This window comes from Natator depressus, chromosome 3 (assembly GCF_965152275.1).
Source record: "Natator depressus isolate rNatDep1 chromosome 3, rNatDep2.hap1, whole genome shotgun sequence".
NCBI classification, from domain to species: Eukaryota; Metazoa; Chordata; order Testudines; family Cheloniidae; genus Natator; species Natator depressus.
Window position 1 is genome coordinate 67,033,072 of NC_134236.1, and position 72,089 is coordinate 67,105,160.

Sequence of the window (72,089 nt, forward strand, 5' to 3'; positions counted from 1 at the left end):
CTTCTTTCAACCCTGGCTATTCTATCCTTTAGGCATCCCATTCTTTAAATGCATTTCTTCACATTAAATATTTAGACTCACTCACCTCCACTTTGCTGTGAAGACCAGTTGTGGAATATTTGATAAGATGCATATATACTGCTCCAGACCACAGCCCATATGTTAAAACCCTCAGTACAATACAAGTATTATCTCACCAGCTTGATGAGTTCATTCACAACTACACTACAGGTGATAGGGTTACACAGCTGGAATTCACTTCAGTTTTCTTGAGTCATTCAGCTGATGTCATTTTCACAGGGAATAATAGGATATTCATTTCTGTAGAATGACATGTTAATTACAGAGAACGTGTATAGATATGAATATTAAATGCAGCATGGGTGTGCCGAAGGAGAAAGTATACTGAAGTCAACTATATATGAAAATTAATAGCTTTCCTGATCCGAAAGCATGTTTCTCATGCTCTTTGGATTACAGTAGGGTTATCCTTCTGGTGTTTGCACCCCAGGGATTAACATCTGTGTAAATGTGGTAATATTAAAAGGCCTTAGTGATGAATTCATGAATTGTTCTCTTTGACATTAGCTGATACTTTTCCTTGGACAAGTCTCTTTTGCAGGTGCACTGACCACACACTAATTGAAAGGATTATTTTCATAACATTCTGTATAGTCTGCTAGGCTCTCTGTGAAAAGCATAATTGTTTCAACCAGCTGCTAGGAGTTGTTTTTATTAATTTCTTAATTCCAACAACGCTGGGTGGACATGTTTGTGACTCCCCACCCCCGTAAAACAATATATGAACATAAATAAAATTAGAAAATGTGGTTCTTATGTAGGGAAAGAGCTTTGCTGGGAGTATGAAATTTCAGTGAACAGGGGGGAGCGGGGGTGGGAAATCTGCTTTTAAAATGTACTTTTTCTCCTAGCCTCTTTCTCCCAGCCTCTTGCTATTTTTATCCTCATCCCCACAACAAATCTTTAATGGGCAGTATGTCTGTGTGACACCTGTTGGGATTAGCTGAGCCCACAGCAGACACACTACAACTCCAATGGCACTGCCCGAGACAGCTAACACTAAATGTACACTGTACGCTCCCTTCAACTGTAGAAGATTCCTCACATTCCATTGTTTCCTTTCCTTGGGTGAGCGCCAGGCCTGTCACTATGGGATTGGCCTTAATATCTGAAAAGTCTCCTGCTGGAATTGAGTCCCTCGTTTATAAGGCAAGCCAGTGTTAATGAAAGCAGTGTGTAAATCACGCTGGGCAGTCACAGAGTCTTGTAACAGCGTGGCGGGATTCTTTTGAGCCCTCCATGTTATTTGGGGAACTGTTTACATGTGGAAATTGCATTTGTGCAACCCAAATTAAATTAAAAACATGTTTAAAGTCTATAGGGTGTATCAGGTCTACTTACCAGGTCCTTCACCACTACCTTAGTTTCCACTCACCTCAGCCAGTCAGTTACTGAGCGAGTTGGTCATTTGGTGTTTTTGGCACTCTGGCCAAAACCAAAAATCCTCCCCTTTTAATAAAACAAGTCCTTTTGCTCCCACAACCTCTTTGACTACAAGAGTCACACCACCCCTTTGCTCTCCCTAGACTTCAGGCAATTGCACCGTCAGACTCCAAGCAACCAAGCTGAGGGGTAGGAGATTCTGGGGCACTACAGACTAGTCAGCCTCACCTCAATCCCTGGAAAAAATCATGGAGCAGGTCCTCAAGGAATCCATTTTGAAGCACTTGGGGGAGAGGAAGGTGATCAGGAACAGTCAACATGGATTTACCAATGGCAAGTCATGCCTGACCAACCTGATTACCTTCTATGATGATATAACTGGCCCTGTTGATATGGGGAAAGTGGTGGATGTGATATATCTTGACTTTAGCAAAGCTTTTGATATGGTCTCCCACAGTATTCTTGCCAGCAAGTTAAAAAAGTATGGATTGGATGTATGGACTATAAGGTGGATAGAAAGCTGGCTAGATTGTCAGGCTCAATGGGTAGTGATCAACGGCTTGATGTTTATTTGGCAGCCAGTATCAAACGGACTGCCCCAGGGGTCAGTCCTGGGGCTGGTTTTGTTCAACATCTTCATTAATGATCTGGATGATGGGATGGATTGCACCCTCAGCAAATTTGCAGATGACACTAAGCTGGGGGAAGTGGTAGATATGCTGGAGGGTAGGGATAGGATCCAAAATGACCTAAACAAATTGGAAGATTGGGCCAAAAGAAATCTGATGAGGTTCAACAAGGACAAGTGCAGAGTCCTGCATTTAGGATGGAAGAATCCCATGCACTGCTACAGGCTGGGGACCAACTGTCTAAGCGGCAGTTCTGCAGAAAAGGACCTGGGGATTACAGTGGACAAGAAGCTGGATATGAGTCAACGGTGTGCCCTTGTTGCCAAGAAGGCTAACAGCATATTGGGCTGCATTAGTAGGAGCATTGCCAGCAGATCGAGGGAAGTGATTATTCCCCTCTGTTCGGCAGTAGTGAGGCCACACCTGGAGTATTGTGTCCAGTTTTGGGGGCCCCACTACAGAAAGGATGTAGACAAATTGGAGAGAGTCCAGCAGAGGGCAATGAAAATGATTAGGGAGCTGTGGCACATGACTTACGAGGAGAGGCTGAGGGAACTGGGCTTGTTTAGTCTGCAGAAAAGAGTGAAGGGGGATTTGATAGCAGCCTTCAACTACCTGAAAGGGGGCTCCACAGAGAATGGAGTTTGGCTGTTCTCAGCAGTGGCAGATGACAGAACAAGGAGCAATGGTCTCAAGTTGCAGTGGGGGAGGTCTAGGTTGGATATTAGGAAAAACTATTTCACGAGGAGGGTGGTGAAGCACTGGAATGGTTTAGCTAGGGAAGTGGTGGAATCTGCATCCTTAGAGGTTTTTAAGGCCTAGCTTGACAAAGCCCTGGCTGGGATGATTTAGCTGGGATTGGTCCTGCTTTGAGCAGGGAGTTGGACTAGATGATCCCCGAGGTCTCTTCCAACCCTGATCTTCTATGATTCTATGATCGTGCATTCTTTCCTTCTGTCCCAGGCCCTATGCAGAGAAACAGCAATCTGCTCCAGCCTTAGTATTCCAAGCCTACCCTGTCTGCTTTCCTAGCCCTTTCCACTAGTTCCTTTCTTAGCCACCTTTCAGCTGGGAACCCCCATCCAAGTCCTACCTATATCATACAAATCTTCCTTCTGGAGCACCCCACCAGCAGACAGTTGCTCCCTTCAGTTCTCTCTCTACCTTAAGAAAGTGACTTGGCTTTTATTCCTGCCTGCTCTCCCAGCCACCCTTGTGGCAGTCCCATAATCAGAGAGAAAGCACAGGTCACAGATGGGCATAGATCATAGGAGGGGCTTGAACCCCTCTGAAAGGCTCAGTTCACCCTGTGAGACGGGAAGCAAAACGCTTTTGACAGCTTGGACTAGAAGCAGCACTTTCCTTTACTCTGTATCTTGGTGCCAGTAGCAGAGGCTCAAATCTGTCTGGCTGCCTCCATCTTTAATAAAACTCCTATAACATAGAGCTAAGGTATATTCCAGAAGGCAGCTGTCTAGTATTCTTTTGAAAAGAACACAAAGATGATGGGTTTTAAACAGAATTACCAGTATCAAAACCAGGAGCTGAGCAAGAACAGTTTTGGGGGCTAAATACAATCCAAAAAAGCCAGACAAGATAGCACCAAAGAATCCAGGACAAAACTAATATAAAATATTTAAATAAAACAGGGCCTGATCTTACTCCAGAGAATCCATGTGTAGAGCTCCCCTGCCTGCATGGAAGATGGCAGTGTCCAGCTTCCTCCGTGGTAGCATTCCCCAACTTTCCTCAGACCCCATAGGTCTGGAGGCCTGCGAATGGGATGGAGACAATAATGCAATCTCAAAAATTCAAAAATCATGAATCATGACCCCCCAAATCATGAGACTGTCTTAAAAATAATGAAATAAGGTGTGTGAGCTAATGTCTTTTATTGCATCAACTTCTGTTGGTGAGAGAGACAAGCTTTTGAGCTTACACAGAACTCTTAGCTTGTCTCTCCCACCAACAGAAGCTGGTCCAATAGAAGGATTTTTCCTCACCCACCTTGTCTCTCTAATATCCTGTGACCAACATGGCTATAACAACACTGCATGTATTACAAATAATGAGTTATTTAAAATACACTTGGGGTTCTTTTGATTTGCCTGCTGGGTTGGGTCATATTTTTAAGCTCATCCCTGCACCCATGATGACTAGAAACTTTCATTTTTAAAGAAGAAAAGGAAGCTGACATTCTCATGACTCCAGGAACTGGAGCTTTAAGAAATATCACAAGACTTATGAGAAAATAGTAAGAGTTGGCAACAAAGCTGTGTGGTGGGGCTCCCTCACCCTTTGAGCTCCCCCTTACATCTGCGTGGGATGTTGCTGCTACATTCATATTCAGTGCCTTCTTCTGGCTGCCTGCCTCTGACTCCAGATCTTCTGTGACTCAGCCCTCTGGCCAAGCCACCACGTTCAAACTCCTTCCAGGGTATCATGAACAAGTCCAAATGAATCTGGATACTTCGCTTGCCCCCTTGGGCTACAGAAGTCCTCTTCTTGTATGTACACCAATCCTACCTTGAAGTTTCCCTTGCAGGAGTCTACACTGCCCCTGTAGCATGCTGTCCCTGTTAGCTCTGTCTGCTACCCTAACCCTGGGCTTCAAACAGCCAGAGACACCTACCACTGCTACAGTCTCTCCCTCAGCTGAACTCTGTCAGTCTACTTCTTATGGCTTAGATCCACCCCCTTTGGCCAGGAACCAATTAGACCCTCACCTCCCCAGGTGCAAAGCATGACTAACTGAGTGCATTCGCTAGCCCTTGACAAGCTGCTTGAAAAATGGAATTTCCATTCCATGGGAAATGCCAACATTTCAAAATCTGTTTTTGTTCCAAACTGGAACAAAAAGTCAACATTTCCAGCAGACCAAAGATTCCAAAGAATTTCAATTTGGGACATTCAAACAGTTTTGATAATGTCTAAATGTCTCCTTTTGATAATGTCAAAACCTTTTATTTTGATAATGTCAACTATACTATTAAATATAATATGTAAAAATAATGTTATAAAATATATAATATTCAAGTCACAATGAATCAAACTAATACAATCTAAATGAAATGATTCAACAGTATTAGAAAGAAACAAGAAAGCTGAAATGATTCATTTTTGCATGACACTTTCTATGGAAGAATGTCATCCAAATCGATATGTTTCTGTGAAATCTTCTGGTTTTGATAAAATCACATATTCCAGTAGAAAACTTTCTGTCAAGCCCTTTTTGATCAACACTAGTTCGCAGCATTGCAGAGTGGCCAGGCCAGAAGTGAGTGCTGGCAGTGGGGCCCGGAATAGATGCTCCCCATCCCCCATTAGCCCTGAGGAGATTCTCTGGAAAGGAAGCCCTGGTAAGAAAGAGCAGTTGCAGCCACATTGCCAGGGAACAGGGCTGTACTGAAGATCCTGAGCTGGAGCAGAACCACAGGCCTTCCATGCTGATTGCAGTTGTCCCTGGCCTTTCACTGACTCCTAGGACCTGCAAGGTTTGAGGGCAAGTTCCTCTCCGCAGCCTGTTCCACAGACAGGAGAGGGGCAAGACCTTCCCATGCTGGAACAACTGGGAAAGAAACTCTGCCAGGAACATCTGCCCCTGTGGCTCCTCCGATGGAAAAAGATGATCAGGCCCTCAGAGTGGAGGCCATTTTATGTGCAGCATATCTGCACATAGGGGCCAAATTCTGATCAGTTAAACCTTTGCAACCCCATGAGACTGCAGCGCAGTGTCATTGGACCAACGTTGCTCTGGTGCTCGGTGCAGGTGAAGATAACTTTCTCTGCCTGCACAGGTTTTTAACACAACATAGCTTCTTCCTTGGCATTGCATGCAGGAGAGACAAAACTTGGTCCTAGAAGTCTGCCTTTTTGCTCTTAGTAATAGGAGCGGGCAGCAAAAGAGCCACAGCGTAACTCCTGCCCCCGCACCATTTCTTGCTACAACACAACAGTGACAGAAGAGAAGAAGCAGTGACATTTCCAGTATTTGTTATTATGGTAATAAAGCCATCACCTATGGATAGCAAACTTTAAAGGGGACCCCCTACTCAAGAGTTGAGTGCATTGGGCAGCTGCCCTGATACAAACAAAACCTCTGTGTGTATGTCTCTGCTTTCACACATATACGCTCTCTCCTTGATGTTAATGTCATGTTTGCACAGCTTACTGGAAAAAATATTCTTTTCCAGTCACATTTACTCACTGTGAGCAGAGTTGGAGAAGGTCAGGATGTATTTCCTCTGCTCTCGATGCTACCATCGAGGCAGAGATGGGGCTATCACAGTAGATCATAAACTAACCAGACAGCCGAATTCGTCTGGGACTCTGCTGGTTTCATTCCTTTTGTTCTGGTGTCCAACTGACATTTGTCTGAATATTCATTTATTTGGGCCACAAACAGCAAAGTTTAATTAGAATTGTTTGCTTCCTTCCCAACTTCTGCTGCTCATTTCAAGAACATTAGCAGCGAATTATTCTGTGAGGAACCCAGGTTGTAGGTTGTTCCAGCACAGCCAAAGATTTTGTTTGGCATGAAACTGAAAAGATTGCAGTGTGGGGCCCAGCTACAGCTCGATATGGCCAAGAATTGTATTGTTCTTCAGTGCAGCTGAAGATTGCCTTCTGTGTCTGAACAGGTTTATAAATCAAATACTTTTTTATTCATGTTTACTCTCACTGTAGCTTACTCGGTATTGAAAATCCTATTCTGCTCAAAAACCACAGAACTAAAAAGCCCCGCTGTGTGCTGTAATTTAAGAAGCAATGTTTATTAATGTTTATCTTTCCAATGAATTATTTTAAGAAAAAGCAGATTGAGTTCTTTTTCCCGTAGACTCCTGCACCCACATGGACTCGCAGTGAAGTCACGATGGCTCTGCCTGAATCCAGGAGCATCCATCCGAGCTGTTCTCTCTGATCCTGCAAACACACCCAGGACTGCCAACATGTAACATTAGTCAGATGAGTGAGCACGAGCAGAATGGGGCAGCCTTACTCCAGCATGACTATTATATCTGGTGTAGTGACGTTTTTAATGGTTTTAGGGTAGCACTAAAAATAGATGGTTTAAAACAGTGGTTCTTAACCTTTACTGCAGCCTGCACCCCTTTGGTACTCAAAATATGTTCTCGCACCTCTTATCAAAAATCAAAATATGGTCTCGCACCCCTTATCAAAAATCATTGAAGTAGGTCAGTTCTTTAAACCTAGATATATTTTTTGTTTGTATATTACAGTAGTCATTAAAAAATGTCTAATGTTAATAAATACACAGGTTTGATGAAACAAAGTAGTTGTACTTAAGTGCCTGTGCTTAATTTGTGTTTTCGATGAGGTGCCTTCGAAAAACATCTGGCATGTCTCGTATCCCCAGAAAGGGCATCTCGCACCCCTGGTTAAGAAACCCAGGTGAACCCCAGGTTAAGAACCACTGGTTTAAAATATATTATTGTAAAATAGAGAACATTGGACTTGTCCCATGAAAAAGAACTTAATTAAACCTGGTCCATTAAAGGATATTATCTCACCCATCTTGTCTCTTTAATTAAAATATTGATATTCCATTACATTCTTCTTTTTTACTAAATTATGGTTTTACCCTTTTTGCCATGACCAACCATACCAATAAATAAGAGTCATTAACATGTGTCATGGTGATAGGAGACAGCCTTGTTAAAGGCTCACTAAATGGCTCTCAATCCTGAATTACAGCTGGGTCTGTCCACTAAAAGCTGCCACAGCAAAGGGCTTGGGTGTGCCTTTTCATCTATGGGCCTAATCTTGCAGTCCTTAGTGAGACAAAACTCACACTGTACTGAGTGGGAGTTTCACCCGCGTTAAGAACTGAGGACTGGTTTGGCCTTATGTTTGTTTGAGGTTTAGCTCAGTAGGTGCCATTTATTCGAGGCTGAAAGGTTGCAGGTGGTTTCAGCCCAGAAGCATATTTTTGCAAGGATTCCAATTAAGTGTTTATAAAGTGGAGTTACATAAAAACAATGAAGTGGGATAGTTTTCTGTGTTTCTTTCTGTGCCGACAAAGCAGCCTGGATTTTAATTGTTGCTTTAAAACATAAAAAAAGATGTAAGTCATACAATGAAATTGGGGAAAAAATCTCTTGTGCATGTATGTACAATAATTTAATAAAATTGGTTATGTTATTAAGATTGCAGAACTCATTTATACCCTTTTATAGAAGTTGGGAGAGGATGACAGGGGATGGATCACTTGATGATTGACTGTTCTGTTCATTCCCACTGAAGCACCTGGCACTGGCCACTGTCAGAAGACAAAAAGAAAAGGAGGACTTGTGGCACCTTAGAGACTAACAAATTTATTTGAGCATAAGCTTTCATGAGCTACAGCTCACTTCATCGATGCATTCAGTGGAAAATTCAGTGGAGAGATTTATAGATGTAAGCAGAGTCAGGATGAGCTCCACCCTGACACCTGGTGGTGAGGTGTGGCAAGTTGTGGAAAAGAACTTCAGGGGCCGATCTCATTTGCATAGGCACACCCACCCCACCTAAAATGAGGCCATAGCTGCCCAAATGGTCACTTTGGCTGCTGTGGGATCCCCAGTGTCTCTGTTATTGGGGCAGGAAGAATAAATTGTTATTATCCTGATTATGGGAACTGTGCTTGGAACTGTACTTGGCCTTTTGTTATGATGGAGGGACTCACCATCAACTAAGTAGCACTCGCTAGGCAAGGGTCATGGGTTCCAAAACTCTGTGAATTGAGAGAGACTAGGGATGAGTATTAATATTTGGTGGTATGGGCCCCTTGGTGAGGGCCTTACAGGCTAATTGTACTTCCTCCTCTCTCCACTGTGGAATATCAGAGCTAATTTTGATCCCACTAGAAGTCTAGTTACAGGCAGCTGAGCTCACTTTGGGCTAATGATGCACCAGCACTGAGGCTCCCCTACTACAAGCTGAATTCACCAAAGAGCTGAACTAAGAGCTGAAATCACTGAGTGTTGTGTTAAGTAGTGGGGGAGCCTGAAGATACATTGTGGAGCAGTTTGTGGGATGGCGGGAGCTGCTTGTGGGACGCAGAGCAGTGTGTGGACTGGCTGGTGGAGCCGTTCATGGGGCGGCGGGAGCTGCTTGTGGGATGCGGAGCTGGTGGAGCAGAGCAGAGCCCTATGGAGCTGTGGGGCAGACAGCTTCAGATCATGTAAGGTGCCCCTTACCTCTCTTCCCTCCGCCCTCCCCCCCCCCGATCTCCACCCAGGTTGGGAGGTAAAGCTCTGCAGATAAACTTTCAAACTCTGGGGCTGCCCTGACCAGGGACAGAGACTTTTGGGTCATTGGACTTTTGGGACTTTGGGTGATTTCAGGTTGCTGGACTCAAGAACCAAAGGGAAAGGACACGACCCAATTTGCTTGCGGTGGGTTTTTGCTCATGGGTTGTGTTGTGAATCCTGTTGGTGGTGTTTCCCCAACATAATGCCACATTGTTTCTCTCTGTTATTAAAAGGCTTTTTGCCACACTCAGACTCTGTGCTTGCGAGAGGGGAAGTATTGCCTCTTGGAGGTGCCCAGCGGGGGTGGTATATATTTGTCCCAGGTCACTGGGTGGGGGCTTGAGCCAGTTTTGCATTGTGTTATTGGAATGGATCCCCTAGATATTGAACCTGGCCCTTGTTGCTGCCAACTCTGATGGGCAGAAGGGTTACATATACATAGAGAACATGAAACAATGGGTGTTACCATACACACTGTAACAAGAGTGATCAGGTAAGGTGAGCTATTACCAGCAGGAGAGCGGGGCGGGGGGGACGACCTTTTGTAGTGATAATCAAGGTGGGCCATTTCCAGCAGTTGACAAGAACGTCTGAGGAACAGCAGGGGGGGAGAGGGGGGAAGGGGGGAATAAATATGGGGAAATAGTTTTACTTTGTGTAATGACCCATCCACTCCCAGTCTTTATTCAAGCCTAAGTATGAAAGCTTATGCTCAAATAAATTTGTTAGTCTCTAAGGTGCCACAAGTCCTCCTTTTCTTTTTGTGGATACAGACTAACATGGCTGCTACTCTGAAACCTGTCAGAAGACAGACTACTGGGCTAGCTGGACCATTGGTCTGACACAGTATGGCCATTTTTGTGTTCGTATGGAATGACACATGCTGCATCACCGAGGTACAGTGTTAGAGAGCCATTTAAAAAGATATTCTCAGATCAGCTGAGGCCCTAAATTCAGTTTTTCAAAAACAATGTCCCACAGAACTTAACCAATGAAAAGGTTTCTGTGATTTTTAAAGAATTGCCAATTAAAAATGCTTTGGTTTGGATTTAAACATTCTCCTGCAGAATTTACAACTGCCCTGTACTAGAGTATGAAAACTAGACTCCTCTATATGGGTGCTCAGCTAAGTCCCATTTTCAAAAGTGACTTAGGCCCAGCTCCTCAAAGGTATTTAGGCATCTAATTCCCATGGAGAGTTAGCCATCTAAGTCACTTAGACCTTGTAACATTGAGAAGAACACCACCTAAATACCTTTAAAAATCTGGGCCTGAGAGATTTCCTGCATTGTGCATTAAGCGACCTGACTAACATCAGTTTCTAAGGCCATGTCTACAAAAGGGAAAAAGATATATTCTTAACATGTTCACAAATGCATGTTAACTAGCATGTGTGAAAAATCCTAGTGCGAATGAGGCAAGTTGTAGGTTAAACACATGTGAGCAGATGGAGAGGAGCCACAGACTCTCCCCTAGAGATCACTTCAACCTGCTAACGTGCCAATGGAAGCTTTACTATTGACTAAAGTGGGGAAAGGGTTAGGCCCTATGGACCTAATTCTGATACCACCTGCACTAGCTTTATATCACAGTAATTTAACTCCATTAGCTTGATTATCAGTTGCCCTGCACTTGCCGTAGATATGTACACCAGTGCAACGGTCGTGCAAAGTAAAATGCTGCCATGATGATTTGATGCACACAAGTGTAACTGACAACACAAGATGTGGGAACTGGGCCCATTGACTTCAGTTACACTGACAAAAGTGACATCAGAATCATGTCTAGTGATCATGATTTAAACCACAGAGACCCAGAACCCCATGGGTGTAGAACAGATGGGTGTAGAACAGATGGCCTCTTAAAGTCAATGGAGCTGCACCAATCTACACCAGCTGAGAATCTGGCCCAGAGAGGTTTCAACTTTTGTGCTGTGATAAAGCTAAGTGCCTTTTATTTTGTTTATTTGTTTGAAACAGAGTTTTATGTGCTACATGTAAAGGAGTTTTTTTCCAGGATAAACTATGATATCCATTTCCTTTTTTAAATTTTTCGCTGTGGTCTTTTACCAAGGAACGGCGCCATACAGCCTGCATGAGGAGATTTGGCCTGCATGCCAAAACTGCAGTTACAGCTAAATGAAAAAAAAAATAAGAAAGAAATATACTTTATTCATTTCAGCTGTTATGTCTTAATGCAAAGAAATCACTTTGCACAGATCTGTAACTGACACCAATTTCTAATCTCCTACACTATTAACTTTTAAATCTCTATTATGGAGCATATTGGCAGCACACCAGAATCTAACATTGTTTCATTGACTTAACCTGGGTTTGTGCTTTATTTTTCTTTTCTGAAATACTAAAAATTTATAGTTAAACTACTTTGGTAATTGCTGATAACATTTCTGTTAGCTGGCCTTTCTTTTTCAGATACAATAGGCACATTCCTGAAACATGACATATTTTTGCCTTTGGGACAAAAAAAGTAAGAACTTTTTTTCAAATGACACAATGTATTGTTACAGAATTACAGACAGGATTGCTACAGGATTATTCTGTATCAGTAACCTGATTTGAGAGCCCTAGGAACTGAAATTAAATACTAGATGACTGCAGGGAATGGCATCGGTAAGAGTAATACTTATGTGAAAACTTCATAATTTTCTCTCATTTGGATCTCAACAGAGTTTTTGATAACTCAAAGAACCACCCACACATAGTAGAGAACTTTAAAACTATGTTTGTCCCCAGCCCATTCCACCCCCATGGCATCTTTTTAAAATAAAACCAGAGATCCAGCTACCCAGAGATAAATATGAGTGAAACAACATTCATAGAAACACTTTTTTAAATTGCTGACAGGTTTTGATGGATGTTCTTGTATTCATTTAAGGAAATCTGTATAGATCTTATAGCATAGCCTCCTCCTGCTTGACTTATTTAGTGATGACATAAACCACTGTTTATGACAATTTACCATCACCGTGGCATGCTTTGTTGATCAGGCAGAATAGAAGAAATCACTCATCACATTTATTATCATGGCATCACGGAATGCCTCTGGCAGACAGAGGAAGCCAATTAAAATATCTACATAAAGACATCAGCAGTAATGCAAGGAACAAAAATACAATGCTTACCACAGTGTCATGAGATTTGGATGTTTTGTCCTATTGTAGTTTGATTGAGTGCAGCAGTTGTTTACATTTAAGTTTTTCTAATTCAATTTTTCACACGATGCAACATTTTCAGATCATCTCGGTTAAAGATATTTTTAAATACCCAAAAACCTGCTGGCCCACAGAGTATGAGGTGAAGAATGAATACCAAGAGGGTATTGTTTTCTCTCACTACAGTATATGAATCTATGGGAATAAGAGTCTTTTGTAATTAAAAAAAAGATGTATAAAAGTGACTCCTTCCATATGTAAACCAATAGCTAACTTCTATATTTTTTAAATATGTCAGCATGCATTTAGTGCTTATGAAAGGTGCTATCCTGACAGATGTAGGCCCAGATTTTTAAAGGTGTTCAGGTATTGCAACACATACCTGGCTTAGGAGCCTAAGTCTCATTTACTCTCATTGAGCCTATGGGCTTGACTATATGGTGGGGCAAAGCATGCCAAATGGTGCCATTTTTAAAGCGCTCTAATGTGCTCCTCTCTAACTGCCCCATGTAGACCCTGCTAGCGTGCTGGAAAGGTACCTAGTTCACATTAACATAGTCCAAATTACTAAGCACCAGCAAACAGACAGCACCAGGCGTTAAGTGCTGAACAAAAACCTACTCACTAACGTTCAACTGCAGCAGGGTTTGTAGCAAAGATTTAGGGCTGGTTTATGGCTCATCCCACGTTTCTATACCTGTGAATACAAAGACATATGGTATATTCTCTTTTTATGTCATATTCCTGCTAATGCGAATGCAAATTCATGGCACACATACAGAGTGAAATTCACCCTTGTGCAGAAGATCAGCCCAAGGCAGGTGAATCACATATGTCCCACATAAGCCCTCAAAACAGGATTTAAGTGGCGTGTCAAAAAATAGTAGCCAATGAAGTCAGTTGACACTGAACAGTGTCATATGAAAGGAATATGGGGCTGAGTCCCCCTAATCATATGCCTGGGAGTAGGAAATAAAGTTTTATTTTCTTGCCAGCAGTCCTGTGCATCAGACCCTTCAAAGACAAGTACACTCAAAGTGGCTTTGCAAGTGTATAAAAGCCTTTGCATTCTCTTTTATGGACTACAGCATGGAAAGTTTTACACAGTCAGGGCCAAATCCTTGCACATGCAGCAAATCCTGGGACAAATTTTTGCACCAAGAGTGTTGGTGTCACAGCCACTGTTAAGAGAAGCAGCAGAAAGGCCTGCCATACCACGCAATGCAGGGTTTTGGCCATGTGGACATGTAGTTTGCACAGACTCACTGGCCACACTCCTAGACCCCACACAGTCGCTTCCTCTGTAATGAGCCAAGGATCGCAGCCATGGCGTCCCCCTATGCAGGCTCCTCATTATATCACTCTGCCATAGAATTGTGGCATTTCTTCTGAATTTTGGCTCTTGCAGGCCTGTGTGAGGCCTCCAGGATTTTGCACTGTTATGTTGTGTATTTCTGTGTCTTCTCTGAGTTAGGAATTTATTACAGCTAAGTGATAAAGTCCAAACTCTGGGCCTGACCCTGCTCTGTTTCCTCAGAGAGTGAATGGGACTTCTGCTTGAGAAATGAGTGAGACCTCTTTCTTTGTCTTTGGTATCTGTGATTCTGATGGTGGCAATCCCCAGGAAGAACACAGATGTGCAAAACTTAACAAACAAAAAGTGTTTGGGGCAGTTCACATACTGGGGTGAGGATCAGGCCAATTCTTATTTTTATCCAGCTCAGTTCATCCAGCCCTAATATTTAAAAGAATACATTTATACACAAGCTGCCATCACAAGAAATGCAGGATACATGCTGCACATCTAAAAATCACAATGTGCCTAGAGTTTGTGTGGCACAGACCTACATCAGTGCTTCAATAAGTAATTTTTCCCTTTAATGGCATCAGGAGTACTCTATAATCTGGAAGCTTTCATAAAGAATGAGCTCTTAGTAAATGAGAGGTCTTATTCATTGTGAATCAATACCCTGGCTTGCCATGTGTTGTAATAGTCATAGTGCCTCCCATGCTCTGTTTTGGTTTTGGACTACGAGTACAGTAAGTCCTCGTTATTGGTCACAATGGTAAAGCGGGCTGTATAATGTGCTTTTATTGCTTCAGGGCGTATCTGAGATACTTACATCGAATACATGACAAATCAGATTAATATTCTGTTCCTTATTTGCAAGGATTTTTATTAGAAAGAAGTTTTATCTGACGTTAATAAATACAATAATATTGCTTATATCCAGATAGCAGTTCTGTCTTGTTGATTTTAATAGACAAGTATCCCACCTCAAATGTGGAAACACAGTGGGTAATATTTATATGAAATCTCCAAGAACCATGGTATTTTGTTCATGTGGAATATCATGGCATTTTGCCTGGATCAAGTAACCAGCAGATTAGCACATTAACACTTTTAAGAAATGTGCATGTAATCCACTCTGAATGTGGTCTTTGACTCCTGGTAGGAATACCTAATGATTTTCAAATTGACACACTACTTTATAAAGTAATTCAAATAGGCAGTTGCTAAGAAGTTTCAGTATGCATGGAATGAGTGTAGACATTTTGTTAGCAATACAAGAGATATAAGGCCTTTTTTAAGCTATGGAAGGACTTTCAGGAGCTATAAATGTAAAGGAGAAACTTGGCTTCCATTCTTTTGAAAAGTTTCTAGCTTTATTCTTGTAAACTAATTTAATATGGATGTAAGCCGATTACCCTGACTGAAAGCTGGTCTCTTGCTAAAGACCAAAGGTTATTAACAGTCCCTCTAAAGTAGCTGAGAGCTGGCCAATGAAGTCTGCGCAAACCATCATCTTCACTTTTTGGACGGTCCCATTTCAATTCGCAGCTTTGGGGTAATCCAGCTCAGGCAGCAGCCAAGAATGCTAGGGCTGCTGCAAGCTTCTTCTTAAGCAAACACCTACAGCTAAGATGTCAGAAGAGGCAGTTTGGATCTCAGCCCTGGGTCACTAGACCAGAGACTCCTGCATTCCAATCCCAACTCTGACACAGACTCTGTTTGTGGCCTTGGTCAAGTCACTAGGGTATGTCTACACAACTTGTGGGAGTGAGCAACAAACTGGGGCTAGCAGAGTTCATCCTAGCACTCTAAAAATAGATGTAGAGACAGCGTTTTGAAGTTGCGCTGTGGGCTGGAGCTCAGGCTTCGGAGCCCAGAGCCCAAGATCCAGCCCTAGTCATAACATCACAGTGCTGTCTACACAGCTATGTTTAGAGCACTAGTGCAAGTCCTACTAACCCAAGTCTATCAACCCAGCTGGGAGGCTCACTCCTGCAGGCTGTACAGACATACCCTTACCTTTCTTCCTTTGTACCCCCATTTTACAGACAGGTAAACCAATACTTCCTACCCTCCTGGGTGCTGGTCCTGGTAGCAGCCATGTGTTTGTGATGAGAAATCATGTTTGTAACGCACTATGTGTGCTGAATGGTACCAGAATGTACACACAAAACTGCCTATGGCGCTGGGCCCAGGAGATCCACAATTTACTCGGACCGTTGTTCATTGGGGGGGGAAATGTTGCTACTGTGCCTAGATCACAACACAGACAACTAAGCTGAAGTTTTGCAGCAGGAAACTGAGGGGGACCCTTATAATTCCCCCAGAATGCTCTGTCAAAAATAAATCAACAGAGACTGGGCTGTAGGCCAAAGAATCCTATCACAAGCACTCCAAAAAATCATCAAGGCTACCCCATGCATAGTGGTGTGATCACGGGCAACAGGAGTGTGTTATGTTTGGGAAGAAGACAATGACAAGTTGTCTTGCTGGCTTACCAAAATACTAGAACTGGTGCCACTTTCTGTTTAATCAGTTCATCACACTTACCCTCTCTTTCCTGTAAGAGTTCTTTTATTAACCTAATACACTTAATAAGTCTTTCTATTTTTCTTAAGGCCAGACTCAGATGCCCTTACGTTTGCTGACTAACACCTTACTCTAGGATTACTGCCACTGAAATCAATGTGATAGATTAAGTCAGGATATTAGAATCCAGCCCTTAATTCTTATGGGCTTGATTCTCCTCTCACTTACATCAGTGCAAATTGGAAATAAGTTTGAAGTTTCTACCTTTTGCCATTTGTAAGTTATGTGGACACAAAATGACATCACAATAGGAGGGGAAATATGCCTGCCCTTTGAAGTTTAAAATAATAATAACCACCACCCCCTCCCTTGGACTGAGAAAGACCAAACAAAGACATTTTCAGCCCCCAAGGAATTAAAAAATGATTCTGAGCAACTGAAAGAGCTGAGGAAAGGAGGGGGGATCTAGAAGGCTTTGAATAAAACTGTATCTAAAATCTAGGCCAAAAAAATATCTCCTTCCTTTTCCCCTCACTTGCCAGTTTGGACTCAGAAATGCTTTTTTCTGTGGGTTGGGGATGTATATGCAAAATCTGGATTAATATGGAAACCTCGTTAAAACCTTAACCATTGAGAACCTACTTTGAGTGCTATAATTAATCTATTCACGTAAAAAGCTACTCAGATGTCAAATGAAAATCAACTGTTATGAACAAAGCCCATACCATGCACATTGTGTTAACACAGAATTGAAACACTTGTGAATAGAATACCCACATGCTATAGACAGCCTGGAATAAAACCAGGAAGCCGGAAATAGGTAAGACTGGGAAGACTATAAAGAAAAATATCCAACTACAGAGCATCCTACAAACCCACACAAAAGCCAGGATTTGGGGAACCTCATTTGGGTGCACAGCTGTTGTAGGTGCACATGCAAATGACCACTTAGCCACGCAACTGGCCATTTTGAAATGTCCTTACTGCATTGTGGCAATTACTTCGACTGTAAGTGCTTTAGGCCAGGGACCAGCTTTTGGGCCTGTGTTTGTACAGCATCTAGCACACTGGAATCCTGATCCACGACAATAATGCAAATAATATCTTATGTGTACCTTGTTCTAGACGTTTGAACCCAAGAACCTAGGATCAGATCAGGACTTGTCTACACATAATTTTTATACCAATATGGTAAACTTGGGTGCAGCCTCTAATGTAGATGCAGTTATATCAATATAAAGGTGTTTCTATCAGTATAGTTTGCTTAGGTAAATTTACTGAAAGTATTTATGCTGATATAATCATATTTTGATCAGTATAACCGCATCCACACTCGCAGTTTTTCTATCAATTTGGTGCAAAAACCAAGTGCAGGCCAACCCCCAGAAAAAGGTGACAATGGAAATGGAGATCAGGGACACTTTTTTCATTGCAGGAAAGAGTTCACAGATTTTAAAGCCAGAAAGGACAGCTATGATCACCTAGTTTGATCTCCCAATAATTCCTGCAGCCATAAACATTTTTAGAGCAAAGTAGATGGAGATGGGTAGACAGGAGGAAAAGAACTAGAAAGAATAACCTTCAAATAAGGGTCTCTTTCATCACTATAGTATCTGAGTGCCTTAAAATCATGAATGGATTAAGTAAGTACTATCTCCGTTTCATCAACGGGGAACAGAGACACAGTGCAGATTAAGTGACTTGCCCAAGGTCAAACAGGAAGTCTGTGGTTGAGCCAGGAATTGAACTCAGGTCTGCTGTGTTCCACTCAGTTGCCCTATCAAATAGATCAACCTTCCTACCACTAGTTCTCTTATCATTGAGCAGCTGACTTTAGTGGCAGTCTAGAGGGAGAAGGTCTGGGCCAGGTAAACACCTAAGAAGGGCCTATATGAGGTAGAAATGGGGAGTGATGCAAGAAGGACTTTATTTATTTGAACTTTGGAATGTTTAACCTCATTAAATTTCCGGACAGTCTGTAGTTTGCTCATCACTTTAAAGTATAGTTTCACTCTGAAACATGACTGAAAACATGGCACCTTCTCCCTGTATGAAGCCTGAGCCTGGAAAAGACTAGCTCCTTCTCCCTTGGGGTCACCTGCATACATAGGACTGAAGGTTACTCAACCTACCTGTATGTCCAAGAAGTGGCTGATTAAAGCTGTTCCTCAGATCTTGTATGATGTACAGTCTATTTGTACAACATGTGTAGGCTATCTCAAGGAATAGGAAGAGCCAGAATTTCCCTGGACTTCAGGTACTGTGGCAAAGAAAGGCAGCATGAAAACACTTACCTCTTCCAGACACAGACAATAAAGTATTGGGAAGGGTTAAATGCTAAATCCTGACCCAACGGCGAAGAACCTGAGCTGCAGGACTCACTCAAAAGGGGAATGTGAAAATGAGGGTCTATCCGCCCTTGTGCACTCCCCCATCCAGGGGCCATTTGGCTCCCAGACTCATCCCTATTGTAAATTGGAGCAGCTTTAGAGTGCTCTGTGATGCCATGGGCTGCTCTGGCTGTTCTGGCAGTCAGGGATTGCTGGGCCATAAATACCTCCAAGCTACACCCTCTTTTCTCTGACCAGTGGCTGGGAGGGTTTGAAACAAGCAGCCACTATGGCGGTTCTATGCTACTCAGAAATTTTTCTTTACTGGGGAATCCTCAAGTGCCTGGCTAAACTAGCATTAGGACTGCTTTGCATAGCTGGTGTGGCACACAGCAGAGTTAATGGACCTGAGGATCTTGCCCAAATCAATAGACTCATTACCACTTCAGCAGAATATATTGTTGTGTTTTTAAATGGCAGAAACCTTATAAAAGATAGCCAGGGTGTATGCCCTTTCCCTACCTTTCATATTAAAATAACAAGACTTTTTATATTTTTTTCAATAGCAGAGAAAAGCACAAAGTAATTTATGCAGGCACAGTATTAATTTAAAAAAACAGTTACTTTTTCAATGAAAATGTTTTTTAAAAGGGTAAAAAAGAGATTAAATCAAAAAGTCTTTTTTTGGGTCAGTCTTCTAGGCTGTCTTATTTAAATCACTTTGATGGAAGAAATTGGTCTGACAACCTGTACAATCAAATGGATAGACGCAGATTAAAACCCTGATCCAGCAAAGCATTTACGCATGTGTTTAACTTTATGCACATAAGTTATCCCATTGAATTCAAGGCCTTAAATGGTGGGTTATACAGCAAATGTTTGCAAAATTGTCTGTATTTATAATGGGAATGGAAAATTGGTCCTTTGTTAACTATAGCCCTGAAACTGTGGCATTATAAAAGTATCTGTACCAGTGCAGGCTGTTCTGAGACGTAATCAATAAGCATGTGCGAAAAATTCTGAAATTCTAGCTTTCACAACATGGTAAATGCATGAAACAATGGGAAATCTGCTTTCAAATCAAGCCTGAGTTAGACTGTGTTTACAGCTGTTACTGTAAACAAGGAAATCTAACTACAGCATGCACAGCATGACTGCAACATCATGTTTTTGTTACACTGCTAAACTATGCATAATAATCAGCAGATAATTTGGTATTCAAATACAAGCTGGATTCAGTTATAGATCTCTGAAGATGTATATTGCATTAGGTTTTCTTAACTCTATCATATACCTAATATTTAACTAGGTATGGCAAATTTTATTATGGTTATTACTATTAACAAACCTCTGACTTAGATGGCTGCAATTAAGCAGTTAGGTACTGTGATCAGGAGTCAAACTGGAAAGATATCTCAGCTCAATGAGTGAACTAAGTTTGGATGGCAGAAAGCTAGCTAGGGAAGTATGGGTTATAAATGTGCATAAGTAATCAAAACCTAGTTTGCTTGATGTGTGCCACACAATGTCTAATCGTTTCCACAATTTAAAATGGGGGGGGGACACCCAACCATGGCCGCGCTTCTAGGACAAGAGGGATTTGCTTGAAATAGTTCAAGTTGTGTTTAGATAGTGAAAGAGCCTTTAGGCTTCCAGAATATCTAATTTCTCCAAAGATTCTATGCAAGTATTGTAAGAAAAAAATCTTACAAAACAGCAAAACAAAACAGCAAATCAAAACAACCCATAAAATGAGATGGGAAAAACAGGAAGATGGTGGGGATCTTTTAGAAATAATTTCTCTTACTCGCATGACCCAGTTTTGATCTGATGCCATTTAAGAGCCTTTGTTTGAATGTAATAGTTTGGCAGGAGGATGAAGCCATGGAATAGTGTTGAAATAACACAAAAGAGCTGGATGAAGTACCTCCAAAGACCCCAGAAAAACACATCCTATGCAGTAATGTAATCTTGTTTTATGCATTCCTATTGTTTTGTTTGATTCTTTTTTATTTCTGGTCGAGGTAGAGGTTATGAAGTACATTTTCAAATGACTGTCTACAGATCCTATAAGCACTTCTGCTTAGTGCCTCAGGCCCCAGTCCTGCAAAGTCATATGTGCATGCACAACTGTGTGAGACATCCCTGGAACTGCAGCAGGTCAAACATGTACGCGTCTTTGCAAGATAGCGGCCCTATTGCGTCTCCATGATTTCCAAGACAATTTTTCACAAAATGTATAATAAAAAAAAATTTTCTGTCAACTCATGAGATCGCAAAGGCAAGCTGGGTTCATTCTGGTTCTGATGTACAAACTGCACTCTGGGTTAAGGAAAGAAGTGGTGACTGGTCTGGCCTACAGATGGATCTGCCCCCACAACACCAGCCAGGAATGTCAAGGCTGGAAGGAGGGACTTCCAGATGAAAAGAATGATCAGGAGGGGAACAGGGAGGAAGCTGACTTCAGAGATCTGCCTCCCTAGGAGAGGGAGGATCTGCCTCTAGTAACCCTGGAAGGAATTGGCTCCAGACCTACAGACTGCCTGGAGGAAAGAGAAGGGGCAATTGAGGAGATGGGACGCAGACAGTTCATCCACTGGGTATGTGGGAAGATTGGATCAGGTTCTTCTGAAGTTAGTGAATGTCTGGAAGCTGGTTGAATGTTGGTTTTTCCTTTCTCTGATTGGAGTTTACAAACTTATTGCAAGTGAACAGGGAGACAGGAGACTTGCAGAATGAAAGAGGAGACCTAGCAGTAGGCAAATGGAGATATGGGGTTGTTGGTCCCTCTACAGATGATGCCTTTATATGGCAAGATTTTGAGGTCTTAGCCTTTTGTAGGCTGCTCAGAGTTGTATCTGCTTGCTTTAGTGACACTTTTCCTGCTGCTTATGCCTCTATGTTGCCACCTAGTACAGTTTGAAACCTCTTTTCTTCTATCCCCATTTCAAAGAATGAAGACTGATCCAGTTCAAACCATATGCAGTGTTGTTGCAGCTGTGTCGGTCCCAGGATATTACAGCGGTAAGGAGGATGAGATAATACCCTTTATGGGACCAACTTCTGTTGGTGAGAGAGACAAGCTTTCAAGCAACACAGAGCTTGGGGAAACTCACTCAGTGTGCAAAAATGAACACTCTCTTCCTTGCACACAGTTTAACAGTGCTGAGTCCCATGAATGAATGGTTAAAAGGTAACCTGGTTGACAAGGGATTCACAAAGAGCTTACCATCATCTTGTGCAAACTATTTGTGCATGTCTTAGCTCTAGTTCCATTTGCTTCAATTTTCAGAGCACAATTAAAAACAACGTATAACAGATGGCGACACTAAGACGAGGTCGGTTAAATGACTTGCCTGGGGGCCACTGGAGTCTAGTGGAATGGGAGACAGGAGTCCTGGGTATTAATTAGTTAATATTTGTACAGTGCTAGAAAAATATCTAGCAGTACATGAGTATTATTATAACATGCTCCCTGCAGTTTGAAGAAGCAGAGGGCAACAGTGCACAGGGGAGAACAAACATCCCACCCTGAATCTTAGAACTGCTGCCTTCCACAGAGTCCAGAGAGTGGTAGAAGATTCTCAGGGAATATACGCTGAGAAGAAGGGGAAAGATTGCAGTATGGGGTCAGATCAGAAGGACAGCTGTTTACACCCACAGTAACGGAGAATCAGGCCTATGGTCCTCCTAGAGCCACACATTCAAATATAGATAGGCAGGGTTATCTCAGTCCTTCACCTAAAAAATAGATACATTGCATTCCATAGACTTTGCCATGTTATTGGTTGTTTACAGACAAAACGTTAAAACTGCAGCTGAGATTTTCAAGGGAGACTAAGGGAGTTAGACACCCAACTCACACTGAAATTCAATGGGATTTGGGCACCTGGCTCCTTTAGACTTCATTGAAGATCCCAGACTGAAGTTCTATCTGATCTGTATGAAAGTTAGTCCGTGAACCACCTATCTTTCCTCACACGCCTTCTCCATTACCTCATTCTCTATCACTCTTGACACCACCATCTTCTTTGTTAAACAGACCCACAACCTGGTGACCATCTTTGAATGCTCCCTCTCCTTTGTTTGGAATATTCAGGTTGTGTCTAAAAATTGGAATATACAGGTTGTGTCTAAAATTTGATGCTTTTTCTTCTATAACATTTCTAAAACCGAGTCTTTCATTTCTGTCCACCAAAACGCTTAGCAACAAAACTCTCCTACACTTGCATTATTGTAACCTCCCAGACACCCAAACTGGCCCCCTCTAGAACAGCTTAAAGCTGAGCAAAAGTTGCAATTTCTCATGGGAAATTCTGATATTTCAGCATTTGGTTTTTGTCTCAAAACAGCACAAGAAGTTGAAATTTCAAAAATGTTCACAGAACCAAAATTCAGAAAAAAATATCCATTCTTGATATGTCAGAATGGAAAGTTTCAACATTTTCAATCAAAATGAAACATTTTAACATTCCTGAAATCAAACTGTTTTGTTTCAGTTTGTTGAATTCATCTGAATGCTTCATTTTGAGTCAAATCAACACTGAATTGCATTTCTCTTGCCTTATGGCACTTGTAGTTCAATCTTTCCCTTAGTTCAATGCAGACCCAGTTGCTCAAGCTGCCTAGTGCATTAGAGCAGTCACTCTGGCAGGATTACATCTCCCATGATGCACCCAGAGCCATGTGACTCCTCAGTGCCCCACAAATCTGAGTCAGCTAGGTCTGGATTACACAATAGGAGATTTAGTCATCAAGGGAGCCCAGCCCATAGGAGACAATGGGGGACCCCACTACAACTCCCATAAAACAATGAACCTAGAGAAATGCAGTTAAAGTAATTTTTAATAAAATGAAATATTCTGATTTAGGTTTAACCAGTCCAAAATAAAATATTTAGGTTCAATTTTTCCAAAGGAAAATTGAAAATTTTCAGCAAAATTAAAATTTTTCCACAGAAAAGTTCAATTTTGCAGAAACTGAATGTTCAGTCAGAAAATCATTCCACTGGAAAATTCCCAGCAAGCTCCAGTTCAGCTCTGAAGATGATCTTCTTTGCCTATTGCTCTGACTGGATCACCCCTATTATTCCTCATGTGGCACCCTGTTTTCCACTTCATCAAGTTCAAGCTTCTTTTTTTATACCATTAGGGCCTCTGTTCCTCCCTATATATCCACTCTTGTCTTCTATCACGTTACCCCCTACCTACTCTCTGGTCTGTGAATGATGCCAGCCCAGAGTATCTGTTGGTTTACCCATCCAAAAACCATCTTCACAGTTTCTACCCATGATGCCTTCTATCCCTGGCACCCCTTATCTAGGACTCTCCTCCCAAAACAATCCACAGGCCACTTTTTCCTCTAGAGCTGGTCAAAAACACAATAAAGAAATTTTTTTAATTGAAATTTCATCATTTGTTGATTAAAAGAATTTGGACCACACTCCAAACGGATTGAAAAACCCCAATTATTTTGTTGAAATTTTTTTTGTTCTTTGAAAATTTTCTGAGTTTCCCCCACCTCAAAAATCAAATTTTCAATGAAAAATATAATTGAAATTTCAAAAGTGAGAAATTTTTAACCAGCTCTGCTCTTCTGGTTCAAATCACATCTCAAGACCCACCTCTGCTGTGATGCCTACAAGAAATCAGCAAATTATCAGAGGTCCCATCAGAGGAAAATAGGAAATCAATATTTTAAATGATCCAAAAACATCAGACCATACAAATAGCTAGCCCACATGTAACCACATAAACACTATAGATACTCTCTACCTCCCTCCCCCCTCCCTTCCCTCTTACCGTTTATCACAGTCACTTGTTGCATTTTGTCTCAAATGAAATTGTAAATTCTTTGATGCAAGGATGGTGGCTTCCTATGTTTGCCAGCACAGAGGGCTCTAATCCTGATTGTGGTCTTTGGGAGCTACTGCAATGTAAATAAGTAACAAAAAGAATTAGCACCAAAAGCATAAGCCACAGAGTTGTAGCACTTAAAAGTTTGCAGAGTGATTGGTTAAAATGCTCACTAATCATTGACAGGCCCATGTGAAGGAGGATGCTCACCCCAGCAGCACCTTGTGGTCAGGTGGAGGTGGGGAAGCAGGGTGGCAGGGTTCCTGGCCATCCCAATTTCTTACTGCCTATCTGGCCTGGGGTTCTGTCCTTCCAGTAGCTCTGTCCTCTGGCCAGGTCACATAGTCAAATCTGTCCCTTTCAGGGTATGTATAAGGAGTCCATCAATGGGGGAGCTTCCAGGATTAAGCAGGGGCCTCAGGGTTCCCCCTTGGGTGAAGTTCTCATTGCCCAGACCCTTTTATCTCCAGGGTTTTCTCCCCCCAGTTAGGTTCCCCATTCAGGGATAGCCCTCTGCCGTTGATCCTCTTTAAGGGTTAGTAGGGAAACCCAGGCCCACCCTCTCCACCAGGCTCCAATCCAGGGCCCAGTGATAGGCAGCTAAATCCTGCACCCAGTATGCTATGCAGTTTCCTCCCCGGATCACTTCCTACCAGTCACCTCTCCCCACAGGGTAAAGAAAAGTACTAAACACAGAGATAAAGTCTCTGCCCTTCAGAGTCTCACAGGTCCCTTCTCTGTAGGCTCAGTCAACTCACCGTGGACAGGCCTCAGGCAGCAAAGACTCCTGTGGTGCTCCTTCTCAGGAGTTCAGAGTGCAGATCAGCTCACCTCCACTGTCCGCCTCCCACTGCACTACTCTCTTCCCATTTTTGAGCTCCTCCTCCATACATGTAAAGGTCTGGTGCAGGTTACTTCCCCATAGAGCAAAAGAGAACCATGGACTAATTGTAGTGTCACACATTTTGGCTTGTTCCTGATTGAGGCAATGCAACTATATGCTACTCCTTACTTCGGGCTTCTGGCCACCCCTTGATGTATAATCCTTATGTGAGGTGTTTAATTAACTGGCTGAAATTAGTACAATATGAAGGTCAGAATGTGGACTGGTCACCTTTTCCTTATTTTTAGTACTGAAGAAATATAAATATTTTGACAAAGCAGCTGCTGTTCATTCTTGTTTTTCCCCTCTTCCCTATATTTCACAAACATTTTTAGCATGCAGGTTCTGTGCATATGTGCAGCTGCTTCACTGACAACATAGCTCCTAAAGGCATTTGTTTGTTTTGATCACAAGATGTGCCCGCCCTTTGCTTTAGCCTCATGTAGAAATTTTGCTGAATTACAGCAACAGTTCAGACGGAAGTCCACAAAAATAACAAACTTTCTTAATTACCACGGAATCCCAAACAAAAAATTTTCTACCATCCCGTAGAGGCACAGTGCATGACAGCTAAAGTAGGGGCTTACACAAGAGATGTATTCTCTACTGTATTTGCAGAAAACAAGGAGAAAGTATGCTCCATCCTATATAGAGAGAGACATATTCAAAAGTGGTGGCCCATAGACTTACTCCCGGCAAAGGCTAAAGCCCACCTCACAATTACTCTGAAGAATGACCTCTCATGGCCACTTCAAGAACAACATCAACAAGCTCTGGAGGGAATCAGATCTGGCCCTGCTCCCTGGTCAGACAGACAGTTCTCACCAGTGCCAGGGGGAGTCAGAGCAATAATGAGAAGGTTCTGAGAGGAGCTTTGGCTAGGTCAGGGGAGAATCAGGTCTTATATATTTTTGGGTGCATGACTCATGTCATCCCCAACAAGGTGAGCTGACGGTGGAGTGCTAGCCATTCCTGTGCTTTGATACCTGTAGGTTAGTATCCTAGTTTTGCTTAAAGGCATCCAAAGCCACAGGGAACATTTAAACATCTCTGGGACTTTGTTACTTTGTTGTACCTGCCCTTTACCAAATTTAAACATTATAAGAGAGCTCACTGTGTGATTTAACAGTTAAAGACTCTCTGACTAATTTGCTAAGCCCTAATGTTGTTGGCAAACACCATACTCCAAAACCAATTTTATCTCAGCCATGAAGCTTTACTAAAATTGTCCCTCTAAGTCAGACATAATAAGAGGTGCTGTAAATGCATTCACTATGCTGCCATCCAGTGGAAAAAATAGTAATACATATTAAAGAAATTGCTAGCAAAGGAAAACAATGCTCAGCAGTTGAAACTAGAATTGGAAATTTCAGTCCATCCCTTTATGGACCTCCGCCACAGCTAGTCTCCAGGCAGCTGTGGACACATTCTTTGCTAGTCCACTATCTGGTTCTGGAAAGCCAAGAATATCCCACATGCTGAACAGTGCAGAAACATACGGCCATAGAAAATCTGCAGGTGTATTCCTGACCTCACCATTCCATCCCCTTTACTGAGGCCATAATCCTGGCAACAGAACTTTTTCTCCAGTGAATCTGAGATTCATTACGTAGTGACAACAGAGGCCTAACTAGTCAGTGCAAATACAGTGCTTGATGGTGAAGTGATTAAAAAATCACGACAGGAAAAAAACATAACGCTTTCCAGATCAGGGCACATCACCACTTGTAAACAGATGATTCAGTGTTTAATAAAGTGACTCACCTCGCTAGTCCGATGGATTCATCATTGCAGAATGCACCATCTTTCTCCCAGCTGTCACAGTGATCACTCAGTGGCCAAGATTTTAAAAAGTTGTTATGTTGTTTACATTTTTGGATGCCCAGCCTGAGACACCTTAAAGGGGCCTGGTTTTCAGAGGGAGGCTGCTTTTTGAAGATCAGACCCCTTTAATGCACCCTATGTTGGGCACCCCAAATCGCTAGACAGTTGGAAAATCTTGGGCACATTAATAACACAGAAGAAAATCCAGGCCCTCTGACCCTTCACTTGCAGAATCTGAGCGCTAGTCAGTACCTTTGATGCCTGCAAAAATACAGATGTAGCCCAGCTGTCTGTCAGTGTGATTAATGTGTTTGTCTTTTAAAGTGTCATTTTCCCTTTGGACTTTCATTGCACTGCTGCCAGGATGTTGCTATCCTAAGTAAAACCTGTTTGATTTATTCCATTTCTCTTACCCACAACAGCAATTGATCCAGTTGATCCACTATTTAAAGTCAATTAGACCTTCAACAGGAATGTGTAAATGCTAGCAATCTTCAAGACCAGAGGCTACCGCAATGCACAGCTTGATTTCTGTTCAACAGGAAGGAGATCATTTTACAGCAGAACTTACCTTCACTATCTGCTTACACCATATTTCAACACATAATTATAGGTGATCTCCATATTCCTCACTCCGCGGGGGACAAATTCAGACACATTATCATACATAAGTAGGGCTCCATCATTTGACATGGTTGCTTGTTGGGGCTGTTTCATGTCCGCCATTCCGCTTGGCCTCATGGGAATGACAAAATGATGTCAAGAGTGATGAAACTGATAACTTTATTGAAATCAATAACTCGGGATCTGAATCTGTGGAAAGAGTTAGTAGCCATTGTGGAAAGACTTAGTTCATCATTCATTGCATTGGTGAGGGCAATAGGTGCCTTTGAACTTGTTCGAGCTTTGATACAGGACACTTGAAGTCTTTGAGTTTCAGAGAGTTGGTTATTGAAATAGGCCTCCTTTTATGTTTCTGGACAGCCATAGCATGGTGATGGAGAACAGTGGCTTCAGGACTGGGAGCTTTCACACCTAGAGAACAACTGGAACAGTGTTTGAGAAAAGCACATAGACACAGGGCATGTCTACACTATAGCTGCTACAACGGCACAGCTGCAGTGCTGTAGCACCATAATGTAGACACTTCCTACATTGACAGACGAGGTTTTCCATCCATGTAGTTAATCCATCTCCAAGAGGCGAAACGTAGGTTGACAGAAGGATTCTTCTATCAACTTAGCCACATCTACACTGTGGGGTTAGTTTAATCTTCCTGCAGCACTCAGGCTGAGAAATTGTTCACAGCTCTGAGGAATGTAGCTAGGTCAATCTAATTTTCAAGTGTAGACCAGCTCACAGTCTAGCAGCCTGGAGCTGAGATGTTATCTGGAGACCTGTGAATTCTAAGACACACTTTGCTTTTGCTGTCTAATATCCTTATTCAAGAGTGCATATTCCTAAACACACATTAGACCAGGATACAAACCTTGTGTCTCTTTCAACTCTTTTCTCTTCGAACACGGAAATAAGTCACCCATGAAGTCCACACTGAGAATCCATGAGAGCACATTTGGAATATGTTGTGTTACTTATCGAGTTATGATGTCCCACTAGCGCAGATATGTTATTGGTGTGTCTATAAAAGTTGCCATGTATGGGAAGTGACAGAGATATATTTTCAAAAAGAAAAGGAGGACTTGTGGCACCTTAGAGACTAACAAATTTATTTGAGCATAAGCTTTCATGAGCTACAGAGATATATTTTGTGTAATATAGGTTCTTGCTATCTTCCATCAATCTCTTTCCATCTTACACTTATATAGCATTGGTGGGGGTTGAAGTTTCCCTCAGTTGTTGCCTGAGAGTTGCAGTAAATTCCTCTCTGGAGAGCACTGGACAGAAAGAATGCTATGAAATGGAAGTAAACTCAGGGTATGAATTTCAAGGGGGTTATTGGTTTATATGGAAGGTACTGCCAGAATATTTAGAGATTTCAGGGAGTGGTGAGGCTTCCAAGTCCTTAGGATGTAAGGGAGGCTGAGTTCTTCCAGGAGATGGAGGTACACGTTTTCTGTTCGTATGAAAGGGCCTACCAATGAAAAATTACTTAGGATAAGTAGTTCACAATCACCCTCATATTTTCAGTCAGGTATCCACCAATTTCCATGTCATTGTTTGGTTTGTTTGTTTACTGTTATTGTGTGTTCACAGATACAAAGAATCAAAATTAGTCAGCTCCTAGTAACTTCCATGCATAGGCAAGTGTTCCATATGAAGAGGAAAAGTAGAGAGGCCCAGAACTTCAGCATTCAGAAGAAAGGACTTTACAAAGCTACAAACGTTGCCACGATCTTACAAATGCTTCTTTTAATCAATAGTTCTGTAGAAGTCAGTAAGATGACTGGAGTCAGTACAATTATTCTTATGTTAAAATGTTTGCAGGATTATTATTTGTTAAGTGTATTATAGTAGCTCCGAACCAAGAGCAGGGTCCCATTGTGCTAGGCACTCTACACACACATCATTAGAGACAGTCCCTTCCCAGAACAGATGACAGCCTAAATAGACAAGACAGACAAAGGCCTGGAAGGATTATCCTAGGGTGACCAGATGTCCCGATTTTATAGGGACAGTCCCCATTTTTGGGTCTTTTTCTTATATAGGCTCCTATTACCCCCCCACCCCTTGTCCCAATTTTTCACATTTGCTGTCTGGTCACCCTAGATTACCCCCTTCTCACAAGTGGACAACTGAGGCCTGGTCTACACTACAGCGGTAGGTCAACGTAACGCAGTTTACATCAGCCTAATTCTGTAATGTAGCTTCCACTGATGTAATCTGCCCCTGACACCGTAGCATTTAAGTCAATGTAGTTAGGTCGACACAGTGTCAGTGCCGACACTGCGTTGCTTACATAAGCAAAGAAAAAAGTTATTTCTGCTAAGCCTATAGAAACTTTTTAATTTGAAGAATAACTGAAATGTACTAACATCAAGAAATTGAACTGTGCACCACCATTCAGTGGACCAGTATTAAATAGTGTTACAGTCGGTGACAGTCTCAGAATGTTAACCCTAGTCCTTTAGTTCAAAAGGTCGCTTTTCTCACTTTTGCCCTCGTGAAGCAAAGCACACCATCAGACAGATCCAAAGGCTTGCCAATGGCATTTTTGAGCGATAAAATAGCAAGTGACATCAGTCTCTCATCAGCCATTGTCAATCAAAGATATATTTTAATGAGCCTGAGCTTCAAAAATCTGCGCTCACCATTCACGACTGTGATCAGCAGGCTGAACAGAATCCTCAAAGCTATTCACACATTAGGAAAAGTGTCCTTCAGCTCTGCATCATGAATGAATTGGAGAACTTAGAGTGAAGGATGCTTCCTGTGTGACAAAATGTGATGGATGTTGTTCAACAAGCAAAGGTCTTTATCATTGACATCTGAACATTTCCCATGTGTCAGCATTCGGTGAGGTCCATACAATTGTTCAAGAGTATTTTTCTGTCCACTGGCAGCTTACTAAGGTCATACAACCCCCCCCCAGATCTTTTCATGGTGCTTCATTTGTCCAAATCTTTCTTCAATGGACACTGGAGCAGTGTCAACGAGCAAGGAAAAAGCTCCCTCTTGAATTTTTCTTCCAAGCTTCCCATCACCTCATCTCTGTCCTCGTACCCAAACTGTCTCTTCTTCTGATGATACGAGTTTCCTTGAAGACAGGCTCAACTCCTAAGTTTTCTGCCATTTCTTTGGCAGCATTGATGGCATCTTCAACTCCATTGTCTCTGTAGGCCACAACGAAATCAAGGCTGCTTCTTAAAGTATTAGTGGTCGTGATGTCCATCGACTGAGTCTGTAATACCTTGCTTACAACGTTTACTTGTAATGGGATATTGTGCCAAACCACAGTTGAGACCAGAAATTTCAAGCCAGTGATCTGGTTTGCCAGGCTTTGAGCCTCGTGTCAGATTCCGGCCTAGGCTTTACTTGACTGAGACAGTTCCATCAGAGCATCATAAACCTCAGTCACTTGTTATCTCACTGGCCTTACACTGTCAATGCAGCTCTCCTAGCAAGTGTCTCTTAGCAGCATCATGGTCGGATTTGTAACGTTGTCCATGAGGATCTTCCACCTGATAGCTGATGCTGAAAACGAGATGTATATCCTTTGTAGTACTCCGAAGAGAGATACTGAATCTAAAGGTGATGCTGCATCTGACACAACCAGGTTAAGGTAATGGCAGCCACAAGACATGAAGAAAGCTCTTGGATTCAGCACAAGGATACTTGCCTGGATGCCACTGTTTCTTCCCTCATGTTCACACCATAATCATGGCCTTGGCAACAACAGTCCTGAAGCTTTATTTAATTCTCATTCAAAACATTCATAAACAGTTTTGAGCCTTTTCCAGTAGAGTCATCCACAGACCGGAAACTTATAAAGTGTTCCTTTACTTGGATACAGTCATCCTCATCATCAACAAATCTTACTGTAAATGATATCTTTTCACTGTGACGAATGTCGGGAGTGCAGTCCATTATTATGGCATAGTACTTTGCTTTGCTGAGCTACATAATATGTTATCAAGCACCTTCCTTGCCATAGGGTCAATCCATTCGTTTTGAATTGTTTTGCTGCAGTAATGGTCCATAGCTTCTTTACAAACTACTCAGCATGGTTGCTCATGCAATATGACATTGTCGTATTTCCCAAGGGGCTGTACCAAACCGAGGAAATTACCATTATGTTCAGTGAACAACTTATCCAATGAGCCCCAGAAAGCCAAATTGTTCTTTGCAAAGAAGAGGGTGACTGAGATCAGATGCTCGAGCACGTTCCGCCAATGCTGGGTTTCTACATTAAAAATGAGCTGGTTTTCTGCATCTATGCATTTATTCAGCTTGAGCCTGGACTCGATCTCCAGGCCATTTTACAGCCTGGTGACTTTTCATGTTACTTGAGAGCATCAGCTAAGTTATGCCAGTAATTGTACCCAGAAAGCACAAGTAACAATTTGGCATTCTTGCTAAACATTCTTCGCAACAAAAACAGAAGACTTTGTCAGTTGATTTCGAATAAACTAGCCAATGCCAATTCAATTTCTCACCATTCTCAACCACTCTTTCACTGCATGACTTTGAGAAGAGTTGCTTCTTTGCATTTACTGGAAGGGTCGTATCCTCAATTTTGCCCAGCCAGTTCAAAATTGTACGATCAATATTGGCAGAGTTTAGGATTGCTGCCCATGAAGCAGGATCTGATGTATTGATTTGTGGTGTGCAATTTTTCTCCCTGCTGTTTCTGTCACCATGCAAGGCTGATTCTTCTTTATCATTTCTCTCCTTTTCAGTAAGCCAGATTTTCCTTTGTCATTACTCTCCTTTTCATGTGAGCCACATTCTTCTTTATCATCACTCTCCTTTGTTCCTTCAGGAAAACTGGATGACTCTCCATCACTTTGCTCATATTTCCATTCCTTATCTTCAAGTAAATCTGCTAATTCCTTACTAACAGGACTTCCATCATTTACGCTTCACTCCTCAATTTCTTATGCACTGGGACAATTGCTGCCTAAAGCGCAGTCTATGTTGTTCTGTTTCAGACATTTTCCCATCAAATTTGCCCCTTGTTGCAAACTAGATTGCAGTTGAGCTTTTAACTTCCTATACTGAGCTCCTGAAGGCTTTTTCAGTGGGATCTTTTATTTTCTACAGGGGAAAACACAGTATTGGGGAGGGCAAAAGTCTATGTTCCGCAGTCTTAGAAAGTCATCAAACATTACACGTTAAGCATGGCATAAGAAGCAATAGTATTTCTTTTGATATTGTTGCATAGATAGGGTTCAATAGATATCTCTGGCGTCTCATTAAATATGTTCTTTATTAGTCACTACTTACACTCTTCAAGTCTTAAAACAAAAGTACACTTTCACAAGTACACAATAAAACAAGGTTCACAATATCGCAGCATGGCTCTCACTTCACTTCACTTTTTTCATATATTTCACTGACTGACTGGGAGCGCCCCGTCTCCTATACACCTGCGAGGACATGGTGGACAACATTCTAGAAGCTTCAAGGAAATGTAGTTCTCAGTAAGTCTAGAAGGTTCTAAGAGAACCTGGAAAAAGGCTAATGTAGTGCCCATCTTTAAAAAAGGGAACAAGGAGGATCCTGGGAACTACAGGCCAGTCAGCCTCACCTCAGTCCCTGGAAAAATCATGGAGCAGGTCCTCAGGGAATCAATTCTGAAGCACTTAGAGGAGAGGAAAGTGATCAGGAACAGTCAGCATGGATTCACCAAGGGCAAGTCATACCTGACTAATCTAATTGCCTTCTGTGACGAGATGACTGGTTCTGTGGATGAAGGGAAAGCAGTGGACGTGTTGTTCTTTGACTTTAGCAAAGCTTTTGACACAGTCTCCCACAGCATTCTTGCCAGCAAGTTAAAGAAGTATGGGCTGGATGAATGGACTATAAGGTGGATAGAAAGCTGGCTAGATTGTCGGCTCAATGGGTAGTGATCAATGGTTCCATGTCTAGTTGGCAGCCGGTATCAAGTGGAGTGCCCCAAAGGTCGGTCCTGGGGCCGGTTTTGTTCAATATCTTCATAAATGATCTGGAGGATGGTGTGGATTGCACCCTCAGCAAGTTTGCAGATGACACTAAACTAGGAGGAGAGGCAGATACGCTGGAGGGTAGGGATAGGATACAGAGGTACCTAGACAAATTGGAGGATTGGGCCAAAAGAAATCTGATGAGGTTCAACAAGGACAAGTGTAGAGTCCTGCACTTAGGACGGAAGAATCCAATGCACCGCTACAGACTAGGGACCAAACGGCTCGGCAGCAGTTCTGCAGAAAAGGACCTAGGGGTTACAGTGGATGAGAAGCTGGATATAAGTCAACAGTGTGCCCTTGTTGCCAAGAAGGCCAATGGCATTTTGGGCTGTATAAGTAGGGGCATTGCCAGCAGATCGAGGGACGTGATCGTTCCCCTCTATTCGACACTGGTGAGGCCGCATCTGGAGTACTGTGTCCAGTTTTGGGCCCCACACTACAAGAAGGATGTGGAAAAATTGGAAAACATCCAGCGGAGGGCAACAAAAATGATTAGGGGACTGGAACACATGACTTATGAGGAGAGGCTGAGGGAACTGGGGATGTTTAGTCTACGGAAGAGAAGAATGACAGGGGATTTGATAGCTGCTTTCAACTACTTGAAAGGGGGTTCCAAAGAGGATGGCTCTAGACTGTTCTCTGTGGTAGCAGATGACCGAACAAGGAGTAATGGTCTCAGGTTGCAGTGGGGGAGATTTAGGTTGGATATTAGGAAAAACTTTTTCACTAGGAGGGTGGTGAAACACTGGAATGCGTTACCTAGGGAGGTGGTGGAATCTCCTTCCTTAGAAGTTTTTAAGGTCAGGCTTGACAAAGCCCTGGCTGGGATGATTTAATTGGGGATCGGTCCTGCTTTGAGCAGGGGGTTGGACTAGACGACCTCCTGAGGTCCTTCCAACCCTGATATTCCATGATTCTATGAGATTCTACAAAGGTCCAGAACATTCTAGGAGGTTAGTGAAAAATGAATCCACATATGGAATACCTGAAACATTTTATTTCAAACATTCTATTTTCCCTTTTGTTGCTAATTACAAAAACAGCCCCCCAAGCCCAGCACCCCAGATAGTTGCCTGTCCCTCAATCCAGCCCTGCCACCAATACAAGGAAATGAAGAGTGAATGTCTAAAACCAACTAAATTATTGCGATGGCTGTACATCAGAGTAACTTAGGTTGAATTAATTTTGTAGCGTAGACTTGCCTGAGACTCAGAGTATGTCTACATTACAATAAAACACTTGCAGGGCCCAGGCCAGCTGACTGAGGCTCGTGGGGCTCAGACTGTGGGGCTATAAAGCTGCAGTATAGATGTTCAGGCTCTGGCTTGAGCCCAGGCTCTGAGAGGGGAGAAGGTCCCCCAAACATCTACACTGGAATTTTATAGCCCTGCAGTGCAAGATGCTGATCTGGGCCAGCCATGGATGTTTTATTGCAGTTAAGACATACCCACTGAGAGATGGAGGGGTCCATTTTCAAAGGTTCAGATGGTACTCACTAACTCTTACTTGGTTTTCAGTAGGAGTTAGGAACATACACATCATTTGTGCCTTTGAAATTCTTCCAGGAGTGACTTGCCCACGAGTCACACACGAAACCTATGGCAAACCCAGGAACAGAACCCTTGAAACAAAGTAGAAACAGAAGGATATTGTCTGGAAATAAAATGCCTGAAAATTCCTTCCTATCAGACAAAATATCTCCTGCCAAGTATCGTGTGAATCAAGTGGAAATGACCCACATATTTTATTAATCAAAACTTAGGAAAGCCTGTTTACATAACTTCTATTGTACTATAGGCAAATGCATGATAGAATGATACACATGCACCTCCCCAGCCCCCCTCCAAAAAAAATTAATGTTGCTTAGTTAAGGATATGGTGACATTCAACTGAACTCTTCCATAAAAGTATCACAGATAAAATTACACACAGAACTCTTCAAACAGGATCCTTCCATGATACTTTATTTACAAGGTCTGTGGCTTCCCCTGTGTTTATATACAGCCTAGCACATTTTGGGTGCTACCGCTCTATACATTCTAAGTAATGATGTTGGCTTTTCTTATTTCTTTCCCTTACTACATGTGTCTTTCTTTTTTAGCATCAGTCAAACATCAGGCTACAAACAATGGCATTTCAGTCATGTACTGTATTACTGACAGTTACCTTTCTGTAATATACACAGGTAAGATGTATTCTGATATTATACTCATTTTGTGATTTTATTTTCCAGCTGGACTCTGTACACAATGTGGAAAATTCACCCAGACGCTTGTCTCCAACTCATGACTTTCTAACACAGGGCTTGTTCCAAATATAAATATGCCCATATTGGGGTCCTCCAGAATTTCATAATAGAAATATCAGATTCAGGGTGTAGCTGGTTCCCAATAAATCATTTATCTCAAACACTAATACAAAGTGGGAGGTTAGTGTCCAATGGAGAAATACCTACACATTTGGGGCCTTACCTTTGTAGCAGTCTTCCTCTTCGCCCCCTCCCAGCACGCAAGCCAGCACAATTGTATTTCTTATGCTCTACCCCCAGCACAGGGGCTCAAATTGTCCCTTTTGCGATTAAAGAGATATTACATAGATTGAAAATTACTAGATCACGATATCTTCTTTAATTAAAACTTCATTAGATTTAAAATAATCAGCACAATCCACCTATTCATAAACAGAAATAATGAGGCATGCTATTCTGTCCCCTAACAATGTAATGTAGTCCTTGTAAGAATGCTGATAGATTACAAAATGTATTTTAAGTGTGACTGCTGTTGTGTTGTATTAAAAACTCATTACACAGTTATTTGAATCTATAATTCTGTTAGAATAAATATTTGTTACGCATGATGGCCACTTAGAATATAGACAGACAGCAGAGTTAGAGCTCAGATGCTGTCAAGGTTCCTCCCCCACTCTGAACTCTAGGGTACAGATGTGGGGACCTGCATGAAAAACCTCCTAAGCTTATCTTTACCAGCTTAGGTCAAAACTTCCCCAAGGTACAAAATATTCCACCCTTTTGTCCTTGGATTGGCCGCTACCACCACCAAACAAATACTGGTTACTGGGGAAGAGCTGTTTGGACACGTCTTTCCCCCCAAAATACTTCCCAAAACCTTGCACCCCACTTCCTGGACAAGGTTTGGTAAAAAGCCTCACCAATTTGCCTAGGTGACTACAGACCCAGACCCTTGGATCTTAAGAACAATGAACAGTCCTCCCAACACTTGCACCCTCCCTTTCCTGGGAAATGTTGGATAAAAAGCCTCACCAATTTGCATAGGTGACCACAGACCCAAACCCCTGGATCTGAGAACAATGAAAAAGCATTCAGTTTTCTTACAAGAAGACTTTTAATAAAAATAGAAGTAATTAGAAATAAGAAATCCCCCCTGTAAAATCAGGATGGTAGATACCTTACAGGGTAATTAGATTCAAAACATAGAGAACCCCTCTAGGCAAAAACCTTAAGTTACAAAAAAGATACACAGACAGAAATAGTTATTCTATTCAGCACAATTCTTTTCTCAGCCATTTAAAGAAATCATAATCTAACACATACCTGGCTAGATTACTTACTAAAAGTTCTAAGGCTTCATTCCTGGTCTATCTCCGGCAAAGACAAAATGTAGACAGACACACAAACCCTTTGTTTCTCTCCCTCCTCCCAGCTTTTGAAAGTATCTTGTCTCCTCATTGGTCATTTTGGTCAGGTGCCAGCGAGGTTACCTTTAGCTTCTTAACCCTTTACAGGTGAGAGGAGATTTCCTCTGGCCAGGAGGGATTTTAAAGGGGTTTACCCTTCCCTTTCTATTTATGACACGCCCCCCAAATCTCAGCTAGGGTGAAACACTGGCTGGGATTTCTTCCTGGAGCTCTAGGAAAACAGAGTTAATAAGACACATGCATCTCTAAATATACTACCAAGTACATAAAGACTAACAATATTTTCCACATCTCAAGGACGATTTTAACCAGTTGATTCTGGGAAACTTTCACGTGAGAGTGCATCAGCCACTTTGTTAGAAGCTCCTGAGATGTGTTGGATGTCGAAATCAAAATCTTGGAGAGCTAAACTCCACCGAAGAAGTTTTTTGTTAGTTTCTTTGACGGTGTGAAGCCACTTCAGTGCAGCATGGTCGGTTTGCAGGTGGAAACGCCGTCCCCAAACATATGGGCGTAGCTTTTCCAGAGCGTAGACAATGGCGTAACATTCTTTTTCAGTGATTGACCAGTTGCTTTCCCTCTCAGACAGTTTTTTGCTGAGAAACACTACAGGGTGGAATTCTTGATCAGGTCCTTTCTGCATTAAAACTGCTCCCACACCACGCTCGGACGCATCTGTGGTTACTAGGAACGGTTTGTCAAAGTCTGGGGCCCTTAGTACAGGGTCAGACATGAGTGTCGCTTTAAGCTTGTTAAAGGCCTTCTGACACTTTTCGGTCCACTGCACAGCATTTGGCTGTTTCTTTTTGGTTAGGTCTGTCAGTGGGGCGGCGATTTGGCTGTAGTGCGGTACAAATCGTCTGTAATAACCGGCCAAGCCTAAAAAGGATTGAACCTGTTTCTTTGACTTTGGGACAGGCCACTTTTGGATAGCATCCACTTTGGCCTGTAGGGGGCTGATAGTTCCTTGACCCACCTGGTGTCCAAGGTAAGTCACTCTGTTTAGGCCTATTTGACACTTCTTAGCCTTAACAGTTAGTCCTGCCTCCCTTATGCGCTCAAGGACTTTTTGTAGATGTTCCAGGTGGTCTGCCCAGGAATCCGAAAATATGGCCACATCGTCAAGGTAGGCGACTGCATATTCTCCTAATCCCGCTAGGAGACCATCTACAAGTCTTTGGAAGGTGGCGGGTGCATTTCGCAGCCCGAAAGGGAGTACATTAAATTCATACAGCCCGAGATGTGTGGTGAAGGCTGACCTTTCCTTGGCAGATTCATCTAGCGGTACCTGCCAGTACCCCTTGGTTAAGTCCAAGGTAGAGATGAACTGGGCCCGTCCCAGTTTCTCTAATAGTTCATCTGTGCGTGGCATTGGATAGTTGTCTGGGCGAGTTACAGCATTTAGCTTACAGTAGTCCACGCAAAAACGTATCTCCCCATCTGGTTTGGGAACTAGAACCACTGGAGATGCCCATGCACTTTCAGAGGGGTGGATTACACCCAACTGTAACATATCCTGGATCTCCCGTTCTATAGCAGTTTTAGCTTGAGGAGACACTCGGTAAGGTTGGACTCTAATTGGGCGAGCATTACCTGTGTCAATGGAGTGGTATGCCCGTTCAGTCAGTCCTGGGGTGGCTGAGAACGTTGGCGCGTAGCTAGTGCACAGCTCCTGGATCTGCTGTCGCTGCATACGCCCAAGGGTCATGGAGAGGTTCACCTCTTCCACACCACCAGCACATTTCCCTTCGTAGTAGACACCTTCAGGCCACTCAGCGTCGTCTCCTCCCTGGGCTGTAAACTGACAAACCTTTAATTCTCTGGAATAAAAGGGCTTTAGAGAATTAATATGGTACACCTTAGGCTTTCGGTTGAAGGTGGGGAATGCTATGAGATAATTAACAGCTCCCAGGCGCTCCTGGACCGTGAATGGCCCTTCCCACGATGCTTCCATTTTATGGGCCTGGAGCGCCTTTAAGACCATGACCTGGTCCCCTACTTTGAAGGAACGCTCTCTGGCATGTTTATCATACCAGGCTTTTTGCTCTTTTTGAGCATCCTGTAAGTTTTCTTTAGCAAGGGCTAAAGAGGTTCGGAGGGTGTTTTGTAGGTTGGTTACAAAGTCCAGAATGTTAGTTCCTGGAGAAGGTGTAAATCCCTCCCATTGCTGCTTCACCAACTGCAATGGCCCCTTAACCTCACGGCCATATACAAGTTCAAATGGGGAAAACCCTAAACTGGGGTGTGGTACAGCTCTGTAGGCAAAGAGCAACTGCTGCAACACTAGGTCCCAATCATTGGAGTGCTCATTTACGAATTTACGTATCATGGCCCCCAAAGTTCCATTAAACTTCTCCACCATGCCATTTGTTTGATGGTGGTAAGGAGTGGCAACCAAGTGATTTACCCCATGAGCTTCCCAAAGGTTTTTCATAGTTCCTGCCAGGAAATTAGTCCCTGCATCTGTGAGGATGTCGGAGGGCCAACCTACCCTGGCAAAAATGTCTGCTAGTGCCTGGCACACACTGTTAGCCCTGGTGTTGCTTAGAGCTACTGCTTCCGGCCATCGGGTGGCAAAATCCATGAAAGTCAGTATGTACTGCTTTCCTCTGGGTATCTTTTTCGGAAAAGGACCCAGAATATCCACAGCTACTCGCTGAAATGGAACTTCAATGATGGGGAGTGGCTGGAGAGGGGCTTTGACCTGGTCTTGGGGCTTTCCCACTCTTTGGCACACCTCACAAGACTGGACATAGGTAGAAACTTCCTTGCCCATCCCCTCCCAGTGGAATGACCCCCCCAAACGGTCTTTGGTCCTGTTCACCCCAGCATGGCCACTAGGGTGATCATGGGCTAAGCTCAAGAGTTTGGCCCGGTATTTAGTTGGAACTACCAACTGTCTCTGAGGATGCCAGTCTTCCTGGTGTCCACCAGAAAGAGTTTCCTTGTATAAAAGTCCTCTTTCTACAACAAACCTGGATCGATTAGAAGAGCTGAGAGGCGGTGGGTTGCTCCGTGCCGCCGTCCAAGCTCTCTGGAGGCTTTCATCTGCTTCCTGTTCGGTCTGGAACTGTTCCCTCGATGCTGGAGACATCAGTTCCTCATTGGATTGTGGACCTAGGCTTGGTCCCTCTGGAAGCGATATAGGGGATGGAGCTGTTTCTGTTGACTGTGAACCGCTCTCCGCTGGTGCACTATGTTGGGATTCAGGCTCCGGCTGAGCCTCTTGTGTCGGGTTATCGGCTGCTGCCAGTTCAGGTTCGGTGGGGCCCTCTGGTGTTGAGGTTGCAAGTACTGGATTCAGTGCTGACAATGGGTCTGGTGTTGGTTGTTCGGCTGGTTCCGGTTCTGGGACTGGTTCCATCTGGGTCTCTGGGACTGGATCCACTACTGCTGTTGCAGACATTGGCCTGGGGTCCGGGTCCATCACCTCTGACCGGGTCCTGATAGAAGTTTCCGGAACAGAGCTAGGCCTCACGGCTTGTTTAGCCTGGCTGCGGGTGACCGTTCCCACCCTCTTGGCCTGCTTCACATGATTGGCCAAGTCTTCCCCCAACAGCATGGGGATGGGATAATCATCATAGACTGCAAAAGTCCACATTCCTGACCAGCCCTTGTACTGGACAGGCAACTTGGCTGTAGGCAAATCGAAAGAGTTGGACTTGAAGGGTTGAATCGTCACTTGGATCTCTGGGTTGATTAACTTGGGGTCCACTAAGGAAGCATGGATAGCTGACACTTGTGCTCCGGTGTCCCTCCACGCGGTGACCTTCTTCCCGCCCACACTCACAGTTTCCCTCCGCTCCAAGGGTATCTGGGAGGTATCTGGGCCTGTGGACCTCTGGTGCGATTCCGGTGCAATGAACTGTAATCTGTTGGGGTTCTTGGGGCAGTTGGCCTTTACATGCCCCAGCTCGTTACATTTAAAACATCGTCCAGCTGACGGGTCACTGGGGCGAGGAGGGTTGCTGGAGAACGGGGTGGTGGGACGATAAGGGGTCTGGAGGGTTCTTTGGGAGGTAGGTGGGGCTTTGGGCGGCCCCCGGTAATAGGGTGTGGCCTGGGGTTGTCCCTTCTGGTCTCCGCTCCAACTGCGACCAGTTTTTTTCTTCTCTGCCACCTCCACCCATCTGGCTCCAATCTCTCCTGCCTCGATTACAGTTTTGGGCTTCCCATCTAGGATGTACCTTTCTATTTCTTCAGGAACACCCTCTAAGAATTGTTCCATTTGCATTAGGAAGGGCAAATTTACTGGAGATTCAACACTTGCTCCGGATATCCAGGCATCCCAATGTTTCACAATGTGGTAGGCATGTCGGGTAAATGACACGTCTGGTTTCCACCTTAGGGCTCTGAACCTCCGACGAGACTGCTCGGGTGTTATCCCCATTCTGACTCTCGCCTTGGATTTAAACAGTTCATACTTGTTCATGTGTTCTTTAGGCATTTCAGCTGCCACCTCAGCTAAGGGTCCACTGAGCTGCGGCCTCAGCTCTACCATGTATTGGTCAGTAGAGATGTTGTACCCAAGGCAGGCCCTTTCGAAGTTTTCTAAGAAGGCCTCAGTATCATCACCTGCCTTGTAGGTGGGGAACTTTCTGGGATGGGGAGTGGTACCTGGAGAAGGATTGCTAGGGTTTGTTGGTATATTCTGCTGAGCCTTTACCTTCTCCATCTCCAGTGCATGCTTCCTCTCTTTTTCCTTCTCCTCCTCCACATGCTTCCTCTCTTTTTCCTTCTCCTCCTCCACATGCTTCCTCTCTTTTTCCTTCTCCTCCTCCACATGCTTCCTTGCCTCCATTTCCCTCCTGTGGGCAGCCTCCTGTACCTCCTTTTCCAGCCGCATGAGTTCTATCTGTCTTTCATGTTCCTTTTGTTTTTCCTCAGCCTGAAATCTGGCTAATTCCATCTTTTGTTGTGCTGTGGATTCTGTCATCCTAACCTCTCTGTTTTTAACTAACTTTACACCCGAGGTTTAGAAATAAACAAACAAAACTTGGCTGTAAAATTTTGCTGTGCTGGAATAGAATACCTATTCTCTGATAGTGATTGTCAGCCTACAGAAAAAGACAATTCCTTTGTCTCTGCTCTGGGCCCAAATCAAAGCAAAAACTTCCAACTACTTTGAAACCTGTTTACCCAGCCCAAAGAAAAAACAAGTTTCCTTTTTAAACTTGTGCTCCTTGTAAAAAATCAAAATCCAAAAAAAAAACCCTGCCACTTTTGTCTCCAGGCAAATGGGTAGAACACCCCTCCTTCTATTTACTTTTAGGGAAACAAAAAACTCTGGGTTGGAAGACTGTGAATTTCCCTGCAGGAGTTAAGTACCCTGCCTCCAGGCAAAGAAAACCTGCAATTCACAAAGATAATCCCCTTTTGTCTCTGCTTGGCCACAAAGCAGAGAAAAACAAGCTGCTTTCAGTTTCAGCAGCTTCTGGACTTCCTTTTTTTTAAAATCTGTATTTCTAGTTCAAAAAAATCTCAACTGGATCTCAAAATGATTTCAGGTTAATCCCACCACTATGCCACCATGTCAAGGTTCCTCCCCCACTCTGAACTCTAGGGTACAGATGTGGGGACCTGCATGAAAAACCTCCTAAGCTTATCTTTACCAGCTTAGGTCAAAACTTCCCCAAGGTACAAAATATTCCACCCTTTTGTCCTTGGATTGGCCGCTACCACCACCAAACAAATACTGGTTACTGGGGAAGAGCTGTTTGGACACGTCTTTCCCCCCAAAATACTTCCCAAAACCTTGCACCCCACTTCCTGGACAAGGTTTGGTAAAAAGCCTCACCAATTTGCCTAGGTGACTACAGACCCAGACCCTTGGATCTTAAGAACAATGAACAATCCTCCCAACACTTGCACCCTCCCTTTCCTGGGAAATGTTGGATAAAAAGCCTCACCAATTTGCATAGGTGACCACAGACCCAAACCCCTGGATCTGAGAACAATGAAAAAGCATTCAGTTTTCTTACAAGAAGACTTTTAATAAAAATAGAAGTAATTAGAAATAAGAAATCCCCCCTGTAAAATCAGGATGGTAAATACCTTACAGGGTAATTAGATTCAAAACATAGAGAACCTCTCTAGGCAAAAACCTTAAGTTACAAAAAAGATACACAGACAGAAATAGTTATTCTATTCAGCACAATTCTTTTCTCAGCCATTTAAAGAAATCATAATCTAACACATACCTAGCTAGATTACTTACTAAAAGTTCTAAGGCTTCATTCCTGGTCTATCTCCGGCAAAGACAAAATGTAGACAGACACACAAACCCTTTGTTTCTCTCCCTCCTCCCAGCTTTTGAAAGTATCTTGTCTCCTCATTGGTCATTTTGGTCAGGTGCCAGCGAGGTTACCTTTAGCTTCTTAACCCTTTACAGGTGAGAGGAGATTTCCTCTGGCCAGGAGGGATTTTAAAGGGGTTTACCCTTCCCTTTCTATTTATGACAGATGCTCTTGTTCCAAAAGCATAGGCCACTTCCATTTGACCTAAAGGAGAACGTTTATATGCGGTTAATAATTTTGTGGTATGGGGCTCTTTAGAAAGCCAATAGATAACTATTTTAGGGTCTGAATCAAAACCTACTGACGTTAATGCTATTGATTTCAATGTGCTTTGGATCAGGCTCTTAGTCCCTCATCTTCAAATCTATGTGCCCAAAGTTAGGTTCCCAAAATCCATAGTTAGGCATCTAAATATGTGATCTTTCAGAAATACTGAGCCCCAAATTCCACAGAAGATAATAGGAAGGGGTGTGCATTCAGAAATCAGTCTCAGAACCAGGCTGCTTTTATTTAAGTACCTAAATAAGGGGTTAGGTGTGAAGACGTAGGCCTCCCCATGTGAAAAGGTTGGCCTTTGTTATGATGAAAGACAACCACCAGAGGCTTTGCATCGTAGAACAGGGAGGTGGTAGTCCGTCTCTATATAACTTGGATAAGATTGCTCAGGATAATGCTACCTTCATGGCTTGGCACTCAATACAGCAAGATATATAACAAGTGTCAAGGGGTTCGGAGAACAAGAACAACAAGAAAGTCAAGGAGATTGACTTATGAGGAGTTATTAAAGGAAGAAAATATGTACAATGATGAATAAAGCCAGCTTCTAATCTGTTACACCAATGTCAATTTGGGATAACTGTCCTGAAAGCAATGGAGTTATTCCCAGTTTACATGGATGTAATGGAGATCAGGATCTGGTATTCAGTGGGTCTTAGTAATGGTCTACCACTGTGAAGGGAGTAAATACCAAGAAGAGAAGGGGGCTGTTGAGGGCATAACAGAAGGAGATGCAAATAAGGGAAAGGGGATAAAATTAGGGAAAGGAAAATCTAGGCTGAAAATAGGGGAGAAATTTTCCCAGCAGTGAACTATATTAAATTGTGAAGAGAAGGCTGGAGAAAACGTTACCAAATGTACATTAGGGAACAATCCTGCACTAGCAGGGAGATAGACTAGATGACCTAATAGAGCTTTCTTTGACTCTGTAATCAAAAGTTTGGATCCATATAATCCCCTAACATTGAGATGTTTATCCAGAGCTTATCAAAATGTATCCCAAACTGTACAGTCTGGAGATCAGCCTGGAAATCTCACAGAATTAGTGTTTCCAGTGCTTCCTAGTATCAGGCAGCTTGAAATACTGCAGGAGCAGCCTCTCCGTGGTATTTCAGTACTTACCCTTCCAGTCCCACTGAAAGTAAGAAGTGCAGAGGTGAGTGAAATTGTAAAACAAAATCCAGCTAAACTAATTCTCCCCTGTGCTGCTAGCAATAAGCCGACAGGTAGGCTTTTAACCGATTTCCTACTCACATAGCAGGAGCTCTGAGTAAGCAAAGAATATGACAGGTCAACACACAAAGCAAATGCCTCCTGCTGGCCACAGACTGAAAAGTTCTCTTTAGCTGTAATTCAGAGGGCAGCTTCTGAAAGGTGAATAACTGAACACAGACACATCTGAACATCAAAAAGCCTTTGTTAGAAGATACTTCCAAAGAGGAAAGATGATCCTGTAGTTAAGACATTGGACAGAGCTCCAGGTTCCATTACCAGCTCTTCCTCACAGACTTCCTGTGTGACCCTAATCAAGTCACTTAAGGCTTGATTTTCTAGAAGTGCTGAACACCTCACAGATCCTGCTGAGGTCAATCAAAACTGCAGACATACAGCACAGCTGAAACTCCAACTGCTTCAGTTCCTCATGTCTGTAAAATGGGGATAGTAGTTTCCTTGGATGTTAGGATGAATTAATGTTTGTAAGGAGATGAGGGAGGCATGTCAACACCAACGGAGCTCTAGTTGTCTTTTTGTGTGTTAATAAAGTGCTGTGTACACCCATGGTGCTACAAATTGATAACAGGTAAACATCTGGCTCCATACTTAGTTTAACAAATCCGCTTCAAACAGCTGCAGTAAAAGTTGAATCTTCCTCAAACCAAGTTGTCCAAACAGAGATTCCCTAATTAATAGCAAGAGGAAGTGATTCAGGGGAAGAGCTCGCTTGCAAACAGAGAAGGAAAGTCCACTTCACTAGAGTTCCAGAGCTGACAGCATTGTTTCCTGCTAGCTGTCCAAGGGAATCTGGACTACTACATTGGGATGAGCCTGATAAGATGCATGGACCTGAGAATAGTGTTTAAAATGCCTTTTCCCTCTTCTGCTTACACTACATGCTTCTGGAATGCAACCCACACAGTAGTTGCTATTTCCCCAGCCAGGATTGTTGAGCCCTCCATTCAGCTCCCTAAGCATGATAATCTGATAAAAGAGTGTGTACAGCACTCACCAAAACCCTGCTGGATGACAGTCACCGGTGGCTTTTCAGGACACTAAAGAGGAAGACGTAGTGACATGACTCAGTAACACCAAGAGCCACATTGTGAGAGTTGAAAACTGCCTGGGGCACGCAATGAAAGCAGTGAAGCAGGAGGATATCTATGGACAAGGACAGTTAGATTACAGACTTAACACACACACAAAATTACGCAGCAACAGCGAGATGGTTGGAAACCTTGGAAAGCCACCAGCTGAACAGACTGTCAGTGTTTGGAGAGTCCTGTTTGGGAGCTGGTCACAGATAGCGTGTAGTAAACTGTTGCCAGACATGTTAGTTATTGATTTTTTCTGAAGAGCCCATTTTAACTGAATGTGCATTCCCCAGTGAGAGTCCCAGCTGGAGGAGGCAATTCTGGAGGCACTATATGTATTACACTTTAGGACTCCAGGGACCGGGATAGGTTTTTACAAGCAGCTAAAACAAAGAAAGCGATCATATGGGAAGGTGCTAGGCTCCTATCGTTTCTGAACATAAGTCCTATAACCCAGGGCAAAAGGGAAGAATTAACTGTGGTTTTAAAAAAAAAAGTTGTGATATAAAATGGGTCAGCATCAGTCTCTCTAGCCCGCCAAACGGCCCAACGTGCACAGTGAGACCACAGACATCTTTCAGAAAGTAGAAGCAGCTTACAGCAAGTCACTGTCGAAAGCAAAGAAGACAAGAGAGAAACTGTAAGAAGTTAGTCAGAGACTAATGCCTGGGCTTTACACCCTCCTCCCCCCCGCCAGGGTTTGGAGGCCTGGAACTGTCCCTAAAAATTAATCAAAATGAACACAGTCACCACTTCTGGGGACCAACGTGGAGTTACATGGTTTGTAAGCATTCTTTTTCTTTCCCTTCATCTTGTATGATACAGTCTATAAATCCTGCACAATATGTTGGGAAGAATTTGAAGTCAATGCCAGAAGTGTGAGGGTTAACACAGTCCCTTCTCCACCCCATTGCAAAAGTGCTGACTAAGGGTATGTCTACACTGCAATTAGACACCTGCGGCTGACGTGTGCCAGCTGACTTGGGCTCACCGGGCTCTTTAATTGCAGTGTAGACGTTCGGGCTCAGGCTACCGCCAGAGCTCTGGGACCCTCCCATCTCACAGGATCCTAAACCCCAGGTTCCAGCCCGAGCCTGAAAGTCTACACTGCAATGAAACATGCCACTTAGAGTGAGACCCGCAAGCTTGAATCAGCTGGCATAGGCCAGCCGCAGGGTTTTAACTGCAGTATAGACATACCCAAAAGACAGGTGCACTGTTGCACTGCAATTGTGGTACATATAGAGATACATTTTGCTACATCCATCTATCTGAATAATAAGTTCAATGCATAATAAAACAACAGAAGTACCGGCTGAGGGTCAGATTCTGCCCAGGCTTTATGCAAGTGCATAGCTGGAGGGAGGGTTCAAGAAGTTGCTGCTTTACACAGCTGACGTTCTGGGCAGGCACAATTTCAGTCCCTATGCTCAGAAAAGTGTGAGGTCTGCTTCCGCTTTTCTCCCCTGGGGGCACCCAGGCTCAGATCCTCAAAGGTAGGCAAGCAACTAACTCCCATTGAAATCAATGGGAGTTAGATACTTCAAAGATATTTAAGATCGTGACCATCATTCCCTAAAGCGGACAGAGGCCCATTGCTTCACCCCTCTCATACAACTACTGTACACTCTGGACAGGGCCATCCCTATGGGGGTGCAGGGCCCAGGACAAATCAGCCTCCACCAGTTTGGGGGCCCCACCCTGCATCAGTGGCTGGGCAGAGCCCCAGGCGTGCGGGGTGGCAGCCAGGACCCTGGGTATGGGGCAGCAGCAGAGCCCTGGGCGAGGGGCCAGCAGCCAGGAGCCTGGGGGTGCTGCAGTACCCCCTGCACCGCTAGTTCCCATGCCTATGTCTTCTGGGACTGACCGCACTGGCCAATTGCACAGGCCCTCGGGGGCCCCCAAAGCGCAGGGCCTGGAGCGGTCACCCCGATTTGCCCTACCCAAGGGACAGCTCTGACACTGGATGTAACTAGTCACTTAGGAACAGAGAACCCCAAACTCTGAGGGGAGGCGGGTCAAAGAGTGGGAATCCTAAGTGCTATCTTCAGAGAAAGAAGCAGAATTCAAGGTAGATAAATTTCCCCTGCTTTACAGCTAGCAGGCCACGTGAGAAGGGGTGGGAGCTGTACCTCTGCACAGGCAGGAGTCCTGGAAAGTTCCCAGTGCCCCTGTGGGGCAGTGCAGCTCTATGCCACCCTTCACTATGGACTGTGCCTCACTGCACAGGCCAGCCATAGTGTTTTTTCAAGCATTCATAACAAGCAGGGAATTCACGTATGGCAGGTGCTTCAGCCGTCACCCTGTGGCTCTTAGTTATACCTTGTTAAAGGAGAAATCTAAGAGAAGTAAACCAAAAAACTAAAAAGTGGGGGAAAACATGCAATTTGACAAAACAAGTACCCGCTCGTACACTCTGTCATCAGTGTGGGAGGCATTCGGACACTAGGTAGTTCCGGGCTGCTGAAACATTCACTCCAATTTCAAATCACGTCATTGTAAAAAACAAAAAATAAGTGTCTGAGGAAGCTGTTTCTCGTTTTGGGGTGTCCACCGTGTCAGACAACACCAGGCGAAGGAGGATGGTGCAAAAGCCGCTGAGTTCAGTTCACACTGTTTCAGTGAACTAGAAACAGCTGCTTTTATTTTATCCAGGATCAGTTCCCCCACCCCTAACCCCTCCTGCTCTTGATGGTTATGGGGAGTTTTGCCACCTCCAACAGCCCCTCTCTCTAAAAAAACCCTGGGAACCTCCCTCTCCTTTTCCTCATCCCTGGAATCTGCCTCTCCTAGCAGACAGCCCTGTTAAAGGGGTTACAGCTTTACACTTTGATATTAATAGTTTTTCATAATGTGATACACCAGTGTCTCCTAGTCATATTATGAAGGGCCAGCCTTGCATCCTTAATTTACAGCCATACTAGGAGGAAAACAACATCCAACAGCCACATGCCTATATTTTCTGTATTAAATAACCAAGAGAGCCACTTGTTAACGTCTGGTGAAATACGCTCATATTTGACTGCACTGAGCTTAATCGCCTAAATTTCTGTGGCAAATAGGATGTGCTATTCACTAGATTACAGTGCATTAATGAGTGACTGTGGAAACTCCCTAGCATGAATGGATGCTTGCTTAAAAAATAAACAAACAAATAAATAAATAAACCACTGTGTAAATAAAGTTGTACTGCCACCTTAGGTTACCATCTGTTTTTACTTTTACTCAACTGTTTCCTTCAGACCATGTTGTCAAGTACATACAAGTCCAGCTGGCAGCTCTTAAAGCCAAACATGGTGGGGCCCCCATATGAGTTCTGGTGCCCCTTTCTCATGATCCCAGACACTTGGATGATATTTAAGGGGGGGGAAAGAGAGATCATTCCTACTATCCTGCAATGTTTTAATCTTTCTCACTCTTTCTAGTCAGTTTGGGGGGATATTAAAAATAGAAGAGGGTTAGATTTGGCAATAAATTAATGTCCAGATGAAGGGAAAACAATTACAAATTGGAAACAGATTTATTCACACTCTGTGCATTAATGAAAACTTTTAAAAAACTAAACTGGGTGTACTGTGTGGAAAAAATAATGGCCCAGCAGGTCTACTTTTTATTAACAACTCATCAGTAAGCAGGTTGTAATTCATAACAAAGAATTTACCCTAAGGAACACCATGGGACTGTGAGCTTTTTAGTTTCCTAAGAAAATACATATGTTGTTCCACTTGGTTTCCTTTCAATAAAACCCACCAGTTAGCACTTCATTTTCAAGCTGTTCTGACAAATCAGGTGAGTTAGCTTTGTAGAAAACACAGAAGCCAACTTTTCAGCTGAGAATTTTAGGGAATTTTTTTTAATAACTTAAATAAATTTCCCACCTGGCAAGGAAGTCGTGATAAAAGGCTGTGAAAGGAGTTTGTTTGGAATGGCTTGAAAGAATTTTTCTTTTAATTCACTTCATTAATTTTTCCTAAGGAAATATTTAAGGATACATCTCTTACTGTTAAGGTATGTGGTTGAGACAAAAGGAATTTTTATATGTTTTATAATGTCTTGAAACCTGATTAAAGATACAGGGGGAAACCTGCCCAGTAGTCCACTGCAAAGAGAAAGGCCTCAAGGAGGAGACTTTCAGAACTCAGCTCTCCTAAGGCCAGTGTGAGATGCTAGATCTCCTGCAAAATCAAATACCCACCTGGTGACCTAGTTTCAGAAGAGCAATTCTGAAGGAAAATAATCAAGGAGAGGATAGAAAAATAGACCAAAAAGATGTGGCAATTCAAAGAAAGGATGTGGAATTGAGGGAGAAAAAGTGAGAGTGATTTCAATAAATCACTCCAAGATGAAGTACAAGTAATTTACTATATCATAGTGCAACCCACTGTTCACTGTGTGTTATGCATCCCTGCTTCTGTCTTCAAGTCACAAAGGCTATGAATCTGTTCCAGCTGCTCGCTACGGGACTTGAACCTTTAGTTCATGTTGGAGCGGTCCCTGGCTTTAGCTCTGTAGGGCCCTCAGGTCAACCTTCAGTCAGGAGCAAGACAGTGATCAGCACAGTCCTTGAGTACCACACCCAGGCTCTCCCAGAAGCATTCCAACCTGTTCTATCGCTGATTAAAGCTTTTATTATGGAACAAGAAAACAGATGTACAAAAAGGGCTTGATCCACTGCTTACTGAAGTCAATGGGAATCTTTCCATTGACTCCAAGCGTGCTTTGGATCAGTCCTTAATACAGGTTAGGAACAAACAATGAACAAAAACAAAAAATCAAACAACGTCTAATTGCGCTCATATTTCCAGATGTGAGAACTGAAGACAGGGCATTATGTGGAGGAGATTGCTTTCTTTGATATCCAAGTATTATCACTAGGGTAATTATTTATCTACCCCTGCTTAATTATGGCAATTATCACTGCAAAAGTAAAGAATGCAAAGGAAAGTCTGATAAGTACAGATTGCATTATAATATAGTTAAATATTCAAATGGGTTTTAGATACAGGTGTTCACTAAAAACTAATCCTCAGAACAGAAGGAAAAATAAAGTGTGTCCAAGACCAGCAAGCAAGCCTCAAACCTTGAAACAGACTGGGGAATTAGCTACTTCAAAATGGCGTGTGGTTTTGGCCCTGTCCTCATCACACAGTAAATCCTGGTAAAGAGAGCATGAAAGGAGGATAGTTCTTGGGCAGGAGAACCACACACAGACTCTGAAGAACCCTATAATACCAAAAAACAAAACAAACACCACCCACTTCTGGAAAAACTTTTGCTGTTCATAAGACAGATGATTGTATCGAGCATTCGTGTGGAAGTAGTAGGTGGAGTTGTGGGTCCCCAGTCACATTGCCATCTTTGCTTTCTTTCCGAGCAGCAGGAATCATTCCCAGAGGCATGAGACATGGAGGATTTCAGCTCCTGCTTGAAGAAAAGACCCCACTGGTATCTGTAAAAGACATAAAAGTAGAGGCAGCAAGTCATGAACTGTTAAAGTTACTGCTATAGCCTGACATCCCGCCCAGGCTCGAATCAAAGGGGCCAGGACAGCTGAATTAAGCAGTAAAAGTCTCTGAGGCACATGTAGGGGCTGACGTTAACATGAATAAATCTGCCTGCCCTCCTTTAACAGGATTCCAGGCTCTTTTGGGGAGTGATCTGAGGAGCCAAGATAATATTGCAGCATGTAAAAGGCATCAGGCGGCACCTCTGACTGCAGGCCCACTTTACAAGACCAAAAGGAAGAAGTCTAGTTCTGGCCCTGGGAGTAGCTGAACACTTGGAGGGTGGGGAACATATAGAAATGAACTTCTTATTTTGTGTGCAAACGGCAGTTGGCACCTCTTACATGTGAAGGAGTAGGGCAATGTGGAGTAGTGTTGGGATGGGAGGAACAGGTCTATAGTGGAAGTGCAAAGGCTTACAGGTGTTATCCCTTGCTACAAACAACCATGGAGGAATGTGGAGCTGCCCCATTCCCCCTACAGGTTGTGGGGTGTATTATATCTCTCAGCAAATCCCTTCAGAGTTCCCCATTCAAAGCCCATTTACTTAGGCTTTATGATAGGTTTGTGTGTGAATTTCATCCAGCATGCCCGGTTGTCCCTTATCAAAAACAATCAAGTGCAGCAGTTGCTGGGCTTGAATATGTCCTGTACATTGAGATCTCCAAAGCTTTCCAGCCGAAAAACACCGTTAAGACAAGTATCTAGTGCTTAGAAATTTCTATAGTGACACTGAAATGGAACCACTACAGCCCACTCCCTCTCCCATTATAGTAGGACTGGGCCACACAGTATACGCTGCAATTGGAGATCATTTAAGAGCTTAAGGATGTAGCTCATAGCTTGGAAAGCATGCCCAGCTGTAGTATATAAGTACATGAAATCATTGCAAGATTAAAATACTTACTGTGTTCATCCACTTTTAGCCAATATCCAATCTGTAATCTATCCAGGAGGAAAGAAAATATATATATCTGCTACTCTAATTATTTTGCTATCTGCCAAAGAATGCCTCTGGGAAGGGTTAGCCTCCCCAGCAGAAATATAGAAAACTACACTGGAAAACACTAATTCATATTAGTAAAAGAAAGACCTGTGAAGACAACAGCTGTTTGATCCTTAGATAAACTGTGGACAGTTTTCACTATTAAGTCTTTATGAGTGATGTACTGTAGATTTAGGAAACATAGAATATGGCCAAGAGAGAAGAACAGGATAGGGAAAAAAGTCTGTGGAATTGACTGAAAAATATTTATTCACGTACTTACCTTTTCATAGAAAAACATAAATGCGGCTCATAAGGACTTGTTTATATATTCTGTATGTGTTCCTGTAGGGCCAGGAGACATTTTCTCACCAGTTTTAAAAGCATTTCATCTTGATATAGTCTTGAAACCAGTAAAATGGGTCAGCCTGCCTTAAATTGGGTCTCCACTATGTCTCCACCCAGTTTTGGGGCTGGTTTAGCTGAACTCGTTCTAGAAAATTTCTCATACATAGACAGGCCCTCTGAGTTCTTGCGTACAGTCAGCTGTTCAAATACATTTCATTGTGCTATTGTTCTTTACCTCCTCTGAGCCCTTTGCAGTTATATAGGAAATGATTAACTAGGCAGCACGAGCATTTCTTTTTGCTTGATTGGAATGTTTCACTCTGGGTAATGTTTTGACAGTGTCCTAGTCACTTCCAATATTAAATAAAGCATACCCTGTATGTTACATTCCATCAAGCTAGAGCTGGACATTTGGGCAAGTGGGCTGAACGTGAGGATAAGTTATTTATCTAATAGCTAATCTTATTAATTAATTAACCAAGCAAAAGAAATAAGGGTTTATACTTTAGTGCATAAGGTCAAATGCAAGAGGACATCTACTGTTTCATCCAGTAATGCCAAATAGTTTTGTACTGAAACGTGCTCTAGCAGAATAATGGGCAATTTAGGCTTGAATAACAAACATTCCAACTTCTCTTTCTGAAGCATTTACACTTGTTGATTTTTCACTTCTTAGATCCTGAGGAATCCTCATGTTAGCAATCCTGGACCACCAGGGGATAGGAAAGTTAAATGATTTGCTCAAGGTCACAAGTCAGATTGACAAATACCCTAGTCCCTTGCATTGATGAAGTCACTCTTCTTCCTTCCAGTATAGCAGCATGCTGTTAGTGATACAAACTCAAGTGATAAGCACCAAATTGCAAGGGCATATCAGAGCAGAATCCAAGAATCTGACTGGGAGAGGGTTCCAAGGACCACAAAGTTTGGATCTGTGGGCAAGGCCACCACCAGAGAATGCTGTGGTCTGCCATGGGGATAGTACTGGCAAGTCAGGAAACCAGGAGTGCCACAAACAAGCTTTCAAAGGATGTGTGTGAGATGGGATTTACAGACCCCTCCCTAAGATTAAGGGAGTGATGGAGCAATACTGGGCCAAGAAGACCCCCTCTCCACAGCAGCTGCAGAGCATGCTTAGAAGGGGACTCTGGCAGTGGGAGAGTGAAAGAGAAGCTGTCTGCAGGAAGGAAGCCAATTAATAGCTTCTGGAACAGAGGAATCGACAGGGGAAGGACCTGACCCGACCCCTCTTTCTCCCCCCTTCTCCCTGACAAGGTGGAATCAATGGACACTGAGAAGGGAGCTGGGAAGTCCCTACTGACTGTGTGCATGACTGAGCCTGTCTGAGCAGCTCTCTGCTGGAACAGAGCAGGGTGCCCTGGCCATGCCCCAAACTGAGGAGAGCAAAGGGAAGACAGGAAGTGACCCAGGAGAGGTTAGTGTGGTGTATCAGCTAGAGGGGACTGGGACACGCCTCACCCCTTCCCCCTGGGCTGTGAATGGTGGAGAGGGAGGGTCCAGGTCCCCCTACCCTACCCTCCGCCTTTTGTACAAAAGGAGGAACCTGGGAAGAGCCAGCCAGCCTGCTGGGATATGAAATGGTATTCACAATGAGGGCTTGATCTCACACTCTAACTGGGCCTTGTACCTTTCAGGATGGCCTGTTCTCTCCAGGTGCACACTGGCTCTCACCAGCCACCATAACCATTGACCTTGTACTTGGGCTCCCTTCTGTGTTTATTTTCCCTGAGGAAAGCACCGTTTCCTACCAGTAATTGTCCCTAGCTAAAAGTATTCAGTTCCAGTTGTTTTTTAAAAAAATCAGATTTTTACTGGAAAAAATAGAAAGAGGAAAGAAACCATGAAATCAAAGGTTAAAAATGCCCTGTGCACTTGTTTAAGTGAACATTTAAAAAAAAAAAAAACCTTGCCTCAGCAACCCACCTGACCGAAAGGGGACATCATCTCCTCAGATCCTCTTCAGATGCCACCTCCTGTCCACAGTCTGTCTGAGTGTTGGACTTCTCAGGCATTGGTCTCTTACCATTATGTGGGGATTGTTTCTACAGTCAACAGGGTCTCTTTATCAGAAGAGTTGTTGCACTCCTAATTTTGGCCGACTTCTATGGCTGTTGCTGTTATCCCATGATACTGATCAAAGTAATATCTTTTTTTTCCACTTCATCAGCTCAGTTGGATTCCTATGTTCAGCCCCCTGGATATCACAGTAATTGGATGCCATATAAATATTTAGATCAGATCAAAATTAAAGTTTCTGCCTGCCTTAAATCTCTTCTGTTCGGGACAAATATTCCAAAAATAGTCCAGCTAATATTTATCCCCTAATGTTTTCATTAGAATCACCCTTCCTGGAGAGTCCAGCAGGAGCTCAGTTTCATCATGATGGTCAAGTCTCAGGTGAATTTCAGAAAGCCTTTGGGAGGCCTGTTGATAGGAGTTTGTCAGTGCTAGACAGCTCACTGCAGCTCTCATTTACAAGCTTCTTAAACTAGCTTCTAAACTAGCTTTTAACAAAGAAAATGTGTTAAAGTACCAATAAAATACTCTAATAAGCCCTCCATAGCAAAATCCTAATTGAAGCTCATAAAGAGAGCTCTAAACGGTATTTAAAGTGAAAAAAAACATTGGTTCTCCATGCAAACAAGTAGATGAGGTGCTGATACTTTTTATTTGACCAACATGAAAGCTTCAGAACATAAGAATTTAGGTGGGGGAAGAGAGATGTGTGTGGTTAGAAAACTGGTTATTGGACTAAGATGCAGGTTGAAGAAAAACTTGACGTATTCACGACCAGCCCTACTAGAGAGAACATAACACACAACACATTTCTTTCTCTATTTAAACACGCACACATATACATGTGGCTAAACCCACAAATGTATGAATGATAGAGCATGTTTACATTTTCATTTACTGTTACCCTTTCATCCACAGCAAGCCACCATTTTCCTGTTCTGGGTTCCCAGGTCAGGCACCCCATCTCTAGCTCTGGTACCATCTAAAGATGAGTAAGCCCGTTCATCCAAAACTTGAACCAATCTTGAGTCACTTTAAGGGTGAAGGAGTTTGAGTAACTTTCTCTGATTCCCAACTGATATTTGTGGAAGTCTATTTTGGAGACTCCATAGGCCCTTGCTTTCCCAAGGGCCTGAGGGAGGGGAGGATTGTATTTGTGGCTGGTGGGAAAATTACATTCTAGGATGCTGTATCCCGGGAAAGTGTTAGTGTAACAGGGCCAACCACCTCCTGAGCACCTCTTTCATAGCCGGGATGGTGCTGTGTCACCCTCTCTCAGTTTCCCCTCACAGGTAATCCAATAACTTCATAAAATCATAGAATTGTAGTTCTGGAAGGGACCTTGAGAGGTTATCTAGTCCCGTTCCCTGCACTCATGGCAGTCTGCAGCCCCTCTGGCCCTTAGCTCTAGCTCTCCAGCTTAGAGCCAGCAGGAAACTCCCTCTGCTGCTCCCTGGCCTTCAGCCTCCATCTCTGGCTTGAGGACAGCAGCCTGCAAACCCTATTTACTACTCTCCAGCCTTTAGCCTTCTCCCAGAACCCAAGCACAGTCTCTGCCAGCTCTCATCACTTACACAATCGCCTTCTCCCAGGCAGCCCCGACTCATTGGAGCTCCTCTCCATGAGACTCAGGTTTTCTCTTTTAAGCCCGATTAATTGGCCAAATTGGAGTGTGCTGCTAAGGCACAGGTGCCCTGGCCCTACTTCCTCTTAAAGTGCCAGTGTCGACCTGTGACAGATATCGTACACAAGCTTTGGCTCAGGGCAGCTAGCCAGAAGATGAGACTGGCCTGAAACAAACCCTCTCTCTCCATTGCGGTTTCTATCCACTCCAAAAAATGAGCACAAAATCAGAGTAAAATGTATCTTCCTTCCAATTCTATGCAAGTCAGAATTATTAACTTTACAGAATAGTTCTCCCACATGAAAGATGTTGGGTAGTTGCTTTGGTACCCCGCACAGCATGGGGCACGTTCCAGTAGGGGGCTAGAAAACAACAGCAGCAGCACTGATCATCCTGTTCACCGAAACACAGCATCGAGGGGCAGCTTTGAAAGGCCCTTACATAATGAACACATGGAAAACTAAAGCAAGTGAGAACACTCTACCTACATTTATACCTAGAGCCACAGCATTCCTTCCAGTGAACTATCATCATACAAAGGCAACTGGAAGGTCAGTTAGGGACATAGAGAGGGAGATGGTGGGCTGGGGGTGCTGTAAGGAGTTAAGAGAAGATGCTGGGAGTTGAAGAGCCTGGGATGAAAGTTTGGTATCAAGGAAAGGAGAAGGCTCTGGCTTGGCTGAGAAGAAAGACGCAATTTGGAAAAGAGGGAGGAGGGGAAAGAGGCTAAAGAGGCCTGCTAAGAAATCCAGAAACACTTTAGAAAGGCACCCAAAACCTTGTGGGGATTATCTGAACTCTGAGGCTCATCCACCCAATAGTGTCATCCCTCCAATTTCCATTCTGCTCCATCCCCCCGTCTGGCTGTGCTACATTAAAAACAATTGTGCTACTGACACAATTTGTGCTACTGACATGGTTTGCCTTGAGTAATTCACTGGTTTCCACACAAATGAAAGGCAACTTTTATAGGGGAAAAGCTGTCATTTCACTGTGCTAAGCTGATTTTGCTGTAAAAAGATGATTTCACCTCCTGCACTTGTGTGACAATTTCGGATATGTTCCACTATAGAATAACATGGTGCCACATGAAAAGCAATGCCTTCAACAGCATTTGCAAAATCTCACCCTGAGCCAAATTTGTCCTTTCTCATAAAATCATAAAGACCAGACCTTTGTGTGAGTGCACGGAATCATTTAAATAGTATGATGATGGGCACCAAGAAAAGAGAGTGCGGGGGGGTGGGGAAGGGTGAGAAATGGATGCAAGCAGGCTCTCCCACCTGTGCATCCCATCCATGCAGGGGCTGTCACCATTATAGTTCATGTGAGTACATTGACTCCCAATAGTACACATCACCCAAGGGCTGTGGCACGGTGAGGAGGTGGAACCAATCCCCATCCCCCGATTCCCCCAAACTCCACATCAACAGGGCTAGCCAGCAGACCATGAAGGCTGGTGCAGGCCATTGTGCTGATTGGGACGCTTGAAGAAAGGTGCTGAAGCATTAGTCACTAGAGTTAAATAGATGTTAACAAGACAAACAAAAGCCAAAGGAACAGTCTTACTAAACTTTCCTTCCTCTGTCAGTCACTTTATATTCTGTCTCTTGTGACTGTTAGATTCTCATAGCTCTCCAGTCACCACAAAGTCTTCCAGGCTGGACAAGACTTGAATATCTGATGTAAAAACAAGCTAATAGAAAACATTTTTGGACAAAAACTTTTCAGGCCTTCTGTATATACTATATAAAAATAGGCACAAAACCAGTTTCCTTTTTCCAGTTCTGAAAGTTAGAAGACTGAAAAGATTAATACAAATAAGGACAATCAGGAAAACGTTCAGTGTCCCTGACAAACCAGCTGTCAGTGAAGATGCTAACTCAGAGAGTGTATCAAGTAATAGCGTTTGGTTACACTCGTCAATTCATGAATCACAGTTTGTCTACTGTGAAATGCAAACACTGGGTATTTAGTACACAAATAACAAAACCCAATGTACAGCTTGTCCTCAAAGAACCCACAAAATCAAAATAAAATCAACTGTTAAAATGAGAATTCTAGCCTTTAGGCTCTATGTTTATTCAAATATAATTTAATTTATATTTTCTGACTCCCATATTCCTTACCTGGTCTCAGTCTGTTTATAGCCAGCTGCATCCCATTAGCATGCAATAATAATCGGCCCAACATTCTACTATTAGCAAGAAAATAATAAGATAGTGATATGTATAAATAACTCACACATCCTCCAAAATGGTTTAGGTGCTTTGCAAAAATAAAATACAATTAAAAATAAAATATCCAAAAGGTGGAATGTTTGAAAATCCGAACAACAAAGACTATAGACAATTCTAAGCGATAAGACTATAAAATACAGGAGAGTTTCACAGGTCAAAATGTCTGTGTTCACCAATTAATGTCTGCAATGACTCCTCTACACTGCTTAGTACAATGTCAAAGGGCCAAGGACCTGATCTAATGTCCAATGACATCAGTAAGCTTTTCAGTTTCATTTGACATTGGGGCCTGGTGCAAAGCCCAATGAAGTCAGTAGAAAGCTTTGGATCAGGCCCAACATCAGGTTCCAAGAGCAGAGCTTATCTGAGCAAGTACAACACCATGTCTAACCGTGGTGCTGCAACCATTTCGACCAACCCTGAATTAGGCCACATTTACGACTCTTCTGAACTCTGATACTAACAGAAATGTCAAAGGCAAACAATATCCTTATTTAGGTTAGTTTTTAACTTAAGTGAAATTTCTGTCTGAAGGTAAAGTAAATTTACTGATTTTTTTGTCTTCTCTGTATTGTACAAAAATATTTTGCCTGAAAGACATCAGTGCCTTTGTTAAAACAGAAATGTTCAGATAGGTACTCAGGTACTAACATGATGGGCACAGTATAAGGGCTTGTCTACATAGGGAAACTGATGATCAAACTACTCCAAAATGGCTATTCCACTATATCTATTCTGGAATAACTCCCCATGTGGACACTATTCCAAAATAAAAGTGACTTTATTCCTTCTGGAACAGCTAAATTATTCAGGAATAGCTATAACAGAATATGCTGGACTAGCTATGCTAGTCAATTTCCCTCATGTGGCACCTAGACAGATAAAATCAACATGAAAGACACCTCCTGTTTTTTCAAAGGGTAGCTAAAGCAGATTCAAGAAGTGTTTTCAATAATGAGTGCATGATTTTTGTACTCACACACAGTACAATCTGCCTCATAACACTGGGATTTTTTTGGGTAGAACTATGGATTAATTTCCTGTACCTCCGCACAATCGCATGTACTCAAAAGACATTTTAACTTGTAATCTTAAACCATAGCTGTCCCCATGAAACCAAATCAGTGTACTTCTAGAGGATGGCATCAATACAGTATTGAAGGCTCAAGCTGCTGGACACAAGTCAAGGAACATAAATTAAGAAACATTTTACAATCCAAGCATGCTGGAAACTGTATGAGGATCTATCCCTTTTAGGGTGATCTGAAAAGCACATGGTATTAGATTATTTAATGGATTAAGTATTTTGCCTGAATAGCTACTTTAGAAGATTGAAATTTGATTATAAAGAATAAAATTCTAGATTTTTTAAAAATGTTCTAATATTCAAGGATAAATCAAATTGTCCATGGGGTGAAAGCCTTGCCCTATTAATGTCAAATGGGAGTTTTCCCTTGACTTCAATAGGGTCAGGATTTCACCAACTGCCTTGAGAAAAATACTCAAATTGAACCAACACAGTCAGCAGTTCAAGATATAGATTTGGAAGGAGAAATCTGAGTAACGTCTTATCAAGCAGAAATATTTCACATGCACTGGTTTGGAGCAGAGGAGGTACAGAACTATGTAGATTATTTCACTGGCATTTATGTCTCAGTCCCAGCTCTGTAGTAAATTTTTTTTCATTAAATTAGTTGTAGCAAAAATGTCTCCTGTTCAACCTGACAGGGCTGGGAAATTTTTTTTTTCTGTACATATGTATCTCTTCATTCAGTTCTCTCCCTCTTTTACTCATTCACTTTTGGCAGTTCAGTAAGTCCCCATTATACAATAATCTGCAATATAATATACCTTGGACTAAACCTCACGACAGACCTGAAACACCAAAAAACCTGTCACATTAGAAAAAATATATTTGGATAATTTTACTTTAAATCACAATGCAGTGTTTTAATGACTAATATCAAATGTTATAATTCTGATGTATAGTTTGCAATATATATGATGTATAAGTTGTCAAAGTATCATGTGTGATATACATTTCCATGTTTTTCTCAGGGAAAGTCTCTGACAAATTCCACTTTACCATTACATTAGCAAGAGAAGACAGGCTGAAACTAAAAAAGAGATTGTGGGGGGGGAGGAAATTGAAGAGGTGCAGGGAGAGAGATTAATTTAACTGCCAATTCAGCAATGTAGTTAAGCACATGCTAAACTTTAAGTCCATGCTTAAGTTCCATGGCGCCAGTTAAGCAGGTGGTGAAGTGCTTTTGCTGAATAGGAGCCTTAAAGTCTTGTTAGCCCTTTCTTAGACAGTCTTAGAGCTGAACAGTGCTTTGCACATATTTGATATGGTATTGGCATGTTTGCCATCCTCACATTTACCTGTAAATTATATTTAGGTGCTCATATAAAATAAAAACACATTTTATAGCAGAACCTATAGAAGTCTCTGGTATTTATTTCAAGGCAATTCATAGTCATATACACCTATGGTTTTATGTGTATTTATGGACCATTTAGTACAGCAAAGAGTGAGCAAAGAGACGGAGCTTGGGGAGCAGAAGCTCTGTATTTCCATTTATTTTTTTTTTACTTTTTATTTTCAAAACTATTCAAAAGCAAAGAATGAAATAAGGGGAACACAAAGGAATTGTATCAGTTTAACAAACAAGGCTTCTACTTCTTTTAATTAAGCAAATATACTGAAAGACATTAGTGCATATCTTTCTGTGCAAAAACTGAACTAACCATGCATAATAAGAAACTTTCTTGAATATAATGAGCTGTACTAGAAGTCCTGGCTCACACTGGTTAAGGCCCCTTAGTCAATTGAGCATTGTAATCAGAACGTCCTATATGCTCTGATGACTTATGGTAGACTAGATCCATTTTTCTGCTGGATTCTTTTTATTCTTCCTTTCCTGTCAGGTGAGTGGCCACTAGAAATGTCTTGTGGGACACAACACAACCCCACCCCCACAAGAATTATAGAAATGTCATAAAAATCACACCCCTAACTAACCTAGCTGACATTACTATACCGGCACAAGCTCCTAGTAGGGCTAGCCTACACAGCAGCATTACTGGGAACCTGATTTTGCCAATCCCATGGGAGGTAACCATTCCATGAATTCTGTATGTGGAGAAGTTGTTGATAAGCCTTCTTGCAACATCAATGCCTTTCCCAAAGGCATTGGAGTAACCACTTCCTTTTTTCTAGTTTGCAGCTGCCTGTTTAGCTCAGAATAGAGAGTAGCGATTAAGAACAGCTTAGTAGGAGAAAGCACCTGGAGAAAAGTCTGCTAGCTGCTGCTGCATTCCCAGAAACAACTTCACTAAGTGAAAGAGACATAGCAAAGACTGTTCCTTTGACAAGGAAAAAAGGCAAAATTCCAGTTAGAATGAGGCCTGCCAGGAAGCCTCTCGCAGCCTTCCATGAGAGCTCAGACTAGGAGGGTGTCTGTGGTTGGAAAGTTTTTTATTTGTTGACGTTGTGTCAATTCATTAATTGGGGAATGACAATACTTTGGGTGAAATCCTGGCCTTAATTGAAGGCATTAGGAGTTTTGCCATTAATTTCTATGGGCAAAGATTTCTTGCTTTATGCTTGCATAGCAGTTTTTATGTACAGATCGCAAAGCACTTTGCAAAGGTGTGCAAGTATGGTAATTGCCATTATATATTTGTGGAGTCTTATACAGGTACTTCAGTAATAGGCATGTGTTCAGAAATTGGAAAAACTTAACACAAACCCTAAAGTGAGTAACCTAGGGTAGGTCTACACTGCAATAAACGGGGAGTGTCCCAGCGCTTGGGCTCCAGCGTGAGCCCGAATGTCTACACTGCAGTTGTATAGACCCACAGCCTGAGTCAACTGACATGGGCCAATCACATGTATTTTATTGCAGTGTAGACATACCCCTAGTGGTTACAGATGGCATTATCTATATCAGTGATTCTCAAAGCTGGTCCGCCACTTGTTCAGAAAAAGCCCCTGCGTGCCGGACCGGTTTGTTTACCTGCGCGTCCGCAGGTTCGGCCAATTGCGGCTCCCACTGGCTGCGGTTCGCCGCTCCAGGCCAATGGGGGCTGCGGGAAGCAGCGCGGGCCAAGCGACGTGCTGGCCGCCCTTCCCACAGCACCCATTGGCCTGAAGCGGCGAACCGTGGCCAGTGGGAGCCGAGATTGGCCAAACCTGCGGACGCGGCAGGTAAACAAACCGGTACGGCCCACCAGGGGCTTTCCCTGAACAAGTGGCAGACCAGTTTTGAGAACCACTGATCTATATCACCAACAGAAAACTGCAGCACAGTTCAGTACAGCATCTCATAGGCAAGGGCATGAAAGCACTCACCCAGACATTGATTTTTCTTCTTGTCAGCTTCATTCTGCAAAGCTAGGCTCTGCAGGAAGTACTGCCCAGCAGGGCTTAAGTGGTGGCCTCTTACAGTCCACTGAGTGGCCGATGCTGATGTAAGCAGAGTCCTAATGAGCTCTCCCCTGACATCTAGGCAGTCTTTTTCACTGCAACACTGTCCCACACCAGGTCCAGGGCTCAGCACCTGGTGATTTCAGCTTTAACAATCACTGAACAAAACAAAGCAAATATGGTGTGCTCCTGAAATCTTTTCCCTCCAGCTCATCACTAGATGTCTGGGGAGATCTCTGGCAGCTGCTGGATTCTCAGGTGGCATCAGTTTTGGTCACTTGCTTCTTGCATCTGAGCCTGACAAGGTGATTGCATCCACTTCTCTCCAATGTTGCTCTTGCTACAATTATCCGTTCCTTTGCAACCTCCAGATTGTATTCCTGCAATGCATACATAGACCTGGCTTTGAAGACCACTCAGAAGCTGCAGAGAGTGCAGAATTTGGGGTGGGGGGGGGAATGCAAATTATACCAATTCTTTAATATCTCCTAGGCTTACCATTTGCTTTGGGAGTAATTCAAAGGGTTCATTGTGATGTATAAAACCCTGAACGGTTTTGGTGCTGGCTATCTCAGAGACTGATTCTATCTGCATATACTAGCATGGCAGCTTACTCAGGTAGGGAACTCAAACTACAGTAATAGGTCTTAGATTTAAATGTTTGATAACTAGGGTAGTACGCTGGAAGATCCTTTGGACTGATCTTTCCATCATCCATCAGAGCTCACCTTTGGCTTTCAACGCACGGAGTAAGTCCTTCTCAGGCTTACTCCTCAGGGTGTGATTATGAGGATGGCGTAGCGTTTAAAGGAGGATGAGAGTCTTTTACTATTAACACTGGGGTTTTTTTTCATTCAACAAGTTCTGTAAGTTTCGTTTAAACATTTGTCAGTGCTCAGAGGCTACAGCGATGATAATCGTCTATAATAAAGAAAAATATGAAATAACTGTAAGCGCAGAGAAGAGTGGAGGTTTTAGAGTCTACGGCCTGTGCCATAAAGCCGAATTATTACTACCTAAAAGTAGTAAAAATAAATAAAAAAAACAACAACCTAGACCTAGTTCCAAACTTCCATGATTCACAGGAACATTGGCCTCAGTGGATATTTCAGCTTCACCAGCCAGAGTAATAAAAATACCACATGCTGATAACATTTCTACAGCTCTTTGTGAGAGAAATGTTTCCATTCAAAAAGATACATTTCCCCAGGTCACCTAGAGTGTATATAGTGACATACAGTACAGTACTTACTATATGTAGCACAATAAACAGAGCAAACATGGAAGAGACTGGCTACCCTTAGTAACCAAATTTTATCAATCTGGTAATGCTGTCAATCAATCTGAGTGCAGAACTAGGTCACATGCTGTTTCGGTTTGCTGGCTTTCAGCATGCATGCTGGGACCATGTGTGCAGGGCTTATTGCCTTGAATTTGTCAGTAGCCACATCAACACATTTGCTTGCATAATTAAACTATGGAATCTCAGAAATCTAATAGGATGCTACTGCAAGATTTGTTGAGCTTTGTCAGGGCCCAATACAGGGAGGTCTGACCTAGTGGTCAGAGCCATGGGGCAGTTGGGGTCACAGTCAGAAGCCACACTAAAGGTCAAAGACGAAGTTGGACACCATGCCAAGGGTCAATACCTGGGTCACAGTCAGTAGCCATGCCAAGGATTGAGCCATAACTGGAATCAGAAGTGATGCCAAAGGTCAAGCTAGAGTTAGTTACTGGAATTAGGGAGAGGAAGCAGTAGTCAGGAACAAGGAGAAGTAACAGGAACAAGGAGCAGAAACCAGGCAAGGAGGCAGGAACTTGGTTTCAGGGGCTCTGGTCAGCAGCAGGTCTAGCAACTAATTGAACAGACAAGGGGTGGGACAAGAACAGGAAGCTTTATTTGGTAGTGTCCAATCAGCAGTCTGCTGCTAGTCACCTGATCCAGGTGAGTTAGTGGGCACAGTCTCTAGCACTGGGTTGTTAGCTACAATACCTTCATCCATCCTTGTGTTTTGGTGGCACAGAGGGTAATACTCTTGCTCAGCCACCTCATGGATCTGGCATTGAGACCCTTAGTACTTGCCACCACAGTCCATCCCAGTGCGATGCTACAGGGCCAGGCTTCTTGGAAAGCTTCCTGGGGAAGGCCTGTACTCTTTCAGTGGCATGCACATGTTGAGCTGGCTCCCAAGAGTGTTTCTTGCACTCATAACCCTCCTGATTGATCAGATAATACAGAGCACCTCTACGTATTTGGGAGTCCAGAATGTCATGGACAACATACTCTTCATGGTCTTTACTTGAACTGGGGGTGGGATAGTGAACACCAGCCAAGAAACAGATTATCAAGGATAGGTTTCAGGAAGGAGATGTGGAATACTGGATGGACCTTTCAGGATTGAGGGAGCTGTAACTGAAACATCACTGGATTGATGTGACAGTGAAAGGGCCTGAATACTGATGATCTAATTTGTGTGCCGGTTGGCCAATCTGTTGGTGTTTTGAGGACAGCCGTATCTTTTGGCCTACTTTTAGAGGCGGGGCTTCTTGGCAGTGTTTGTCAGCATGGTGTTCGTAGGCCATCTTGGCCACTTCCAAGTGCTCCTTTATGTTGGCTTAAATATCATGAATGATCTGTAGCAGATAAGAGGCAGCAGGAACCATTGTTTATGAGGGAACAGAGAGGTAGAAACGTGGATGAAAACCATAGCTGAAGTAGAAGGCGCTGGACCAGGTCAAGGCGTGCTCTGTGTTGTTATAAGCAAATTCGGCTAAAGGGAGTAACACAAACCCAGTTGTCTTGAAAATGGTTCAGGAGGCAGTGCAGGTATTGTTCAAGTACCTGGATGACTGATTCTGAGTGGCCGTCTGTCTTAGGGTGATGTGCAGTGGATACATGGTGCTGAATGTTCAGGAGGTGAAACCCCTTCTTCCAGAACCTGGATATAAACTGGGAGCCACAGTCCAGGTTGATCAGGAGGCCATGGAGGTGGAAGACATGTATAATTAGAAGGTCTGTGGTAGTTTCTGCATGTGGGAGATGTGTGCATGGTACAAAATGGGCCATTTTGGTAAGCTGGTCCACAAGAGTCAATATGGTGTTGTGGCCTTCTGATTTGGGTAATTCCATGATACCAGTCAAGTGTTATATGAGACCTGGGATGGGAAGGGGTGTTGGATGGCATTAGGAGGCTGAATGGCCTGCTCCATGGGGTCTTGGTTCGAGCACACATGTCGCAGGACCTAACATAGGACTGGACATCATCCTACATTTGTGGGCACCAAAACAAGAGGGATACAGTGCATGAAGTTTTGGATTGTCCAAAGTGACCTACCCAGGCCATGTCATGGTGTATGCGCAGCACCTCCAGTGCTGGAACATACAGGGGGACATTGACATGGAGGGGGTCATTGACCCAGGAATAGTAAGATACAGTGGTACTGGAGAGACCCTCCTTAGATGATGTTACAAGTTTAAAGAAAAGGTCATTAGAGAGGGCTGCTTGAAGTATGGTGAGAAAATCCAAGGATACAGACCCACAAGTGAAATAACATGATTTGAATATGCCAAGTGGTGACTCTTTAAGCCTATCAGGTTCTGTATAGTATTCCTCTTTTTGTGAAAGGGCCTTGCCATTCTTGTTGCCTGGATGGTGTGTGATTGTGAAATTGAATCTCGAGACTAACAGGGCCCAACGTAACTGCCACTGATTCAGTGCCTTGGCAGATTGTAGATATTCTAGATTTTTATGGTCTGTTAAAACTAAGATTGGGTGTTTGGCCCCCCTCAAGGTACTTTTGCCATGTCTCAAATCCAGTCTTGATGGGGAGTAACTCTCAGACATCATCTAACTGTGCCACCACAAACTAATCTAATCTATCTCAAAGTATGTCATTGACCAGGTGCTGGAAAGTGGTGGATGCATTTTTGAGTCCAAATGACATTACCAAATATTTAAAATGTCCATACCCAGTTCTAAAGGCTGTCTTCCACTTGTGCCCCATGCTGATTTGAACTCAGTTATAGGCTTCTCTAAAGTCCAGCTTGATGAACAGCCAAGCCAACCATATTCGATCTAAAAACTCCAAGACTAGCTGTAAGGGGTACTAGTTGCATATGGCTATATGATTGTATGCCCTGCAGTCCACGCACAGTCTCATAGAGCCATCCTTCTTTTTTACAGAGTATTGGGGCACCCGCAGAGGAGGTAGAGCAGAGGATTAAGCCTTTATCTAGGTTTTCCTGTGGGTATTCTGCTAGCTCGGGTTTAGACATAGGATATATACACCAGAATGGAACTGTTGCTCTGAGCTGTAGGTCAATGGGAAAAACATACACACAATACAGAGGTAATGAGTATTTCACATGCCATTTGGGGGAATATCTGGATTCTCATAGTGGGTTTGGTTTCCAGGGGTCCAAGTTCTTCCTATAGAAGCTCGACGGGAAGGAAATGGCAAGTTGGGATCATAGAATCTGGGTGTCATGATGGATTATCCAGGGTGCTCCTAAAATCAGGGAGAAACGTGGGGAGGAAATAAAGTTAAACTGTGGGACTTCCCAGCATTCCTCAATCACTACTTCCATCAGTGTGGTCTTCTGTGTAACTGGATCAGAAGCCAGTGGAGACCTGTCTATTGTTTCTACGAGATCTGGGGTAATCTTGGGTCATACTGGAAGACAAGTACCCAGTCCACAGAAATAGCCATAAAATTGTCCCCCGTTCCCAAATCAATCAAGATCCATTGTCTAGGAAAGGCCTGCTTTACCTGTGGGATCTACAGTTGCAGATGAGTCTGTAGAAGGGAAAATGGATGAGGAACTCCTGGTTTAACGTAATCTTGGGGTTTCTCCCTGGTAGTACCCAGGCTCAGGACCCCAACTGAGTGTGGGGGTAGAATTTTCCCAGTCATCAGGTTATAGATTCATAGATTCATAGATATTTAGGTCAGAAGGGACCATTATGATCATCTAGTCTGACCTCCTGCACAACGCAGGGCACAGAATTTCACCCACCACTCCTGCAAAAACCTCACACCTATATCTGTGCTATTGAAGTCCTCAAATCGTAGTTTAAAGACTTCAAGGAGCAGAGAATCCTCCAGCAAGTGACCCGTGCCCCATGCTACAGAGGAAGGCGAAAAATCTCTTCCAATCTGCCCTGGAGAAAAATTCCTTCCCGACCCCAAATATGGCCATCAGCTAAACCCTGAGCATATGGGCAAGATTCATCAGTCAGATACTACAGAAAATTCTTTCCTGGGTAACTCGGATCCCACCCCATCTAATATCCCATCACAGGCCATTGGGCCTATTTACCATGAATATTTAATTACCAAAACCAGGTTATCCCATCATACCATCTCCTCCATAAACTTATCAAGTTTAATCTTAAAGCCAGATAGATCTTTTGCCCCCACTGCTTCCCTTGGAAGGCTATTCCAAAACTTCACTTCTCTGATGGTTAGAAACCTTCGTCTAATTTCTAGTCTAAATTTCCTGGTGGCTAGTTTATATCCATTTGTTCTTGTGTCCACATTGGTACTGAGCTTAAATAATTCCTCTCCCTCTCCAGTATTTTTCCCTCTGATATATTGATAGAGAGCAATCATATCTCCCCTCAACTTTCTTTTAGTTAGGCTAAACAAGCCAAGCTCCTTGAGTCTCCTTTCATAAGACAAGTTTTCCATTCCTCGGATCATCCTAGTAGCCCTTCTCTATACCTGTTCCAGTTTGAATTCATCCTTCTTAAACATGGGAGACCAGAACTGCACAGAGTATTCCAGGTGAGGTCTCACCAGTGCCTTGTATAACGGTACTAAAACCTCCTTATCCCTACTGGAAATACCTCTCCTGATGCATCCCAAGGTTAGAAGGGGTTTTCACAGGGCATGTGGATACTGCACGCCCTGCTCCTCCACAACAGAAGCAGAGGCTCTCCCATCTTCTGCGCACTTGCTTGACCAGGAATAGTTGGGGCCATACTGTGTCAGTCTGCACAGGCTTGACTGACGCTGAGTTCACCTGGGCCTGAGAGCTAAGTCTTGGGCAAGTGCAGGAAGCAGGCGGGGGCCCTATTACATTCCAGTTGCTGTTCGTGCAGTCTGATGTCTATCTGATACACACCATCCACTCTTCTCATGTCTATATTGAGCACTGTAAACAGGAAATGGTGCTATGACCCCTTTTTTGCCAATCACCTGCAATAAGGAATATGAGGTTGATAATGTACCTTCCTGTAAATGAAAGAAGGACAGATATGATAATAATCCCATTTTGCCATAGATAAGCTATATGGTTGCCATAGCTTTGCAAAGCAGAGTATGGAAAGAGTACAAGAAGGATATGTAGCAGGAAGCTCTTCGTTGTTTTTTAGCACCATGGCCTGGATTGAGGAAATGCAGTTAGGCACATACTTAACTTGAAAGTGCTTAAGTCCCATTGACTTAAAGTTAATAAGATGCTTAAAGAACCCTTTTTTGAATGAGGGCCTATAACTATATATATCTATAGGCATAGAATGTGTATGTGTATATACACATACACATTCACACTCAAGAGGATCAACTTCTTATATAGTGGAGCCTGGATAATTATTTATCACTCTAAATTTAAACACTAGTGAACTAGGCCTCACAAATTTATGAGGTTTCTTCTGAATGTCTTGCTTCATTGTAAATGCTAGAAATAATTAAATCATCCTTTTCAATCAATGATCTTTGATTTTATTTTGACCAGGCTTTTTCTCTTTTAACTGACTTTTTTGTGTGTTCCAATAGAGCTTCCCTCAGGAGTCTGAAATTATGGGACTGTTATTCCAATTACTGTGTGAACTTAGGTTTCCAAAATTCAAAAAAGTTTGGACTCAGTGGGTTTGACAGGCGATCAAAGACTTGGGGGGAAAAGTGAAATAACAGCAAGACAAAAATTCCATAAATTTGGAAGGAGGCATTCTTGCTGGTTTGTTTTTATTAACTGCTATATCGGAAATGAGGTTCAAAGTATTGAAGAGATGGTGGGGGAGAAAGATCAGGTAAATGGATTCCAAAACCACCACAGACAAGTTTAAAACTGATATACTGAAGAACCATGTTTCACATGCCAAAGAACCAATCACTGGGAATCATTACCTAAAAGAGTAACTAACCAATAATGACCATTTGCTTTTTCTAACCATAAAAATACTCCAAGTGAAACAAAGAGAAAGAAAATACATTTAGGCTCACATTCTCAAGTGTTCATAAGAATATCTTCATCCCAGAATAATTACTTGGTTTCCCCATAAGATATCTTAATTATTGGCAAAATCATATTTGGGAATATTCCTGAACCACCTAGCAGAAAAGCTACCACCTGGTAGTGTCACTGGCAATTATCTAAATAACATTTAAATGAAAAGACTTGGTACCAGAGCTTTTCAAAAGAGAGAAACTATGGATGAAGTCTGTCTTTCTCTTTGGGCTATGTTACTACGGCTTTAGGTCTAGTAATCGTAGTTGGTCATCTAATAACTTCTACAGAAAATGATTACTTTCCAGTGAAATACTCCATTTAATTTCCCCATAATCAATCCCCTTCCCTCCTCATCACACCTTCAATAACCCTACGTCATGTGCACATTAATCTTTCTCCTCCTACACCCTAGATTTTAACATTGGAAATAAGAAGTGGTTATTTTGTTACTCTGATTTATCGTTTTCATCTGAAAAAAGTCCATATGATTTTTCTGTATAGTATAAATAACAAAACGTGTTTTCAGATTGAATAACAAAGTTATAATTCAATCGTGGCGCTTTCCTGCCATTAATAAACCCTCAAGCTGTACCGTTGTGGTTCATGATGTCAGTAGAATCCCTTGGTTGAATTATAACCATGCAGTCAATCAGGGACCACATATTATTCACTCAAGGTAGTTCTATAAATGACAAGTTACTAATGCCCTGAAATATAAGGCAATACTACAGTAGGTAGGATGCTAGTTATAATGAGGACAGTTATATATATATAATTTAATGAGACAGTGGCTTAGGTTTTTTATTATTTTATTTCTTGTGGAAGTAAAGCATAAGCTGCACATGAAAAAAGCATATACCATAGGTAACCAGGGTATTTTTTTTTTTTTAATTTCAAGTGCATTTACAATTACTGTTTAGGAAAAATCCCTCTTGGTTGTGTGATTAGCAACTACTTGGTCAGGATTCTGTTAGGCACCAGGGTGTAGGCAGTGAGACCTAGTGGCTAGAACGGAGAGAGACGACAGAACCAGAGTCATGGTCAGGAGACAAGCCAATGGTCAGAACCAGAAGTCAGGAGTCAGAACAGAATGTTGTGGTCAGGAGATAACCCAAAGGTCAGAGCTAGAAACCAGGAGTCAGAGCACAGTGGAGTCGTCGTGGTCAGGAGACAAACCGATGGTTAGAGTCAGAACTGAACCAGATTCCCAGTCAGGAGACAAGCCAGCGGTTGGAGCTGGGAGTGAGAGGGTTTGGAAGAAGGTAGAGAC

At 42.9% G+C, this 72,089-nt stretch overlaps 1 long non-coding RNA gene across 1 annotated transcript; it reads right to left on the reverse strand.

Moving 5' to 3' along the window:
* Positions 1 to 12,852: 12,852 nt before the first annotated feature.
* LOC141983891 (uncharacterized) lies at positions 12,853 to 53,326 on the reverse strand. Its single transcript, XR_012638559.1, has 6 exons — positions 53,188 to 53,326; positions 51,674 to 51,864; positions 25,285 to 25,440; positions 24,473 to 24,599; positions 18,474 to 18,601; positions 12,853 to 13,215 (listed from the first exon to the last, which is right to left on the reverse strand). It is a non-coding gene; the product is annotated as an uncharacterized LOC141983891 (long non-coding RNA).
* Between the last annotated feature and the right edge of the window lie 18,763 nt (positions 53,327 to 72,089).